This window comes from Ananas comosus, linkage group 2 (genome assembly GCF_001540865.1).
Source record: "Ananas comosus cultivar F153 linkage group 2, ASM154086v1, whole genome shotgun sequence".
NCBI classification, from domain to species: domain Eukaryota; kingdom Viridiplantae; phylum Streptophyta; class Magnoliopsida; order Poales; family Bromeliaceae; genus Ananas; species Ananas comosus.
In genome coordinates, this window is record NC_033622.1 from 3326293 (window position 1) to 3398381 (window position 72089).

A 72089-nucleotide genomic window follows, 5' to 3' on the forward strand; every position below is an offset into this window, starting at 1 on the left:
CTGTTTTGTACTGTCGGATACCGTCTGGGCAAACGGTGGACCCAGATTCTTACACCTTGTATCAAATTGTGCCGAAAGCATGTGAGCCTTAGTTGTCAGACCAGTTTGACCCATTTGTATTGACTATAGCCTGTGTGAGCTAGATTGAGTTCGACAGAGACACGCTTGCATACTCGGTTGGGTCGCTCCCATGAGTGTCGCTTCGAAGTGAGGCTTTTGTTGCATTGACGTCGCAGCAGTCCCGTTTGGATAGCTTTCTTGGATCGGCCACCCCCGTGGGTGGTGTGTTGTGTAGTTTGGGCACAGGCTGGACTGGCCAGTTGGCGGTTCGTTGAGATTGGGTCAGTGTGATTGATTTGTAGCTAGTGATGCATTTCTATGTCTACAGAGAGCATGGTTTGGATAGCGGTAGTATAGTGGCATATAGCTGTAGAGTTTCTTCTAGCTTATTTTATTATTCTTTATCTATTAGTTTCATACTTGTTCTGTGGACTTAGTGGGTAGGCCGTTAGGGTCGGTGACGGTACCCACTGAGGACTATTTTATTTTGCAGTAGTTCTCACACCCATTTGTTGCCACTTTTTTACAGAGTCGTCGGTTGCTGCTGCTGCTTCTGATCAACATAAGAGAGTCGTGAGTTAGATCCCTATCTTCCACGGTCACTTTACTAGAGAAGTACCCTGCCTGAGATAACTTTGGGATGTCGCCATGTAGATACAGTTGTATTTTGTTTTACTCCTTGAGAGGTGGTTGTATTTTGGAACTTGTATGTACAGTGGGCCTTTTTATGTATATGTGTTTCAGTTTTAGTAGCTTTGTATTCCTTGTTGTAGTTATTATCTGTTTGCAGTTACAGCTATCGCTTCGTATGCACGAAAAATTTCTATGTATACGACGGATCTGTTGGCAAGCCTGGGGAGCGTGGTAATTCGGGGCGTGATAGTGGTGGCGGTGAAGTTCTCTAGCGAAAGGTAGAGGTGGGAAAAAAAGAGGAGGTGTCGCTCTCTCTCTCTCTCTCTTTCTCTCTCTCTCTCTCTCTCTCTTTCGAGTTATTAGGGTTTCGAGGAAGGAGACGACAAAGCGTAGAGAGAGATTGGAAAGGCGGGAGAATGATCGAAGCGGCGGGGGCGAAGCAACCGACGAGATCTGAGGTAGCATGGGTGGCGTGGTATTGAAGCAGTCTTGATCGAAAGGGGAAAAAAAAAGTTTGGTTAAAGCATCGACTGGATCGAAGGGGGAAAAAACCCAATTGAACAGAAAAAAATAGAAGCAACTGACAGATGGGTCTCACATATCAAGGTAAACACGACACGTGGCAAGAAGGAAGGAGAATTTAATTATAATTATAATTATTATAATAATATAATAATTATAGTTATAATTATTATAATATAATAATTATAATTAATTAATTAATAATTAATAAGTAGAATATAGATTAATAAAATAATAAATAATAGACAAGAAGCAACGGAGATTAATATAGACTAGTGTAGGAACCACGCGATGCGGCGAGTTGATTTTGTAGCAGTAAACTAATATATACAATAGGGTTGATTCTATAGTAGTAAACTAATATATACAATAATTAATCAAAATGATTTCATTATCTGCTTTCTTACTCAGTATAGGCAAGAAACTTGAAAAATATATTTTTCTAATATATAAAAATGATAGTGGAAAGCTCAACTTTATATTAACTAAATATATGGGCCAAAATATATTTATCATGGTGAGGAAAAAATAATATAATATATAAATCAAAGAGACTAAAAATTAATTAAATTTATTTACGCATATAGAACACTGAACTTTAGCAAATTGCAAAGTTCTAGTATTAGAATAGTAATTGAAACTATTCTAGATCTTGTGAGGGGTTGTCGAGAGCTTATCGGCATGTTACTTGAGTGCTTAAGTGGCCGGAGGAGTGAAATAGCATTGGAACTTCGAAATGCTAGATTTTTGCATTGAGTACCGATACCCCCATGCCCGAGTATCGGTATACCCAATACAGCATATTGTGGATAAGGGGTTTTTTGGTAAATTCACTCTAATGCTTATCTCTTTAATCCCCCAGCTTGACCCCCCCAGCTGGTTTTTACTTTTTAGTGTGTTTGAGCTGAAGAACAGGGTAAGAGCTTTTCTCTTTCTCTCTCTAGGGTTTTTTCATTTTGGAGTGGAAAATTGTGGATTTGAACTTGTTTTCTTTCCCTCTCTTGATGCTAGCTGGTTTGGAGGGTCTTGGAGCAACTGTAGAAGTGTGGAAAGAGAGTTTTGGAAGTGTTTCTTCAACCCTAACTCAGTAGATAACTGAGTTGGAGCTGTGCAATGTGAGAAACCTAACTTCTCTCTAGTTTTGATGTGTTGGTGATAGTATTAGTGGTGTTTTTGAGGTTAGCTCAGAGCAGGTTGGTTGAACCCTTATGGCTGAGTTTTGGAAACTTTGTAGGTTGGATTTGATGTGCTTCAACCTGAGCTGGAGTTTTGGAGAGGTTAGCTTCTTCATGGCAACCTTATATAAGTTTTAGTATAGTGAGAGGTTAGCTTTGGGGGTTAACTCCTAGCTGAGTTGTGGAACTTAATTGGCAGGGTATTTGACTTCTATTTTGGGTGGATTCGAGATGGCTAATCTGAGATGGTGAGTGGTTTAAGGGTCTCCTTGATACAAGGTATGATTCAACCTATATTAGGTAATTTGTGAAGTATCTTGTAAGGGGCTTAGTAAAGCTTCTATTGAGCTTAGATTGTTGATAGGTTGCTGGGAGGTGGTCGGATACCTTCACTCGTGTGATCGGATGGAGTCGACAGTGAATCGGTGGGTTTGACCTTACCGAAATGGGTGAATTCCTTCTATATCTTCTTTGACATTATGAAATTAGAATTGTTGCATATTTATGTGGATATATGTGTGAATGGATTGGTACATGCATCAATATGCATATTATATCAGATATAAGAGAACCTCTATGTAGTAGAGGAAGGATTTTGAAATTGCTTAGCATACATACATAGATTACTTGCTCATTTAGCATGTATTCATGATATTAGCAAACTTGTGTAGACAAGTAAGTATGACGTCATTCAATAGTGAATAGCTGTAAAGCTATGAGTATGACACTTAGTTTAGTTGCAACTAAGTGAATGATGTATTATGGTGCTTTACCTTTGAGTTAAAGCATGCAATTCTATGTTGTAAACATGATGACAGAACTTCTAGCATATCATGTATAGTAGAGTTACATACATATACATTTATATTGTGAAATGAATTGTAGAGAAATCATATATAGAGACCTTATATGATATTTCGCATACTTGTGTTGACAAGTTGGTTATTGCTTTCACATGGTAGAACTAGCATGAATTTCGTGTTCTTGTATATGATCTAGTTAAGTAATTAGAACTGGGCATTACGACATAACATGAACGTTATACTATTGAATATAATCTAGTTAAATAATTAGAATTGTACATGATGATATAGATTATGACCTATGGGTCGTGAATGATATACTTGCGTAGTTAAGTAGAAGTAATTGCATAATACTTGTTTACTCCATATAGTGGAGGTTTATGTAGAAATATAGAATATATGCCATAAGTTGTATGAACACCAGAATGAGTCATTGAGTATGACCTTAGTAAACCACTTTTCTTATGTATAAGGAGTAGTGAGAGAACTATATGTGAGTATGCGGGTATAGCCCGTTAGAATCATCAATATGATGTAAATCATGTATTTGTTTAAGTCATATTATCTCTTGGTAGAAAGATGTCACCAAATAGTTGAAAGTAAGATATGACATTATTATTAATTGTCGACTTTGTGTCAAAGATAAGATTCCATGTTAGAGACATGATGAACTTGTGAACACTATGCTATAGATTACGCTTGCTTGCCAATGTGCTCATTCACACATGCTTGTGAGGGCGCTCCCCACAAGCCGGCACTCCGGAGTTGGCCTTGCGAAAGCAGATCGCCTGTGCGGGACTGAGCGCTGAAGTGGATTGCCGTGGGTAGTGTTGACTTCCCCGGGGCCATTACGCACGGCGCGAGCCGGGACTTCACCACGTGTAAGTCTCTTGTTAATTGGGTTAAGTAAATGAGTTTACCTTAGATGGATATTGTAGTAAAGGTGTTTTATGTCATTAGTTGAGATATACCTAGTAAGGAACATACTAAGAGATTGATATTCCTGTTAGTCATTAGTATAATGATAGTACCTGCATGTTTACACTCCTGCTAGTGTAGGAAGATAGCTATATAATGTCATTAGTTGGTTAAACTGTAATAATGAAATTCTGTATGAATCATGACATGTAGTTAAAGATGAACAACTTGTAATGAGTATAAATACCAAACTTGTATATGTAATGACTTGTATATAAGACATGTTTACAAACATATCTCGTTGAGGCATGTTTATAGTTGATTCATTTCATCTATTTGTTAGAAATGTATGTTTATAGTTGATTCATTTCATCTACTTGTTGCATTTATATTTTCTACTTGTTGTAGTTTACTCATGCCTCAGTTGACCTAGTGGTATATTTCGCCACTCTCGGCGGCTTATCCACTGGAAACTATTGTTTAATAGTTCTCACGCCCATTTGTTGGTTGCTTTTGTGCAGAGCCTTCGGCAACGGGAAAGGTTAGGGTTCCTGACAAGGAGTCAGCGGCTAACTAGAGCCTCCTCGATGTTAAATAGATGAACCATGCAAGCTTATTCTAGTTTAGTTCAGAGATGTATTTTGGGACTAATTAGAATGTACTTTGTACTTTACTTCTAAACTATAATTGGTATTGTTTAGTTTAAGTTTATGAACTTTTAGTTTTTGCTCTGATTACCTGGTTAAGAGTTTATGCTTTTGCTATGTTGATTGTAGATGCCTTGTGTACACTAAAAATGGTGGTGTACACGGCGGGTCTGTGTACATAGCTGGTGAGCTTCCACTGAAATCCAGGGCGTGACAATTACAATCTATAATTTTTTTTTTGCATTCAAATTCTTAGACTTTAATTCCCTTTCTTCAAATCAAAGGGACTCTATCATTTGCGTTGAATCCTCACAAATCATTCGCTTATGGCATGCTTGGTATTTAATATTGAACTGGATAGGATAGCGTAGAAGGATTGGATACGATTGCGATTAGGATTGGATTGGATAAATAATAATCCAATCCAATATTTGATGGTTATAGAATAGTATATAAAATTGGATTATTTAATGAGAATTCACACTCCCAAAATAAACTTTATATTTAGATTTTAATTTGAATTGAGATATTAAATTCAAATTCAAAATTTAAAACTTAAACTCTAAATTTGAACTTAAAGCTTCAATTTTAATTTAAAACTAAATTATAAATTCAAATTATAATTCAAACATAGGGATAATTTGTGAGCCGAACTAAAACTACGAATCTTTGTAGTCACAAATCTAATAACTTTTTCTTAAGAAAGGGAAAAAAAAGAAAGAATTTTTATGTTGAGTAAAAGAGGACAACCGCCTGCTTTTTGATGCGAACGATGGAGAACTTAGGAGCAATGTCCTCTCCTTCCCCCTCTCCGCTGGATCTCTATCGCCGTTGCTCTCGCTGCCGCCGCTCGCTCTTGTCGCACCATCGCCTTCGTTACCGATGCCATGGCCCAGCGCATCGGCTAGTTCGTGCTCCGCCCTGACGCTATCTTCAAGGTCCGCATCTATGCCGACTTGAACGTCCACTGACCAAGGAGTACTGGGTGTAACATACCGAAACCTTGGTAATTAAATTCGAACCTTGGTTAAATTGACCAAAGTGCGAGGTTGGTACATTTCGGAGAGGCCGAAGGCGTCAAATAATGCAAAGATACATTATTGGGGATCTTCGAGAGCTTTTGGAAATCAAAATCTGCAAACTGCAGGTTTTGTGCTCTCGGGGACCGGTCCCTGGTGGGAGAGACCGGTCCCCGAACGCGTAGGCAGTGGGGAGGGCTGAGAAATCGGCTAAGTCCTGGAAAACCAGCTCTCGGGAACCGGTCCCTGCAACGAGAGACCGATCCCTAAAGATCGGTTCCATTGAGGGAGACCGGTTGCATCGCGGGCAGCCTGCGCAGTCCGCGGGAGAAGCTCCCGGGGACCGGTCCCAGGTCGGGGAGACCTGTCCCTGACTACCAAAAATGCCCAGTCTGGGGAGTGCACTGGAAATAAAGTGGAGGGGCCTTGTTGTAATTATTACAACACATTATACACCCAACCTCCTCTCCCTTTAAAGCCATTCACACCTCTCTCTCTCTCACTTTCTCTCTTTTCTCTCTCTAGAGAGCTAACCCTAGAGCTTGGAGAAGAAGAAGGAAAGGCTTGGAGGAGGATCCTTGGTGGATTTTGGTGGTCCAAGGAGCTCTCCAACAAGAAGAAGCTTGCTAGGGCTTGGGCAAAGGTGAGTTTACTTACCTTTTGAGTCTAGGGTTTGGTTTTGATCACTAGGTCTTGGAGTTTTGGGCTCTTTGTGAGCTTTAGAAACTTTGTTGAGCTAGAAGCTATGAAATCCATAGTTTTCTTGTAGAGCACTCATGGTGGGTCACTAGGGGTCAAAGTAAAGGCCCTAGGGTTGGTTCAAGAGCTTAGAAACCTTATTAGAGAGCTTCCCAGGTGATTCTAAGCTATTCTTTGCTTAGCAACAAGATCGATCTAGGTGGAAACCCTAGATGACATTGTTAGGGCTCAAATTTGAGGCTTTTACCCTAGAATTTTTCGGGGGCGAATTGACCCCGTAGAAACCTAATTGTGGGTGTCCTCGACGCGTGGGACAACTCCGTTTAACGTTACGAAAAGGTTTAGATGGAGTTATTAATAAAAAGCCTAATTCGGCTTCGTTTTGCTGCAGGTGAAAAAGTAAAGCTTCAAAAATTTCAAGAAATTCACCGTAGCAACCTTTCAACTTTCTAAGATAGGTGGTGCATTCCAAGGTCCTCGAAAATTCTTTTATGTCTAAGTGTCATGTTTTGAGTATATGTACATATTTGAGCATTTTGCATAATAGGGTTAAATTGTGAACTTTTTATAGCATGATGTAAATTCAAATGCATGTTAAATACTTGTAAGATGTGAGAATGATAATCTCTATGTATGCATGAATGTGACAAGAACCTAGAAGGGTTAGTAAACAAAAGTGACACCGTGACATTGATCTAACGAGTGACATTGATGAGTCTAGAACACTTAGAAAATAAGTGTGGCATTTAGCATGAGAACAAGAACATAGCACTTACAAAATAAGTATGGCACGAGTACAAGAACTTAGTAGTGTATATGACACTAGTGATAGTAAAGAATGCAAAGAAAAGAATGATTGAGACATTATGACATTTCAACCTTAGAGTTAAAGGTCATTTGAGTATGGTCTTCCTTAAAGTTAAGGAATGGATTGAACTTGGAATCATCAATGTAGGATTGATCGTACTCACCTTTAGTTCTTGCTCGAAGGTGGTAGCTCCCCCTCGGGAGATGTGCTCCGGAGTTGACATCACTGGATTGTAGCGGGTATCTCCCAAGAGGACGGTCCTATCGGGTTGTAGCGGATATCTCCCCGGTTATTAGGATTTTGGGTTGGTGAATTTGTTGAGGGCGAAACCTACGGGTTAGCTAAGAGATTGGGTAAAGAAATTGTGATCCTGCATTAATCATGAGCATTATATCGAGCATCGCATTTTATATTGTTCAGGCATATTAGTTGCATTTGTTAGTTTGTTACTTTCTTTTCTCTATTCTATTATGCCTGATTAGACCTAGTGGGATAGTCGGCGTAGTTGGTTGCCGAACCCACTGAAAACTTTATTGTAGTTCTCACACCCTTATTTCCACAGAGCCGGGACCGAGCGAGCCGGCTGACGATCGCGGTAAGGGCATCGCGCCCTAGTTAGAGACTTCCCGAGTGGTTATCATTTTGTAGTCGCATACCCTCTACTTATACATCATCTTTTGTATCTTGATGATTATACTATTATGAACATGTTAAATGAATAATGTAAAAGAATTTATATTTGAGATCACGCGATGTAAAAGAGAAGAAATGATGCAAAAATTGTAGTTGATTTTCTAAGTGTAGTTTATTACTTTCACTATTGGCTATTGCTTGCCCTCGTGCAAGCCATTGTGTATACTTCCGCTTATGCGATTGTTACTCTATTGATACTTGTTGTTGAGCCTTGGGCGGACAGGGGAGGCTCTGTCCGTTTGGCGTCTGTTCGACGCTCTCGAACCGGCCAAAAGGATCAGGCTCGGGGCGTGACACTGGGACTACGAAACCTTCGCCATCTAATGGGGGCCATTAGTTTGAGAGAGATAGAGGGAGATACCATAGTGCGCAGGAGAAGGTAAGGGAGAAAATTGATGTTGATAGAGAAGAGCAAAAAAAAAAAAAAAAAAAAAAAAAAAAAAAAAAAAAAAAAAAAAGAAAAGAGAAGCGAGATGAGATAGGGAAGGGGCGGTATGGAGATGGAGAGGCGACGGTTGTAATTGTATTGAGACCGTGGATGCATTAATTAGGATGGTGGAGAGAAGGCGAAGAGTCGTGTACATTTTTAAAAGTGTGAACTGTTTTCTCAAATTAGCTATGTATGACATGTCATTTAAGTATTGAGCTTTAATGAAAAGACAAAGTAACAAAGGTTAAATCATCTCCCTAAAATAAGGAGAGTATGCCAAATTAGTTTAAATATTGAGCTTTCATATAGTTTAATAGATAATAGATAAATTAATAGATGGGTCTCACATATTAAGATAAAACGACACGTGGAAGAAGGTAGGGAGATTTAATTATAATTATAATAATTATAATTATTATAATAATAATATAATAATTATAGTTATATTTATTATAATATAATAATTATAATAATTAATTAATAATTAATAATATAGAATATAGATTAATAAAATAATAAATAATAGATAAGAAGGAACAGATTAATATAGATTAATAGATAATAGATAATAGATATTAGATTAATACATTAATCAATAATAGATAATAGATAATAAATAATTGATTTAATAGATAGATTGGTTTAATTATTATTATTTTTAAAAGAAGCATACTTAAAACCTATTATATTTGCACGCTATCTATAATGGGAACAAAGTTAAAACTTACTGACTAAGAAACTCGCCGGCCCATCAAAATCTCTCCCAAACTCCAAGTCCTCCTCCAGTCCTCCTCTCTCTCTCTCTCTCTCTCTCTCTCTCGACATCTAGATCATTCTCGAAACCCCCACTTTTTACTCTTTATAATTAGATTATTATCAAACCCAGAACTGCCATGGACGGCGACGATCGGGCGGCGGCGGCCCCGGCACCGGCGAGGCTGAAGATCGCCGGGGCGTGGACGGGGGTCCTGGACGTCCGACTCGACTCGTGGACGCTCCCGATGCTCCGCGCGGAGGTCGCGCGGCGGTCGGGCGGCGCCGACCCCGCCTGCGTCAACCTCATCTGCGGCGGCAAGGTCTTGCGGGACGGCGGCGGCGGCGGCGACGCGAGTCTCCTCCAGCTGGGCGTGAAGAACAACGCCAAGGTGCTCGCCACCTGCGTGTCGGCCGACCGCGGGAAGGCCCTCAACGCCGAGGCCGCGGCCGAGAGCGCCAGGGCCGCCGCCGAGGCCGAGCAATCCAAGAAGCTCAACAGAATCTGGTGACAGTTCCCCTCCCTCCTAACCTACGAGTGATCTGAATAATTGCATCTCATAATTTCGTTAGTAGGCTGCCTGGGGACTTCCGAATTACTTATTTCTGCGGAATTGTAAATCACAGTTTGTTAAACCCACTGCCTGGAAAAGCTCAACACAATCTGGTTGCAAGGGAATTGCAAAGTGGATTTTATTAAATCCACTGTTTAAGAACATTGGTGGGTATAGTTTGAAGTAATTTGCCCATCTTAATTTGTGGCAACTCATAATTCAGCGTATGTGAAATTGAAAATCAGTATTTATTAAATTCAGCGTTTGGAAACGTTGGTGGGTATGACTTGAATTAGTATGCAACGAGTCGGGATGATTTAAGTATAAAGAAATTCGATGGTTCGAGATCAGATTTGCCATGAATTGTGTAAAGATACTTGTTTTCTAATTTCTTTACTAATGTGACTAGGGACAAAACAAGAAAAATAGACAATGAAATTTAATTCAATTTCATTTATTCCTAATAAAAGACATTTGGCCCCAAAATCAATTCACCTGAATTCATAAAATTGCAAGTCAATTCACAAGTCAGTTTTTGAAACCCAGTCGAATGTGATTTGTTCTGATTGCGACTTTTGATGATTTAGAATGATTTCAATTTCTAAAAGTGTTAAGCGAGTAAGACTCTGTAATTTCTGATTTCTACGAATAGACTTTCTTGAACATAGAAATACACTTCCACCCAAAAAAACACCGAATGGTAAAATCAATCTATCTGCATGACATTCCAAACAAAAAATTTTCACCTCCTTTCCCAATTCAATTAAAAATTCATTGAATTGGGAATCAATTAATTCCAATTTGATTGTGTACTAGGGGCCTGCCATCATTTGTAGGTGTTTTGGATTTGTGGATGTAGGTTTATGAAGGAACGTGTAAAGAAATTAAATGTTGCAAGGTGGAATTTTGGATTAGAAGCCAGTTTCTACTAAGGTCAACTGCGTTGATTTCTTGCTGAAGAGCCATTTCATAGGGTCCCAAGCCAGTTAATTCATAGAAGACTAGTACGGATATGACAATTTCAAAAGGAGATACCTTTATCTTATGTTTACTTAAAGTGGTGACCAATGGCTTCATATTACGGCGGAGATGAAGTGATTCTTGTCTCACGTTCAGAAGGAGGTGGTGGAGAGGTGTTTTTTTTTTTTTCCCTAATAAATCAGGAAAGATTATTCATAGTAAGAAGTAGGAACTCTTGATTCTGCTTGTGCTTGGAGTACATAAAATGATCATGGGAGAAGCATATTCATACATTAATTTTTCACTCAGATCAATACACACATGCGAGCACAGTAACAATCTCCTTACATGCAAAGGAAAATGTGGAAGGCAGTCAATGTAGTGAATGTAGTCAACAAATTGACTTATTACACAAATATTTGTTTAATTAATTAAAAAAGACTGAGCTCAAGACCCATATGGTAAATTGCAAGTTGCTGCATGTCAAAGATCTGTGCAGAATCTGGTTTCATGTTGATACTGCGGCTATTGGTGGGACATAGATTGTTGTTGAAATTGGATTCCTGCATCTACTTACCTGTTGGACATGTAATATTTTCCTTGAGTGCTAATCCATCTCTTTGAATCCTGAGACTTCCGCATCAATGTCCTTTACAGGTTATTATACATAGGTTAAGAATCAAATTTCTCCATTATAGGTTGTATTTTGCTGCAATAACGTTCCAATGCTGATGTGTTTGATTCAATCTTCTCATGGAAGGAGATGTCTTGACTCATAACTTCTTCATGGGGAGGCAACAGTTTGATGTATGGGCATGGCAGCATGATGGTAGAGCAGAAATCCAAAACAAATAAAGCAGAAACAATAGGAAAAGGGTTCACTATCCAAATCTAGGACAATCAGATCAAGCGGATTAGTCCTGCCAATGATCAACCAGCCTGGCTTTTTTTCAAGCCGAAGTTGCTCCTTCTTCTTCCTTTTCCACTTCTGATGAAGTACTGCCTGCTTCAAGGTTAAATTTGCTGCAGCTAGATTGTCTTGATGGTCGATGTCTCTCATCTTCAAGGGGAAGACATGTCGAAGAATCTTTTTCTGAGGGGAAGGCCTCCTTGAACAGATCACTGTCTTAGCACCACCTAACTATTCCATTAACTTATTTGCAAATTCGTCAGAGGAAAGGCAGAGTGAGAAGTCCTATTTATAGTCTTCATCCTTCCTATCCTATTACAACTCTATTTTAGCTGTAAATGATATACAAGATTACAAGTGTAAGAGGAAAGAATGGATTGATTGATCGGAGGGATCAGTCTGCATCTCTCAGTTTTCTGTAATTTGAGGATTCGCTATAAATTTGGTCGGCTGTGTGACAGGCTCACTTGAAGACACTACACTTTGTTGGCTGACCACTGACTTGCCCTGCAGTGAGGTGGACTTGGTTGGTGGAGGCTTATATCTAAAAGTGTACTTAAGAGTATTTGTAGAAAATATTTTGGTGTTTATTTTAGAAAACACATTAGGCTACAGACTTAAATGGAGATACAAGCTCAGAAAACCATATATATATATTTTTATTCAGAATTCCCTCTGATACATTGCAAACTATATGCTTGATATATTGTGCGACTAATTTTATTTTTTGCCACATATGTGCTTTAAATGTATTCGGCTAACATCCTAACATTTTGTAGGGAGGCTGCCAAGGCACTGGCTCAGAGGCACTCAGATGGTTCACTTCCACTGGAAGACTATAATATAGAGCTTGAAGATCAGAGTGGTCAGAAAGTGATGTTTGTATCTGAGTCCGATAAACGGTACTGATGAATTGCATATAAAGATTGCTATTCCTAGTTAATATTTCAGATGATTATCCTTCACACAAGTTGATTGATTATTTTAGGGCAGTGATGATGGGTCTGATGCTCCATGCAAATGCTAAAAGCCTTATCAATAAGCAAAAGTACGAGGATGCGTTAGATGTGTTAGCTATGGCAGAGGTTCGTTGCCTGTTATTTTCTTTCTTGCTTTAATTGCTTACTAAACTGATAATATTGAATATATGGGGATTGTTGTATTTTGTCTATCGCTTCTTATACTTGGATGAATAACCTAGGTATATTAACTAGCTTGTTGTTGTACTTGCAGGAGGCTTTCTCTCTTTGTGATGCTAGGTTTATTGAGGTAATCTAACAGAATTCCTTTTGCCTTGTATATGTCAAAATATTAGCTGACATCTGTCTTAACTGTTTCTGTTGCTGTGTTTCCAGATGATTGACAATGTGCCAATTCTTCAACTTGATACAGTTTGGTGTTACTTCATGCTCCGCGATGTTTCATGTTTGTCAGTTGCAGGAGATCGCCTGGCGAAGGCTAGGAAAGGGTTTGAACGGTCTCATGGTAAAGATTCCAAGCGGTTTAGAGTCCTTCAAGACGGTCGCCATGCAGAACTTGCCATGTAAGTTTTTGACTTAGGGTTCAATTGGCTCCAAGGATAACAATCAAAAAATGTTTTCAAATACGTATCAAATGTAATTTTTTGTGTTTGTTTCAGAGGATGAGAACTATTTTTATTTCTTCGTTGTTTACTTTGCATGAGATGATGAGAATGGATGGATATTTTCCGGAGAATTATAAAACACTTCTTTGAGCGCAAAGCAGTTTGCTCTTTCATTTTCTGTGGAAACAAACAGACCCCTAATGTCTTAACATCTAAATGCAGATAGTATAGTAATTTCTTCTTGGGTCCCCATACGATATTTTTCATCTATAATTTGGTAAAAACAGATATGTGAGACTGGAACTCTTGGAAGGGGTGGTAGCTTATCACAGTGGCGATTTTGAAGCAGCTCGTAGATCTCTGACTTCTGCACAAACCAAATATATGCAGGTATCTCTACTTTTATCAGCTTTTGATTGGCATGTGTAAATGTATTGATCTCTACAAATTTTACTTGAATTATCTTTTTTGAAAAATCATGCACTACTAGTGAAGGCCCGCGCTACGCTGCGGGAAATTTATATAAAAATTTAAATTTTAAATTTTAAATTTAATTTTTATTTTTTTGTACATGATCCGCAATTATACAAAAAAAAAAAATTTAGAACAGGGGAGGAAAAGGGGGAAAAAGGGTAAAGAAAAAGATAATATCAAAAAAAAAGAAGAAAAGAGGGGGGAAAAGAAATATTTTAAAAAAATAAATAGTAAATTATATAATAAATTATTATATAATAATATATATATATATATATAAATAAAAAAACTATATATAATAATAAATATATATTTATAAATAAAAATTATATATTATAATAACAAAATATATACAAATAAATTATTATATATATATATATATATTATATATATATATATATTTATAAATAAAATTATATATATATATAATAGATAAATATATATTTATAAATAAATATATATATATACTTATTTATTTATTATATATATATATATAATAAATAAATAAGTAAATATATATAATATATTTATAAATAAAATTATATAATAGATAATATATATTTATAAATAATAATCATATATATCTTATTTATTTATATTAATATATTATAATAAATAAATAAGTAAATATATATATATATTTATTAAATAAAATTATATATATATATAATAATAAATAAATAAATAAATAAATATATATATATATAATTTATAAATAAAATTATATATATATATATAATAGATACAATATATATTTATAAATAAATTTAAAATATATATATAAATATATATAATATATATAATATATATCTTTCCCTCTCTCCTCTCTGCTCTCTCTCTCTCTCTCTCTCTTCTCTCTCTCCTCTCTCTCCGCCTCGCTCGTCTCTCTCTCTGTTTCTGTTTCTTCTCTCTCTGCTTCTCCCGTTCGGCTGCGAAGACGGCCACCGCTCGCGGCCCCGCACCCCGCCCGCGCCTCGCGAGCGCACCGCGGACCCGCAGTAGGCCGGCCCTCCCGTCTCCCCCGGGCATCGCGCCGGTGCCCACCTCGCCCCGGCGCCTGCGGCCGCGCCCGCGCAGCGCCTCCAGTCTCCGCCGTTCGCCCGCCCCGCCTCCCTCCGCTGCCTCCCGCCCGCTCTGGGAGAGGGGAGAGAGATGAGAGGAGCAGGAGGAAGAAAAAGAGGGGGAGAGGGTGGGGAGAGTGGAGAGAGTCTGGGGAGGAGAGGTATAAAAGGGGGGGGGGGGGGAGCTCGCGCGCGCGGGGGGTTGCGGGTCCCCGACCTCCCGCACGGCCCGCGCCCCGTCCCGCACCGTTTGGGCGCGGTCGCGCGCACGTGGGGAGAGAGAGAAGGGGGAGAGAGAGCCCGCGGAGAGGGGAGGAGTGGGAGAGAGAAAGGGGAGAGGGAGAGAAAAGGGGGGCTGGGTGTGGAGAGAGGGAGAGAGACGAGTTAGAGAGGAACCAGGGGGTGGGCCTGCCATGTGCGGGCCGCCCGTATCCCTGCGCCGCGCTGGAGAGAGAAGAGAGAGACACTCTTGCTCTCTCTCTCTCTCTCTCTCCTCACTCTCTCTCTCTCTCTCTCTCCCCCCTCTCTCCCTCTCTCTCTTCGCGCGTGCTGCGAGCGGCGGGTTGCCTGACGCAGGCCCCCCCCTCTCTCTCTTCTCTTCCTTTCTCTTTCCTCTCTTCCTGGCTCTCTCTCTCTCTCCCCCTCTCTCTGTACTGCTCTCTCTCCCTCCGTCGGTTCTCTCTCTCTCCCTCTCTCTCTCTCTCTCTCTCGCGAGTCCCCCGCAAAACGCGGGGAGCCCACCGTACATACTCTCGATTCTATATTTATATAGATTCTAACTATTCATTGGTTCTAGTTTCCATAATATGAACTTCTAATTTGGTAGAAATAAGTTGACTTTCTGCTAAGGTTCAGATTATTAATGTGCACAGCGTGAATAATTATTTGAATTATTTGATCATTTGGATTTGCATATCTACCTTTTCTTCAGCTTCAAGTGCCTGATGAAGCTTTATCATTATTAATGGGCATGGGCTATAGAGAGAGGGCAGCCAAAAGAGCATTAAGAATGACCGGTCAGGATGTTCAGTCAGCAGTTGACTTCCTGGTCGAGGAACGAGCAAAGAAAGCTCGAAGACGAGAGGAGGATGTTCAGCGGCATGATGATATCATGTGAAATTCAACTTTGAAGACATGTATTGTTCCTCTTTATTCTTCTTTAATATCGTTATTGATTGTAGGTATTTGTGGGATTTGCAGGGAGCAAAAGAGATATGGCAAGACTCCCAATAACAAGGCTGTCGATCTCCAAAGACTGAAAGAGTTGGTTTCAATAGGGTAAGCATTAGATGCCCTGTGTGATCTTTCAAATTCCAACCTTCATTAGAAGTGTAACAAGTCGGCTGTTTCCAATTAGAAGCAATAGGTTGCTTTTTCATTCCTTTGCTCTCGATACTAGAAAGTGGTAGCGTTCCTTTCTTATGTGTAAAGCATTGAGCTTTTGAAAGTAACTGCTATTCTTATTTTTTAAAATTTTCTAGGTTTGAGAAATACCTTGCTGCAGAGGCTCTTCGTATAAATGAAAACGATGCACAAAAAGCATTAGATCTTTTGACAGATCCTGAGCAAAACTGTGCCCTACAAGTACTCTCTCTCTCTCTCTCTCTCTCTCTCTCAGCTTTGTTTCTTTCATTCTTTCCAACTAATTTGAGCCATTTACGTTTCCAGAGCAGGATGGAGTTGAGGAAGCAAAAAGCCACAAAACGGACAGATCAAGATGTCGTTCAAAGAGCTTCAGGGGTTGATGACCATTATGCCGGTGGTAGTAATCCGCCAGAAGAGAGTCAAGAAGGGTCATCAGCTGCTGCTGCTACCACTGCCGATAACCAGGAAGATGATAATATGAATGAACAGGGGGAAGAAGACCGTGAGGAAGACGAAGAAGGAGATGAAGAAGAACAAGAACAAGCAAAGAAGTCTAAGAGTGGGAGAGACGTGGAAATGGAGGATGAGCTTGCAGACAAACTGACAGGCGATCCTTTTGCTGACTACGACATTGAAGTCGCGCGAGAAGGGGAGGCCATTGCAGAGTACATGAGCCTTCTGGAGTCTACTTCAAGTGCTTCATAGCTGTCTGCTACAAATATGAGGAAATCAAGTGTTCTTCTTTTCTTATTCGTTTTTTTTTCTTCTCTTTTTAACTTTCTAGGTTCCGATCTTTGTTAGTAAATCTATTAATAGATCTTCTGTAAATATACTATATAACTAATGAGTCTTTCGTGCTGAAACAAGTGTCTCTTCGTAGAAACACTCTTTGGTGTTACCGAATAATCCACATTAGTATCTGCACATCCTTTTTTGCTTTGAAGATTTATTTGCTGTACTATTCATATAATCTCTATTTTTCTGCTCATTTGTACCTGCTATATTAGATGTTATACAAATGTTTCGGTATGATTTTGGATAAGTAGATGATCTGCGCAAGATAAAATGGTGAAATTTCCCTGGTTGGGTCACCACACTGCACTCTGCTGTCCCCTCCAGAGATAAGAACTTGTGCAGAATAACTTTTTAGATAAGAAAAACAAACTTTTCTTAGATCCCAAATTCCTTTCACAATACAAATTAATTTGTTCTGTTTCTTGTTCACCGAGCCATGAGGCCTCTTATGTTTTGAGAAACACTTCCATCTAAACAAAAGTATACCAAGAATCTGCAGCAAGGCTTGGTATATTTGTAGTCAGGCATACTATGTGTGCAAGTAAAAGAGGTAATATATTCGTTTGGTTCGGGTATAAGTAAAAACTAGTTATACTGGGAATAGGTACAAGTATGGGTTTTCGTAGGAACAAGGGTATTTTTTTGTTTGGATGAAAATGTGAGTATAAGCTGGAACTAGAAAAATTATGTTTGGATGAAAATGTGAGTATAAGGTAGAATAGTTGATAGTTATAAATAGAAAATAATAATATTACCCTTATAATTGAATTTAAATTTTTAAACTGAAAATTTTAAATTGAGAATTTTAACTTTTACATTTTTAAATTTTGAAATTAAATTTAAATTTTTAATTTTCAAAATTTTAATTTTAAATATCTAATTTTAAATTTAAGACCAAATTTAAATTTGAAAGATGTAAAAAATCAAATTTAAAATTTNCTTTAAAATTTATAATTTAAAATCATAAATTTAATTTTTAAAATTATAAATTATAAATTTTAGAAATTTAAATTTAAAATAAAAATCTCTCTCTCTCTCTCTCTCTCTCTCTCTCTCTCTCTCTCTCTCTCATACCGGGGGTGGAACAACTTGTTCCACCCCTGGGTGGGAACACTTGTTCCCACCCTATACCCGTTCCCACCCTATACTCGGTATACGGGTATAGGGTGGGAACAAGTGTTCCCACCTGCCAAAAATGTTGTTTGGGTACAAGAAGGGGGATAACTTTCTTATCCCCCCTCTTGTACCCAATCCAAACACTGCCGATCTAGTAGAAATAAGTACAAATAAAAGAGGAGCTCCTTAAGAGAGAATTAAAAATTAAGAATTAATTACACCTTACCCGACTTTACTACACTTCAAGAGATTTTTTTTTTTATATTTTGTTTTCTACATTATACTTTCTGTTTTCAAAGGCACTATTGATCTGCCGCTTTTAATCAATTTCTATCCGATGTTTTACATTTATTTTCATTTGACATTCTATACTATTTCTTTTTCTCAAAGAAATTACTGAACTATCATTTTATGCCTGCAATACTGTCAACAAATCTATTATTTTATATAAAAAGTAGCAACTCTAATAAAAGATATTGGTTAAATAGTAGGAAAACCCAAAAAGTCGCCGAAATAGATTTACTGAAATCTTGTATCAAGTTATTTTCAACCTTTTTTCCACTATTTTTATTTTTATTTTTTATTTTTTATTTTTTCTTGGTCAAAATGGGCTGATCTATTTTCTGTATTACTTTCCACTGGCGCTTTTTAGCAGAGCAGCTAACTTGTATCTTAAGTTATAACTTTATTGCTTATAATGTAGATGTTGAAAAAGAAAAGCAAGTTTAGTGACGTCTTTAAAAAAAAAAGGAAAAAATTAGTAGCGTATCTAGCTCTACTAGTGCAATTAAATCAAAACATAGAAAGAGCCTATCTTCATTCAACAGATCTTTTTGCAAAGTTTCTTGAGCAACTCCATTACGATGTTGAAACAACATAGCACTAGCTGAATTCATTTCTTAAAAAGAAAAAAGAACGAAAATATATCAAAATATAAGATTTTCACATAATCATTCCATCTTTTATCATTCCGAGATAAGAGAGGTTTGAAACATAATAAACAATTCATTTTGCAAAGAACAATAGAATATTAAATTAGTTGATTGACTAATAGGTTATTCACAGTTTCCATAATTTCTTTTGTCAGTATTCATAAATTACAAAAGTTATTCTAGAAATCAGACCATATGGTGACCGTCGTCAGATGGAAGATCGGCAAAAGGTGGAGAAATGAAATTGCGGATGCATGATCTGTTCATTAATTGGTTGAAAGTTATGTTACATGAGGCTCCATGATTTCAATCAAATATTTGTGCTAAGTTATGTATAAATTATCTCCAAACAATTATGCACCAAACATATAGTGACATGCTATTTTTTCTTTGTAGGCTTTTTGAGAAGAGATTATGCCAAATTTTGACCATTCTTTTCACTTTGATTTTTCAAGGGATTAAATGATCATATAAGAGGTCAAGAACAACGATGAAACATACCATTCTTATGCACGAAATCAGCAGTTCATTTGCCGAATTATTGTTCCCATTCGTTGCAAGTTTCCGAAAGAGCCAAAAAGAATGATCTGTAGACAGTGGATATGTTCTGTAAATTTGAGATATCAAGAAGAAAGTGGCAGGAGCCGAACATCTCCGTTTGTCACAGCAACAGCTAAACCAAACCATCCTTGATTCTATTGTAACTCATACGTTGAGAACTGAATGCATTGGGCAGGTTTCATCAGAAGAACTTTTTAAGAAATGAAGAATGGCATTCGGAGAGAACTTAAAGAAGTGACTACGGAGGGAACTCTGAATCCTGTGCGTCGCCCCTCTGGAGCCTTCCACGTAATGCAGACGTATGTGCCTTAGAGCACGACATCTCAAAGCCACAATGTGCAGCAGACACATATCTCCCAGTTCCCCAGAGAATTGATACAGCGTGAATTCCTTCAGTTGAGGAAGCAAGCTCCAACTGATCTGACGCACTCTCTGTGCAATTTGCAAACCATCAATCAGGTTAATATGAATACTATTCTCCATATTGATAACAAATTCATCTTCATTTTCTTCTGGTGAGGGGACTGCAGGGGGTATACTCTGGTTTATGCCGCATGTGCTCTGAACATTCAAAGAGGGGACAAGTTACATCAAAGGAAAAGAAGGTGAGGAGAAGCAATGCAATGCAAAGGCAATTGTGGAGCATACGACAACGCATAGGTGCTGTACGTTCGGGCAACACTCAAGGAAAGTGAAGAGTGAAGAAACGACGGTAGGTGACAGCTTTTTCATGTACCATTGCTCATACAGACCTACTGCATCTTTCTTGTACACAGGCCACCAATGGAACTCTTTGAGTTTGTCAAATTTCAGCCGCTCACTCCCAACAGGACATCCTCGCATAAACTTTCAGGAGAAAGCATTATAATAAGGCAAAAAGAACATATGTCGAATTGCTTTTACGCATAGTGTCAGAATACATTCGTACAATCATTTCGAATTGACAAAGAATAGTAGTGCCACATTTGAAGCATGAAAAGCTAGTACTTGCACCATGAAAATTCTTTCTGCAACTAATACAGAAGAGAATGAAAACGAAAAGAATCGGAGATATAATGAAGAATCAAAAGTCACGTGTCTAGCTCATAGCCGCCCTTTATGTCCAAATCAAGGCGCTCCTTATAGTATTAGATCAATATGCTGTGGTCCACTTTGGAGTCTATAACCACTAGTTAGGACCACTAATAAGGCCAGGTTGTATTGGCTCACTGCCCCTAAAGTCTCCGCTGCTAATATGCATATCTATTTTCATCTCAGTTCAGATATCTCTCTCAAACCTCAAAACCTCCTTTTAGGATCTGTTTGGTTCTGCTTCTCAACCAGCTATCGTGAGATGTGGTTCTCCATAACTTTTTTGACGCTGAAATGAAGATCTCTATGATGCGCATTAAGGCACGAAATGCTGCTTCTTACGAGAGTGCCAATTTTCTGCTTCCCACAGCTCTCACTGGCAGAGCTGGCCCCTAAGCATGCTTTTTTTTAAGTCTTTCCTGGTCATGCTTTCAACCTCAGTGAGACCACTATTCTTTACTGGTGCAACGCATTCTCTGCTACGAGCTATCTGCGATATAACTCAACTTACTATGTTTCTTTCTTCTCTCGAGTAACAGTAGTCAGCTACATTACTAGTCTAATCATCTTTGTAGCACGGCAATTTTGAGCATAGACAGTAGGTGCCAATGTTGATCGTCTCCTCATTTGTCGAAGAACCTCCTAAGTTCCATGTCTCTGTGAATATTCGAGTGAATCATCGCACTAGGACAGAACTAAAAATTAGTCATAATTTCTCTGCTAAGCTTGTACATGCCGACGTAGAACGTATAAAATTATAAGAAACAGAAACTATGTGAATTAATCTCAGGTAAATGCAAACGATTCAGCACATCTTTCTGTTTATTTTGGGTGAAAAATATATGTAGGAAAAACAATCACATCTTTGTTGACGCACGTGATAAGACTGCTAAAGCATTAACAACATTTAGAGAGACCTTCTGAGGAATGCCTGACGAACGTCGATAACATTTAAGAAAATAATGCAATCTCAACGAGTAGCAATAGCATCAGTAGCACTAGAACTTCAGCCGTGCAATAAGATCATTTGATGATGACCGAGTTGGCATTACCAAATGATAGTTAACTAATACAACTAGTCAAATATCACGACATAATTATCAGCAATCGAAACTAGCAAAAATGAATGAACCAATAATTACAGCTAATTGGGTCATGTTATCTACATATATCATCTAAAGGGAGAGTTCAAGAATGACAAATAACTCAGCAGGTTTTTAAGCTCTAGAGCTATATCAAGGATGTTGCTGTCACATCTTTCTCCAGATAGTTAGTTGACCAACCGTAGGGTTCCACTTTATTGTGACGATACAAGTGTCGGAGACTCAAAAGTTATTTAAATAAAAACTCTATCCGTTTGTTTCACCGGTCTATGGCATTTAGCAAATCCTCAGTATTTTCACGCTAGATTGCTTAGAAACGAGATCGCAACCCAAAGAAGGGCGAGAACGGAGTGATTCTTGGAAAATGAGAATTTGGGCCAACAATAAACAGAAAGATTTCTACGAATAGCAAGAAATTGTCGAGATCATACCTCATGAATGAACCACCAATTGACGGACAGAAGCCTAACGTGCGCGATCGGCAGCATCAAGATCTTCCACCGGGGGTATCCTCCGTCGAAAGGACTATTGGCCGTGGAATGCAGAAATGCCTCCTCCAGCTTCGGGACGGCGTCTTCGAACACCCGTAGAAAGCGGATGTCGCCCCAGTAGAAGAGGCGGCGGAGCTGGGGAGTCTTGGCGACGACGACGGAACCGAGATCATCGGAGTCCTGCACCATGAGGTGCCTTATCCTCGGCGCCTGAACCAGGATTCCCGAATCGGCTCCGGGCTCGATCCGGACACGGTAGAGGGAGAGGAGCTGAAGGCCCTGGAATTCGCGGAGGAGCAACGGTGGGTTGACGATTTTGAGATTGGAGAGGACGAGGGTGCGGACGGAGGGGGCAGGAAGAGTGGGACGGAGGGTCCCACCGAAGACCCGGAGGGTGGAGATGGTGGGGCGGGTGACGAGGCGGAAAGGGAAGCCTTCCGGGGGGTTCCTGACTGTGAGGTCCGTGACGACGGGGCACGAGGCGAGCAGCAAGTGGGGAGTGGCGATGCGGACGATGTCGAGGTCGAGGGCGCGGAGGGAGGGGAAGGCGGGAGGGCGGAAGGCGGAGCGGTTCTCGCGGGGGATGGAGCAGTTGATGAGGCGGAGGGTGGAGAGGAGGGGGCAGGAGCGGAAGATGGAGGCGGGGAGGCGATCGACGCCGCTGGAGAGTCTCAGGCTGAGGTGCTCGATTGCCGGGCACGATGCGAGAAGCGCCTGGGGAGTGGGGATGGAGACGCTGAGGAGGGAGAGGGTGCGGAGGGAGGGGAAGGCGGGGCCGAAGGGGAACGCGGCGGGGAGCGGGGGGATGGCGTAGCCGGAGAGGTCGAGGACGGTGAGGCTGCGGCATAATTCGAAGAGGGAGAGGGGGAGAAGGGCGGGGCAGCCGGTCGGGACGATGAATTCGAGGCGTTCGACCGAGTGGGCGGCGGCGAAGCGGATCCAGCGGTCGGCGACGACGGAGTCTTGGATGGCCGGGAAGATGATAGAGCGGATCTCAGTGCAGGAGGGGGAGGCGGAGAGCTGCTCCAGGCAGCGGTCGATTCTGGAGATGTAGACGTTGTCGTCGCCGTCGCCGTCTGCGGCATCGGTAAAGTCGAGGGCGATTGCGGAGGTCCAGACGCGGCGCCAGCGGCGGGAGAGCACGGAGGTGCGGAGCATGTCCTCCAGGGGGAGGAGGGAGATGATATCGCCGAGGAGTTCGTCGGGGAGAGCGCTGATGCGGTCGATTGCAGGAGCCATCAGGAGGAACGTCGTGGGGTGGACGACGAGTTCGGCGAGTTCTTGCGCGCGCGTTTTGGTTTGGGGTGCTGCTGGACTAGTGGAGGGAAATGGGAGGAGGAGTGAGCGAGAGAGGATTTAAAATAAATAAAATAAATAAATAATTAATTAATTAAAGGGAAACTACCTATAATTTATAAAAAGCTATTAATTTTCAGAATGTAGGCCCCACTAATTTTTATAAGTATTTTTTTAATATTGACTAGATTTTTCATTTCTTTTTCTTCTTTTGTTTTCTTTCAGAAAGATGAACAGTTATTTATCTATAAAACACTATCTATTCTATAAAAAATTAAAAATTCCCATGATGTGGCCCAGCATCTTTAATTTTTTAAGTGTGGTTCTCACTAATTTTTATAGTATTTTTTTTTAAAATTGACTAGATATTTTTTTTTCTTTTTTTCTCTCTATTTTTTTTTTTTTGGAAAGATGGACAATCATAAATTTAATTTGGAAGTGTGAGCCCATCGAGAAAATAGATAGCCATCTTTTTAATTTGGGGGTGTGGCCCAACGAGACATCTTCTCTATCTCTTTAATTTTTTTTTTTTTACTATATCTCTCTTTTTATTTCTCTCTTCTTTTTCATATTATAGTTCTCTTTTTTAGTTTTTTGGATTCTATTCTCATATGCTTTCATTTTCTCTCTTTAATCAGGGTCTTGAGATCTCCATACCTGTAGCGCCTTCCATCCTCTACCCACATGCATGCATGTACGTTTATTTTCTCTCTCTTTTTTTATTTAATTATTAAAGATAAAATACATTATTATAGTGGTTTGAGTTTTTTGTTTTTAAGAAATGAGGAAGAGAGAAATAGTTTGAGAAATATATTATAGTAGGTTGAGTTTTTCGAACAAGAGAAATGTTTTGAAAAATCTTATATTGATTATAATATATAATCTACTTTATTTACAGAAAAATAAGCTATATCATTTTATCAACAATTATTAATTTTCATGGCCTTATGCTGATGTGGCCCAACCGTCTTAATTTCTAGGTGTGCGTCCCACCGATTTTTATAATTATTTTTTAAAATTTGACTAGATTTTTTTCTCCATTTGTTTTAGAAAGATGGACAATCATATCTTTAATTTAGGGGTGTGTGTCCCACGGAAAAGGTGGAAGTTATCTTTTTAATTGAGGGGTGTGGGCCCCAGCAAGGAGATGGATTGTATCTCTATCTCTTCATTTTTTTTTTTACTATAACTCTCTTTTAATTTCTCTATTTTTCTTCATATTATCGTTCTCTTTTTATTTTTTTGGGTTTTGTTCTCACGTGCTTTCGTATTCTCTCTTTGATCAGGATATTGAGCTCTCCGCACTTGCAATTCCTGCCATCCTCACCAACTGTCCCTAGCGCAAGTGGCAAAGGGCACGGTGGTTGGTATTCGAGGTCCCAAGTTTGAATCCTAATTGATTCACATTTCCAACTAAGTTTATTTCTAACTAAAAAGAAATAAACGAAGTAGGTAGCATGCTACCTTTCTCTCAAAAAAAAAAAAAAAAAAACATGCCATCCTCTACCTACATGCATGTACGTTTATTTTTTCTTACGTGCATGTACATTTATTTTTTCTTTCTCTTTTTTATTTTTAATTATCAAACGTAAATACGTTATTATAGTGGGGTTTGAGTTTTGTTTTAAGGAAAGAGAAATAGAGAAATAGTTTGAAAAATACGTTACAGTGGCTTAAGTTTTAGAAAAAAACTTTTAGAAAAAAGGAAATGCTTGAAAACTCTTATATTGATTATAATATATAATCTATTTTATTCACAATAAATAAGTTATATCGTTTCATCAACAATATATGAAAATATTTTCCACTGATTTTTTAAATTACTTTTTCTCAAGTTGGCTGGTTTTTTTTTTTTTTTTTTTTTTTTTTTTTTTTTTTTTCTGTTGACTAAAGATGGATCGTCATTGTTATGAATGCTGCTCGTTGCCCGATGCATTGTTGTTTCGCTGTTTCCTCTACCATGAATGTTGGCCGTGGTTCAAATATGGACCAAATTTATACATCAAGTAAGAATATTATTTTTTCTTACATTTTACTTTATGTTTGCTTAGTAGAATTGTATCTTTATATTTATAATAGCACATACTCATTATAAAGTTCATGTTACTGCACTAGTCAACTAAATAAATTTGAAAAGAATGTCTCTAATCCTTTCTCTTTTTTATAATATTGTAGGACATTATTTTGAATTCTCACTTCATCGGTATCTACTAGCTGCAACGCGCGGGCCACTACACTAATTTGTAATTATTCTAAAATTTTTAGGGGTTAATTCATCACCGATCCTCAAATTTCACCCGTTTTTAATTGTTCCTGACTAGGAATGTAATTTTTCTCGCGAACTCAGGTCCCGTGGAGACTCACTCCATTCGAGGCGAGAATGGAGATGATTTTATCCCCTCGGGGTTGGGGATGGGGGAGAGATTCTCCCCACTTGCTGGGACAGGTCTTTATCTTGCAAAATTTTTTATCATCACAAAATAATATACTGTATTATCATATAATTATTAATTTATTAATAATATGGATATCCAATTTTTAACATATTTTATTTTTTTATATAATTTATTAGTTAAATAATATTTGATTGAATGTATTTTTAGTAATTTGATGAGTCATACCTCATAATTTAACATTAAAAAAGTTAATAATTGGATAAATTTAAATTAATTTAAATTAAAATTAAACTAAATTTTATTAAATTTTAAATAAAAAATTAGTATAGTTTTTTAAAAAAATCTGTGGAGTTCCCGTGCCAATGGGGATCCCTATGGGACAGTGATTCAGGATTTTTTTTTTTAATTCGCGTGGATATGACAAGAATTAGAATTCTAAAATCTACTGGGCGGGGATACGGATGGGCCTCCTATCCCACCCTGCCCCTTCGTAATTCCTATCCCTAACTCTTTTCTTCTGCACGTAGGTTCTTAATCTTTATATTATGTTTCAATTTATTCCCAACAACTCAAATTGGGAATTTTCGCCAACTAGCCCTCTCGAAATTTGTAACTGCAAGTTTAGGCTTGTTAAAATTTTATTTCCAAATCTAGACTTAGTTGAGAAGAGTGGGTGAGATGTCAAATAAAAAGATGGTAAACTGTTCACCGCTTATCGAAAATGGTAAATGGTTCACCACTTCCATTTTAGATTATAGTACTCTCATGAATGAGACGAATGGTTCTATAAGTGGTGAATCATTCACTACCTTCTTTTAAACCATTTATTCTCCTCAAGCTCTCTCCCTTTCTAAGTCCTAGAGTGAGGAGAAAACTTATAAGCACTGAATGGTTCACCGCATATAAAGATAATAAATAATTCAACACTTTCATGAAGTGATAAACTATTCACCGCGTTCTCTCCTGGATTTTGCTGCTTCCATTTCCTTTTTTTTCCCAATACCCAGTAAGCATATAATTGTAGTATTTTTTCAAGCATTACTACTGCAATAATACACACTTAAATTGAACTAAATCAACTTTAATTGCTCATAAGCACAAGAAAAAATAATATAACAAAAAAGAATATTAACATAAATATTTAAATATGCATCAAAAATTAATGGAAAAAAAAATCCAAATGTAAATCAACTCCTCCGCACGCCCCTACCACACCTTCGTCCTCTAGCACATCTACTTCCTCATCTATGTTCGTGTTTGCACTATCGATCGCTTCCTCGCTCATGTAGATCAACTCTATGTCAGAGTATAAGATCAATGTTATGAATTTGATCAATATGCTTGGTGGAGATGCCCTCAACAACCAGCTAAAACGTCTTTTGCGTTTCAATTATCGGCAGCAACATACCCTCTTCAATAGGTGGGCTGGAAGCTATCAACCATAATAAATTCAAAATACTTCATAGTTAAAAACTTATTTGTGCCTTTGCTTCTCAATATTGTATCTTGCTTCTCGAGAATTCTAGATCTCTCTTGATGATTGGATTGATGCAAGTAAATCACATAAATTATCTGACATAAAAAATTAAAAAGCTAAACTTTTTTTTTGTAAAAAAAAAGTAAAAGTAGGACGTCCTTTGTGAAAAAAGTAGTGGTTATTAGTGCTGAACAATACTCATACTTGATGGCTATTAATTTAGAATCTGTTTTTAATTTGAGCCAACTTGGACATCCACTTCTCAAGGTGTCAAGAATGGGAAACATTGCGTTCATCTCATCAATTGCAATTGCAGGAGTTGTTGTTATAACCAATATTTCCGTATACTTAGCAACTAAACATACATCTAGCAATTCAAAGCAAAACTTGTTAACAAAAATAATCATCTAAATATAAAAAGAACTATTTTTGTGATATATATTATATATTTTTCTTTCTTATGTCTGCTTTCAATTTTCTTAAGAGCATTGAATCAACTCACGAAGAATTAAGTGGACGACGGACAATATTTGAGCGAATTCCATTGCACCAGGAGCCATTAGAACCTCACTCATAAAACCTGTAGGACCTTATCACCTTCTTGTTCTAATTTAATAACTTGGTCAAATTATAATGCAAATATTGATTAGATTCAATATAATGCTTTGTCTCAAAAAAGTTCATAATATATTAATACTATATGTGCTACCTGACTATTGGTGTAAAGTACTGTACCGTTTGAAAAACATAATATTTATATAAGAAATATACTATGTATAATTCAAACATAATAAGAACAAATTAACATAACATACAGATTAAAATAAACAAATATGATAAAGCACATAAAGATATCAGAGAAAAAAAATAACTAAGAACTAAAAATAAGTCTGATATTATATAAACCTTTATTAAAAGTATGAAAATGCTAGTTTCTTTGCTCCATCACTTCATTAAGCAATAGATTATTTTTGGAACGTGAGAGCAATAGTGCAGGTGGAGGCTAGCTGTGGCGCTGCCATGGCGCCTTCAGCTACAGCCATGAAGAAAGATTGGAACCCTATAGTTAAGCAAGCCTGGCATAATTATTCCAAAATAAAAACGAAGAAATCCTTACTTTATCTACCCATTTAGCTACTTGAGCTTGGCATTGAGCTACTCGATCTAAAGCCCAGTGCCACCCGCTCCCTCTTCAGGAGCCTCGTGAGGAGCCCCTCGAACATGCCCACCACCTTCCTCACTATGTCGCATATGCACTCCATCTCGTTGTCCAAGCAATGGTGTCCTTGAAGTTAGCAGAGATGGCAGCGCCGAGTTCGGAACATGGCACGCGATTCTCCTTCTCTATTCACAGCGCGCAATTGATGTCAGGTTTGGAGCCCATGGAGAAGGAAGAGAAAGCGGAGAAGAAGAGGAGGGGCCAATTACGTCTGTTTCTAGTGTTCAAAGTACGATTCGAAGGGTTATAAGTGGGTGGATGCATTAATTAAAAATTCGGTAAAGGAAAGATGGTTCAAAGTAGGATTCAAATGGTCATAAGTGGGTGGATGCATTAATTAAAAATCCGATGAAGGAAAGGTCATTCAAAGGTGATTCAAAGTAGGATTTGAAGGGTCATAAGTGGGTGGATGCATTAATTAAAAATTCTGTGAACAATAAAAAGCCACATAGAAAAAATATAATACATAAAATAAAGGTGGGACCCAATTCCTTAAAATAAGGTATACATGCCATGTCAGCTTTGGTATTGAGCTTTAATATAGGGGTGTAGATAGTTCGTCCTCCTCGTGCTTCTTATGTGTTGTCCTCACTTCATCGGTATATGTTGCCGCATGTGCGAGAAAATCTAGCAAATTAGGGTTGATGATGTAGGCTATCTTCAGTGCAGTAAGCAAGAACCTCATCTTATCTTTCCATCGAGTGAAGTTAGTCCTATCGAATTGGTTCAGTTTCATGGAATATTGATTTATCCTCTTAAATGGCGCCTTAGTATTTGTTTCCATTAAAAATATCACATTAAAAATCATTGGGAAATATAAATATAGAGATCAAGTAAATTAAGGTCTTGAGATGTGTAGAACACTTTCATTAGATTATATTTGCCCCCACTTGAATATATGTTGTCGGGTTAATAGCAAATCAACTCCGAATTCCAACAAGACCATCGAAAGACTGTAAATAATACTTTTGAAGACTTTTCCTTAAGAACTTCGCTCTTAAAAATCAATGCAAAAAATTAAGAAAGAGAAGATTAGTTATGTTACACTTGAAGCCTTTAAACATCTTCTATTTTTAGAAATGAATGATTACGATGAAAGAATGAAACTTTTAATGCTATATATTTTCACAAAAAGACACATTTTTTTCAAGAATAGTGAAAAGACATCTTTTCATAAATATTGGAAAGACATTCTTTCACCAAGGAGTTCATCTCTTTATAAAGAAGTGTATCTAGGGATGTAAAACAGGCCAGGCGGCACGGTCTAGGGCTGGGCTGCAGCACGGCACCGGTATTGTAGCACCTGTGCTGGGCCGGCTCGCCCCGATGGTTCGGGACGTGCTGGGCCTATACTTTTTGGCCCGACGGCCCGGCAAGGCATAGCCCAGCCCATAACAGGCCTTGGTCGTGCTGGATCGAGGAGAGGCTGGTGACCCGACACATCACGACCCATTTGGGCCGTGCCGACTAGGCCAGCACAGCCTAGACCCCAAGCCCCAAGGCAAAATTGCCTTGGGCTTGGGGTCTGAGCTCCTGGGAAGAAGGGCTTGGCCCTTCTCCCCAAAAGCTCTCCTTCCAAGGTCTGCAATTGCAGACCTTAGGAAGGGGCTTTTTGGTCATTTGGACCAAACAAGTTGGTCTGATGGACCAAAAGCCCACCTAATTTTTATTTAAAATAATAATTAAAATATTTATAAATTTGAAAATTTTCAATCAAAATATAGATTTAAATATAATACTTAATTGATCATAGTTTAAAATTTTATATTTTTCTAAAAAATAAAAAATAAAAATTTTAAGGGGCCGACTCGAAGCCCGACACGGCCTGACCCGGCTCGAACTTCCCGGGCTTGGGGGCTGTGTTGGGCCGAATGGTTGATTGCATCCAACTTGGGACGACACCGCTCGAATGTCACGCCCCGAATCCGGTCCTATTTGGCTGGTTCGGACCCATCGAACAGACGCCGAACGGACAGAGCTTCCCCTGTCCGCCCAAGGCTCAACAACAAGTACAAATAGGGTATAAAATTTGCACATGCGGAAGCATACATAATGGCTTGCACGAGGGCAAAGTGAAAGAACTAACTACTCAACATACAAGTACTATGATTAACTTTAAATCATATACATGCATACTACTTTAACCAAATTCTTTTACATTCTTTTCATCATATCTTTTTACATCTCATTTCTCCAAAATATAACTTTTGATATTTAAAGTAAATATCCTTTACATCATTCTCTTAAACATCTAGAATCATCAAATACAAAAGATGATAGTAAAGAGTGTGCAACTACAAAATGAAATCCATCTCGGGCGGTCTCTACCTAGGGCGCGATGCCCTTACCGCGATCATCTGCCGGCTCGCTCGGTCCCTGCTCTGTGGAAATAGTGGGGTGAGAACTACAACAAAGTTTCCAGTGGATTCGGCAACCAACCACGCCGACTTTCCCACTAGGTCTAAATCAGGCATAATAGAAGAATAGATAGATAGTAACCAACTAAACAAATGCAACTAATATGCCTGACCAATAAAGAATGCGATGCTCGATATAATACTCATGATGAATGCAAGGTCGCATTTTCGATTCCCAATCTCTAGGCTAGGCCGTGGGTTTCGCCCTCAATAGACTCACCAACTCAAATCCCAAGTATCGGGGAGACAACTATGCCCGATGGGACCATCCTCTGGGGATTCCACTTTCCAGTGATGTCAACTCCGGAGCACATCGCCCGAGGGAGAGCTATTGCCCTCGAGCAAGGACTTACAGGTGAGTATGATCCAATCCTTAACTATAAGGATGTCAAGTTCAATCCATTCCTTAACTATTAGGAAACAATGTACATATGACCCTTAACTCTAAGGTTGCTATGTCATAATGTCACAATCACTCTTTTACTTGCATTCTTTACTTTCGCTAGTGTCATATACACTACTTTGTACTCACACACACATGCCACACTTGTTCTCTAAGTGTTCAATTCTAGCATTCTGGACTCAACAATGCCACTCTCTACATTCATGTCCACATGTCACATTTGTTTTCTAAGTCCACTAAGTTCTTGTCATTTATCATGCATACATAGGGTTTACAAATTCTCACTTTCTTGCTAGTATTTCATATGCATTTGTACTCACAACATGCAATAAGAAGCTCACAAGTACCCCTACTATGCAATATGCTAAATACATACATATGCTCAAATATGACACTTTAGACATAAAGGGAATTTCGAGGTCCTTGGAATGCACCACCCACTTTGGATGATTGTAGGGATGCTACGGTTTAATTCTTGGAATTTTTGGGCGCCTACTCGCTCGCCTGCGGCAACACGAAGCCAAATTAGACTTTTTATACAATATCTTTATCTAAACTTTTTCGTCTCGTCGAACCGAGTTTCCAATTGCGTCGGGAATACCTCTAATTAGGTTTCTACAAGGTCAATTTGCCTTAGAAACACCCTAGGGCAAAAGCTTCAAATTTGGTGCCCTAATATTGCCATTTGCTCAAACCTAGGTTTTGATCTCTAGAACAAGCAAAAGAGAGCTTGCCCAATACCTAGAAGCTCGTCTAGAATCACCTAAACCATTTCTAGGGCATATAAAGCAAACCCTAGAAATTTACCATTAGAGCACATGGAGGAAACTAGGGTTTCCATGTATTCTAAGTTCCTACTAGGTTTCTATACATGAGAGAAGATCAAAACCTAGTTTTCTAGGGCATAAAACCAAACCCTTGAACTATTCTTGCACAAGGACTCACCTTAGCCCCAAGCTCTCCTATGTCTACCTTGTAGGAGAGTCCCCAAAGCCTCTAAACCCTCAAAAATCTCCTCCAATCCTTCTGCTACTTCTTCTCTTCGCTCCTTAGAGAGTTTTCTAGAGAGAGAAAGAGAGAAATGAGAGAGAGTGGTGTGTGGGCTGTGAAAGAGAGAGGGAAGGGGTGTTGGGGTATTGTTATGTTGTAACAATTAACAAAAAACCCTCCACTTTTTTTTATTTGCAGCAGACTTCATTGTTGCTGCCAGACTAAAGTGTATCGGTACACTTTAACCTATCACCGGTAACACGATCGCGCAGAGGCAAACCTGAGAGCAACCCCCTGGGGTTTTACCAATGTGTACCGGTACACATCAGGGATGTACCAGTACACATCAGGGATGTACCGGTACACTTTTGCGCAGAGACCAAACCCGAGAGCTCTCCCTCTCGGTCTGCATTGTTGTACCGGCACAACCACAATGTTGTACCGGTACACTTTGCCTAGACTTCAGATTTGTATCGTTTTCGATTCTATTTCGCGTCGATCGATGCTAAAACCCTTCTAACTCTCTTATAACTCATTTTTAACCCTTCGAACATGGATGGCAAGTCAACTGGAACTTGTCCAAGCATTTCTTTCGCACACTTTGGCCAATTTGGCTAAAGTTCGATATTTTCCACCGAAGTTTCCATATGTTACATCGAATGTGAATCCAGGCCGGGCCGGGCCGACCCCTGGCCCGTTTCAGCCCGGGTATTGTGGGCCGTGCCGGCATGGCACGGCCCACATTGCACTCCTAAGCGTATCTCTTCATAAGAAAGACACATTTCTTTGCATCAAATAAAAAGACATCTTTTCATGAGAATAACTAATTTACTAAGGAGACAACCATTCATTTGATTTTTGTTTTAAATAATTTTGTCACTTCCATTATTATTTCTAATATTATAATCTACACTAATATTTCCCAACTTTACTATTTTATTTTTATCAAGACACCACTGAATTACTGTTTTAATCAATCTCTACATTATATTGTAGATTTCTTTTCATTTGCTACCTTATATTTCTTTTCCCTCAAAAAAATTACTAAACTATTATTTTCTTACTAATCTCTGCATTATTGTCAAAGAATCTGTTGTTTTAAACAAAAGCTAAGAGCTCTAATAGAAGACAATAGTTAGTAGGAAAAAAGCTAAGTGGTCCTCCATGAAAGATTCATGGAAATTCTTTAATCAAATTATTTTTAACTATCTTTTCTTACTATTTTATGTATTTTTTCTTGCCAAAATTGGCCAAATATGTGCGCTACTATTTTGAGTCATTGCTTTTTAATGGAGCTTCTAACTTTTATTTAATACTAGTGTAGAGTCCGCGCTTCGCTTCACGGCAGGTAGGTAATATTTCAACCAATTAACGTGTACATATTTATTAAAAGTTTAAATTGAAATAATTATAACTAAAGAAAAAAGAAAGTATAAAATAGTCTTACGTACATTATAAAAAATAACTTTTTTATTAATTTTTTTTTACTTTTAATATTTATACTAGTGTAGTAACCCGCGCGATGCAGCGGGCAAAAAACAAAGCAAACTTAAGATATTGAGTGAAAATTGTGAAAAGAAATGTTAAGCCATAAAGAGGTTTAATAGCCTTTTATCCAAGATTACAAACATGTTTATTAGTATGAGGCATTGAAAAGAGTTGAAAGAAAATCAACATATCTGTTGATGGAGAATATACTGATATCTCTTTATGCATTGTTTCTAGGTTACGAAGTGGTTATTGAGCAAAGGCCAAGTACTTTTAGTTTCTATACGCCATTTACTCAGATATAAGCACCCAATTTTCACAAAACAACACCTCGATGAGACAACAACTTGAATTAATTGCTGCAGCCTAGTGATTGTGGAAGCCTAATACATGATCATTTCCAAAGTGCATAAACCTATCCTTTTAAACAGTCAACTTTGAGCTAAACAAGAAACAAACAGGTACAACAATTACCAACCAAAAAGGCAGCAGAATATTGCAGGGAGGAATTCAGCAATAGTTTCTTTTGTTAGTTTAAGCCAACAAACTGTGTCTCAATCCTTAGTAAGAACATTAGAGAATATTTGCTTGAGTTGTACCCTATAGAGCGGTAGCAAGTCATGGCATTATTACTGAAATGCTTACCACAATGCATTACTCAAACTATTATGAATTTGTTAGATGAAGAAAAAGCAAAAATTACTATGGCATGCATGAAGCCAAATGAATAACTTAATAGTCTTAAACATAGCAAGCAACCAACAAAGATAAGTATATGACAAACAAAACACAATTATATTCTAACTGAAATATTCACATCAAAGGAAAGACAAAAAGGGCCTATACAGAAAAAGTATGTTGCAAAAACAACCCGTCGTAAGCAATGCAGAAAGAAAATCGAGCCGGTGAAGAAAGGGGAAACGATTATGAACCAAACATGTTTTTTCTTCAGTAGGGGGGAGCAATCGATGGGATCGAAGCGGCCGAGAGACTAATAGACGGGATCGAAGCAATAGGAAAACAAAATCGAGGCGACGAAGGAAGATGGAGCGAGCATAAACCAAATCCATTTTTCAGGTAGTAGGGGAGAGCAACTGACAGGATTGAAGCGGCGAAAGGAGTAATAGACGCATTGAAGCGACGGTGGTAGCAGGAATCGAAGCGGTGACAGGATGCATACATGGAACTCAGAAGAGGGTGTTAGAAGCCATACCAATAGAAACCGTTTATATATATATAAAAAAAAAACGAAGAACCTATTTTAAAAAAGAATAAATGAAGAATCTGACAAAATTTACCATGACGTCAGTTTAGAGATTGATCGTTGTCAAAGTGAAGCAGATTATGTAAATAGTTTAGCTTCTGAAAAATTTGTTTTGAAGACGAAAAGAAAATACCGGGTTGATATTCTTCATTGTGAGAGCTTGGCAGCTCTTGCAACAGCATCCCTAGAACGGTTGTTCCTTAGAGATTGTGATATCATTGTTTCTATGATTTCCCTTCCTTCTTCGCCTGTTTTACCTGGGCCTTTAGGCCCAATTCATTTCGGCCCACCTTATGCTTCAATGACACCTTGGACGAAACTGGTGCTGTATTCAGCTGTAAATTGTGGTCCATTATCTGTTGTTCTTATGAAAGGGCAGGTGGGACCCAAGACGGGTCCATATGTAGAAGAACCGGTCAAAGGAATAGAAAGCACCAGATGAGTTCAACATGAAACAACTATAGGTGGGACCCAAGACGGGCCCATGGGTACACAAAATTAAGGATAGATTAAAGATAACATGACACATGGTTAGACTAATATGGAAATTAATAGGCATTAATAAAGAATAATTAAGAGCAAATATAGAAAAATAAAGGGCACTGTAAAGAAAAAAAACTACTAAACAAACAAATGTAAACTTTTATGTAGTTAGTAGAATATTTACAATTCACATGAAAACAAAAAAGAAGTGAAACTAATAGTAAACGAAAAATTAGGAGAGAAACAAAAGTATCTGTGCGTAACTTTGCTTCAATTACTATAACAATTAAAAAAATTAAAAATTAATATCAGCTCAGACATTCTATAGGTATTATCAGTAATCAACTTATAGCAGCAAATGATCACGGTAATAATATAGGGGAGAATAATGGGCACTCATTATATAGGCTTCGACAGGTAAGGAAAACGACATTCAACAATCCTTTGTAAGCAATAGAAAAACAAAATCGAGGCAGCAATGGAAGATTACAAAATAGGTCCCTTTGTTTTGTCAGTAGGGATAGCAATACACGTGATCGAAATGACTTGGGGTAGCTCAACGGTTGCAATTGTTCTGTAATTGCCATCCAAGTTGCTATGCATTGTAAAAACTTTGTTCATATTTAATTATATCTGCTTCATTTTTTGTTATCATCACCGGTTAAAAAAAAAAAAGTTAAATAAATATATTTTTTAATAAAATTAATACAAAAAATAACTGAAAGCAAAAAAAAAAAAAAAAAAAAAACAGATGTTAGAAGAGTCGATGCATAAAGTTGCAAAAAAATAGCATTAATATAAAATGAATAGAAGAATAGGCCTCAAAGGGAAAAAACCAGTGGAAGCAAATGAATCAGACCCACAGGTGCAGCCAGCGATGCTAAGTCCTCTTACAGGAACAGATGACCATGGCAGCATGGGGGAGGGAATGATAGATGGCTCATTATATAGGCTCCAATAGGTAATAGGAATGGCATGAAACAACTCTTTATAAGCAACAGGGAAACAAAATCGAGGCGAAACAACTCTTCGTAAACAACGGGGAAAGGGGAAACGACTGTGAACCAAATCCATGTTTTCATCAGTAGGGGGGCCAATCAACAGGATCGAAATGGCAGAGGGGCTGATAGAGGGGATCGAAGCAACATGGAAACAAAACCGAGGCAACGAAGGAAGAAGGAGCGAGAACGAACCAAACCCATTTTTCAGGCATTAGGGGAGCAACCGACACGATCAAAGCGTAAATTGTGGTCCATTATCTAACAAAACCCCACTTATCAACAGGGTCAGCTACCTCACAGAACATGACTAAAGTAAAAAAAAAAAAAAGCTGTCTTAATTCAGTAGCCAAAGACCAATAAGATGCTTCTTCTAATGCTTTGCGCCATTCCATGTCATTACCAAGTAACCCAAGCGCATCACATGCAGCTCGATAAGTTTCATACACAATACTATCAACAGATCTAATCTCAGTATAATTTCTTGGGCCTTTAACCTTATTTAGAAGCATTCTCAAAACCCATGTTTTCATCAGTAGGGGAGGACCAATCAACGGGATCGAAGCGGCAGAGGGGCTGATAGAGGGGATTGAAGCAACATGTAAACAAAACCGAGGCAGCGAAGGAAGAAGGAGCGAGAATGAACCAAACCCATTTTTCAGGCATTAGGGGAGCAACCGACAGGATCGAAGCGGCGAAAGGAGCAATAGACGCTATCGAAAAGGCGGTGGTAGCAAGGATCGAAGCGGCGGGGGTAGTAGGGATCGAACACATGAGAGGGAGAAGAAACCCTGTTTTAGAAAAGAAAATAAATAAATGAAGAACCGGTCCAATGAGTAGAAAACACTAGACCGGTTCACATGAAGTCACCTACAGGTGGGACCCATGATGGGTTAATGTGAAGAACCGGTCAAAGGCGCAGAAAGCACGAAACAATTAAAGGTGGGGCCCATGACGGGTCCACATGCACAAAAATTTAAGAATGGATTGTTTAAGATGACACGTGGATGACTAATACGGGGATTAATAGAGGATATATAGAAGAACAATGCACTATACTAATTAGATGATTTGATGAATAAATTATAAGAATACAACCTACATGACAGGAGTTTCATGCACTCTAACAAAACCCCACTTCTCAAGCAAACTCTTAAAGACATGCGTAAATTGTGGTTCATTATCTGTTTTTCTTATGAAAGGGCAGTTTCTTCAACTGCTTCCTGCACCGTTAGCAGGTTGTGAAACCGGTTCAACATGAAACACCTACAGGTGGGACCCAAGACGGGTCCATGTGTACAAAAAGATAAATGAAGAACCGGTCAAAGGAATAGAAAGCACCATATGGGTTCAACATGAAACAACTACATGTGGGACCCAAGACGGGACCATGTGTACAAAAAATTAAGGATAGATTAAGGATAACATGACACGTAGATAGACTAATACAGGAATTAATAGGGGTTAATAGAGAATAATTAAGAGCAAATATAGAAAAATAAAGGGCAGTTTAAAGAATAAAACATACTAAATATCCAAATGTAAACTTATGTAGTTAGAAGAATATTTACAATTCACATAAAAACAAAAAGAAGTGAAACTAATAGTAAACGAAAAATTAGGAGAGAAACAAAAGTATTCGTGCATAACTTTGCTTCAATTACTATAACAATTAAAAAAATAAAAATTAATATAGGCTCAAACATTCTATAAGTATTATCAATAATCAACTTATAACAGCAGATAATCACGGTAATATAGGAGAGAACAATGGGCACCCATTATATAGGCTCCAATAGATAAGGGAAATGACATTAAACAATCCTTTGTAAGTAATAGGAAAACAAAATCGAGGCAACAATGGAAACCGGCGGGGGTAGCAGGGATTGAACTCTGGAAAGGGTCGAAGCGGCAAGGGTAGCAGGGATCAAACACAGGAGAGGGAGAAGAAACGCTATTTTAGAAAAAAAAAGAAAAAGAAAAAAAGAAGTAAATAAAGAACCGGTTCAATGAGTAGAAAACACCATACCGGTTCACATGAAGTCACCTACAGGTGGGACCCACGATGGGTTCATGTGAAGAATCGGTCAAAGGCATAGAAAGAACGAAACAACTACAGGTGGGACCCATGACGGGTCCACGTGTACAAATACAAAATAGGTTTAAAAAAATTAATACAAAAATAACTGAAAGCACAAACTTTGGCTGAAACTGTTTGAAGATAGAGCTTAGAAGGTGACAATGTTGAACATAAAGTATTGAAAACCATTCTCCAATAGATTTAGATATCTCCTCGTGTATAATCAAGCACAACTCAAATTTAGAGTTTAAGAGTGTCCAAGTTAATTAATCCAACAACAAAAATATGCAAGCACCATTTTATAACTATTTAACAATTAATAGTTTCACGAGCGCGCGCGCGCACCCAACTATGTATTTGTTAGACATAGTTCAGAATAAGCAAACACTCCTCAGTCTTCCATGTTTGATTACTCACAAAATAAGAGGTAAACAGCATTGCTAAATGTCCTAAATCTGAAAATAAATTTTAAAAAATTTTGATTTATTGCCAGTTTGACAATGGACTTCAAATAAGTTTGACTTTTAGATGCAGGACCATCTATTTGACTGTTTCTTTCTTACTGATGCTGAAATCTTATCAAGTTAATATGCTTGTGGGGTGTTTGTCAATCTACTGAACAATTAATCATAATTCTTTTGCTTAGGTGTAAATTTGTTTATTTTTTTTAATATCCAACAAACTCTGATGATTATGAGCCAAAAAAAGCCATTTGCTGTTATGTTATCCTTTGAAGTGTTTAGATGAGATAACATTAGATGCCAGGTCATAATGCATGCCAAAAAGACTAATGGAAATCAAATTCATTTCTTGTCTGATTGGAACTATTGGTGAAAATTATAAAAGATGATATATGTAATAACATCTTGGCCTGTATAAAGGCTTACATAACATGCTAGACCAAATATAATGTATCGTAGAGTATTAAGTAGCAACTTATTCATGGTTGTCCGAAACTTGCCCTAAAAAGTAGATGTCTTACAATCTTGACAGCTGTTACTTTCTTCTGCTTACTTTTGACCTAGCTCAAACTCAACCAGATGCGTTTTCATACTTATTTACCTGAACATAGTTTTGGATTGGAAGCTAATTAGCTAACTTTAACTTCTTTCAAATTCATCATGTCTGAGAGTTGGTAGTTGTATATTGGTTACGAAGTATTAAAAACTCACCCTGAATCAGTTCTTTTTTCTACTTAATTACAAAGCTTAGTTGCTGCTTACGTCATTGTAAAAGAGATATGTTAAAGAGAGCATACCGTTTCAAAACCGAACGATCCCCCAGCAGCAAGAAAATAGAGCAAACTGTGAAGGGGGGAAAAAAAAACAGATGTTAGAAGAGTCGATGCATAAAGTTGGCAAAAAAATAGCAGTAATATAAAATGAATAGAAGAATAGGCCTCAAAGGGAAAAAACCAGTGGAAGCAGATAAATCAGACCCACAGGTGTAGCCAGTAATGCCGAGTCCTCTTACAGGAACAGATGAACATGGCAGCGTGGGGGAGGGAATGATAGATGCCTCATTATATAGGCTCCAATAGTTAATGGGAATGGCATGAAACAACTCTTCGTAAGCAACATGGAAACAAAATCGAGGCGAAACAACTCTTCATAAGCAACAGGGAAACAAAATCGAGGCGAAACAACTCTTCATAAGCAACAGGGAAACAAAATCGAGGCGAAACAACTCTTCGTAAGCAACAGGGAAACAAAATCGGGGCGAAACAACTCTTCGTAAGCAACAGGGAAAAGGGAAACGGCTGTGAACCAAACCCATGTTTTCATCAGTAGGGGGGACCAATCGACGAGATCGAAGCGGCAGAGGGGCTGATAGAGGGGATCGAAGCAACAGGAAAACAAAACCGAGGCGACGAAGAAAGGAGCGAGAATGAACCAAACCCATTTTTCAGGCATTAGGGGAGCAACCGACAGGATCGAAGCAGTGAAAGAAGCAATAGACGCTATCGAAGAGGCGGGGGTAGCAGGGATCGAAGTGGCGGGGGCTAGTAGGGATCGAACTCAGGAAAGGGTCGAAGCAGCGGGGGTAGTAGGGATCGAACACAGGAGAGGGAGAAGAAACCCTTTTTTAGAAAAAAAAAAAAACATATAATTGAAGAACCGGTCCAATGAGTACACCAGACCGGTTCACATGAATCACATATAGGTGGGACCCACGATGGGTTAATGTAAATAACCGATCAAAGTGTAAAGAATCGGTCAAAGGCCCAGAAAGCACGAAGCATCTACAGGTGGGACCCATGAAGGGTCCACGTGTACAAAATTTAAGAATGGATTAAGCTTAAGATGACACATGGATTACTAATACGGGGATTAATAGAGGATATATAGATAGTCAAATTATTCTAATAACTTTATTTAAAAATTTATTTAAATTTAATAGTTTGATAGCTATTTTATAAATAAATTTTTAATTAAAAAGTTAAAGTTGGAGGATTTATATTAAATGGGCTAAACATTATTTATGTTAAAATCAAATTGAAGAATATGTGAGAATGTGTCTTATACATCGGATGTATAACCTTTTTGGCACTGTATTTATAAAATTTTATTATAAAAGTACAAATCTATTAAATTTTATATCAAGATCTTTTATATATTATAGATTGTATTTATCAGATGAAATTTTAATTTTATTATATTAATTATTAAAAAATAAGCTTGGTTCATATGATGAATCTTTAGGCCTGGTGTAGGCAAAGAAAAAATAAAAAAAAGAAAGAGTTGGTTCATATGAGAGGAAAAATTCTAGAATATACCGGGTATATTGGTGATGTGGCGTAACGAACCAATCAAATATCTCCTTTTAGAGATATATATCCCATCATGATTATAAAAAAATATTTTTATTGTACTTTTGTTTGAGAAGAATAAATATGATTGCCTTGCTATTCATGACGTGCTGCAAGCATGATAGGGTAGAATTCCTCATATGAGAGAGAGAGAGGAATGAAAAAAAGGGGCCCTACCGATTTGCCCCAAATCCGAAGAGCATGGGCGTATATTTAACGGGCTCCCCTTTTATGTATAGTAAGTATAAGTATACGTACAAGATTTATAGATTTATTACTTATGGTGTACATACTGAATAAAAAAATAGTCTACTTGTGTCTTTGAGAAAAAGTAGTAATAATATAGTATACAAATGAAAGAAACCCCAAAGTATGGTGTAGTATATATAGATAGTATAATTTTTTTTTGAGAAAGAGGTAGCGCGCTATCTGCTTCATTCATTAAGAAAAATGAAATAAGCGTACAAGATGGAAGCAGCTGGCGCTTCCTGGATAAAATAGGAACCAAAAAAGAGAAAGCAAAATCTAAAAGGTAAAAGGAAAGCAAAACCGAAAAGAAAAAAAGAAAGTGAAACCAAAAATAAAGCAGAGGGAGAGAGGAAAGGGAGAAGGATTCAAGTTACAGTAGTTCTATCCAGGAGTTGGACAGGCTTACGACACGATCAGAGGCTCTAATGGCGTTGGATAGATTCGATCGGAAAATAATGCAGTTCCGTTCAGTCTAGACGACCCACCAAGTAGCCGCGAGAAGGGTTAGACACTTCGATCTTTTTCTGGCGTCGAGGATTTGAGATGTTGAGCTCCAAAGACCTTGGACGTTGTCGCCCCAGACGATGTTAGATGCGTCTGCCGTACGAAGGAGTATAAAACAAGCGAAGACACAGTTACTGAAGAGGTGGTCGCAACTTTCCATGGAAAGGGCGCAGAAAACACAATACGGGCTCACAAGTGTGCCTCGGTAAGCAATCTGTCGGCAGTGGGCAGTCTTTTGCTGAGAAGCAACCAGATGAAGATTTTGATTTCGACAGGAATCCTTAAGTTCCATAAAAGTAGGTTAGTCGGGTTAGTTTGTCCTGCATCAGTGACGAATTTGTATAGAAAGTTGACAGTAAACTTCTGTTTGGGGGTCCACTGCCATTTGAGCAGATCCGGTCTGGTGGAGGGGCTGTAATGCAGTAGTAGTTCTTTTAGCTACGCCATTTGTCTTCGATTTTCAGGGGAAGCGGGCGCCACATATCCCCTGCAGATATAGCGCCATCTCCAGCCTTGTGAGTTCCAGCATTAGGAAACTCTGACGTCCTTATGCCTAATAGTGGCGAACATAGCTGTAAACATAGTGCTTAGAGAGGTTTCCCCAAGCCAGATGTCCGACCACAGCCTGATATTGCGTCCTTCCCCTAATGTGTAAGAAATGCCGCATTTGAAAACGTCACGACATCGTACCACTCCTTTCCACCACTGCGAGTGGGTGACGAATGCGTTACCCTTGTGCAAAGGTCTTCTTCTTCTGTAGTATAAAGATCTGATTAATTTACACCAGTGGAGATGTGGCTCGGTGAAGTAGCGCCACCACCATTTAGTTAAGAGAGCAATACGCATAGAATCCATGTCTTTGATCCCCAGTCCTCCTTCTCTCTTGCTTTTACAAATAGTTTTCCAGCTGACGAGGCATGCTCCTCCAGTGATTTTGGAGCATCCTTTCCAGAAGAAGGCTCTTCTCAGGGCTTCTATCCTGTGCAACACCCATCTAGGCGCTTTGAAGACCGAGAGGTAGAAAAGCGACAGGTTGGTAAGAATCGAGTTAACGAGGATCAGTCTTCCCCCTTGGGATAGTAGTTTAGCTTTCCAACCTTCGATTCACAAGCCAATGCGATTGATGACTGGTGCCTAATCTTCCTTGTGGAGGGGTTTGTTGTGGAGTGGCAACCCCAGATATCGAAATGGTAGATTTCCTACTTGACATCCTAAAATGTTAGCCAGTCTGTTCCGTTTGAGAGGGTTGGATCCCAAGTAAAATAATTCCGTGTTGTTCTTGTTGATTCGAAGACCAGAGGCCCACTCAAAGATTTTCCAGATGAATAGGAGGTTCCTCATGTAACGTTTCCGAACATATCGCCAGCTCAAATCCAATGTTGTCATTCCAATATAATATTGTCATACGAGCTCAACTGTTACATGAGCTAGAACTAAAAATACATCAAAGTATAAGATGCTTATATAATCATGCCATCTCCTATCAATCCAGGATAACAAAAGTTAAAAACATAACAACAATTCATTTTGCAAAGAATAATCAAATAAAAATTGAATTAGCTAATTGATTGATAGGTAACTCATTGCTTTCTATAATTTCTGTTGTTAGTATTCATACATTATTGAATAATTTAAAAAGCATTTCTAGAAACTAAAAAAATCATAAGCTGTTCACAAATTCGTCTAGAAATCAGAGAATACGGCGACCGTGGTCAGATCAAAGATGAGCAAAAGGTGGAGAAAAAAGGTTGCGGATGCATAATCTGTTCATTAATTGGTTGAAAAGTATGTCTCATGAGGCACCTCGAGTTCAATCGATACATGTGCAAATTTATGGATGAATCATCTCAAAGCAGTTATGAATAAAAAATACAGTGACGTATATTATCTTTAGTCTTTGTGAGATGAGATTATGCCCAATTTTGACCAGGGCTTTTGCTTTGATTTGTGAAAAGATCAAGTGACCTTAAAGAGGTCAACGAACAAAGATAAAATGTACTGTTGACTTTCGTATGAAATCAACAGTTCAATTTGCTTAGTTATTGTTCCCACTCCTTGCATGTTTCTGAAACAAGTAAGAAAGTATGATCTGTACACAGTACATGTGTTCTATACATTCGAGATAACAAAACAAAAAAAAAAAGAAAAAGAAAGTGACAGGAGAGCCCCATCTCAATTTGTCACAGCTGCAGCCAATCTAAACCACCATGATTCAATCAGAAAACTCATGCATACATAACTCCGCATGCCTTGGGCAGGTTTCATCAGAAGAACATTCCGAGAACTGAAGAATAGCATGCGGAGAGCATGTAGAGAAGTAATGGTAGACAGTGCTTTGAATCCTGTGCGTTGCCCCTCTTGAACCTATCATATAATACAGATGTATGTGCTGTAGAGCACAACCCTTCAACCCCACAAAGTACAGCAAGCACATATCTCCCGGCCCTCCGGAGAATCGATGCATCGTGAATTTCTTTAGTTGAGGCAGCGAGCTCTCGCCAATATTCGGTACTCTTTGCACGATCTGCAAACCTTCGGTTTGGTTTAAATCAATACTATTCTCCATCATGATCAAAAATTCATCTTCATTTTCTTTTGCTGAGGGGACTACTGGCGGTGGGCTCTCCGGTACAGAATTCGTGCTCTGAACATTTAAAGGGCGGAAAGTTACATTCAAGAAACCGAACGCGGGAAGCAACATGATGCAAAGGCAATTGCAGCGCATACGACAATGCATAGGTGTTGTATGTTCGGGCAACACTCCAGGAAATCAAGAAGTGACAAAACGATGATGGGTGACAGCCTTTTGGTGTACCACTTCCCAAATGGGGCTGCTGCATATTTCTTGAACACAGGCCACCAATGGAACTCTTCGAGTTTGTCAAATGTCAGCCGCTCACTCCCAACAGGACATCCTTGCATAAACTTTCAGGAGAAAGAATCATAATAAGGCGAAAGAACTTATATAGCAAATTGCTTTTTTGTGTAGTGTTAGAAATATATCTATGCAGTCATTTCGAATTAACAAAGAAGTAGTGCCACATTTTGTAGCATGTAAAATTAGTGCTTGCACCATGAAAATCTTTCTTCCATTCAAGCAGAAAAGAACGAGAACGACAATAATCTGACGTAGAATGAAAAACTGAAAGTCACATGTCTAGCTTATTTGTGTCCGTTTTGTCCAAAATCCAGGGGCTCCTTGTAGTATTAGTTCAATATGCTGTCATTCACTTTGGAGTCTATATTTAATAGTTAACTCTGCTAACAAGGCCCAGCGGGTATTGGCTCTGCTGTCCAATGCTATTATCCTAATGCATTTTCAGCCTTATCTCACTTTGGACTTTCTCCCAAATTCAGTCTCATCACACCATATTTTCAGGTTCTGCTTCTCACCTAGCTTCTGTAATCTGGCACTGCATAACCTGTCTGGCATAGATATGAAAATATCTATGATGCGCATCAAGGCAGGAAATGCTTCGTCTTAACTAAGCATCGATTTTGCTCTTCTTGTAAAATCTCTCACTGGGAAAGCAGGACCTTAAGCATGCTTTTTTTTTAAAAAAAAAAAAAAAACCTTCTTGATCACACCTTCAACCCCAATAAGACCACTATTCTTTGCTGGTGCATCACATTCTCTGCAAAGCGCTATCAACTAACACTAAGCTATCTTACTCTAACCATCTTACAACACGACAAATTGGAGCAAGAAGCACCTATATTCAATGTCTCTGTGTGAATATTCATGTGAATCAATATACTGGTACAGAACTAAAACTTCGTCAAAAAATCTCGACTAAGCTTGTGCATTCCAATGTATAAGCTATACAATCATAAGAAGCAGAAACTATGTGAATAAATCTCCAGTAAAATGCAAATGATTCAACATTTTGCGTTAAAAAGAGAAAAAGAATGCATGAGGGATTCAGGGGTTGCATATGTGGTGCTATATTAGGTGAAAAAGAAGTACAGTAAAACCAATCAAGCTTGTGAAAATAGCAAAGGTCGATACTTTAGGCATAACCGAAAGGATTTCCTCCATAACGTCTACTAATGAGTCACCATTTTCCTGTGGGGTAAGTGAATTGGATCGTAATCTAAAAGTTGAACAACATATTTGTTGAAACATAAGTAAAAAGTCATTAATGGCACTTATAGGGACCTTCGGAGGGATACTAGATAAACGTCAATGACATTTAAGCAAATAATAGAAACTCAACAAGTAATGGTAGCATTAGCAATGCTATGACTTCAACCACGTAATAAGGTTATTGGATCATGACTGAGTTGGCATTACTGAATAATAATTAACAACTAATATAACTAGTCAAATATCGCAAACGTAGTTATTGGCAGCAGAAACTAGCAAAGAATGAAAGAGTAATTACAACTACCATGGCCCTGTTATCCGCATATCATCCAAAGGGATTGTTCAAGAATGACAAATAACACAGCAGGTTTTTAAGCTCTGGGGCTATATCCAGGATGTTGATGCCACATCTTTCTCCAAATAGTTAATCCACCAACCGTAGGGTTCAACTTTAATGTGGCGAGAAAAGCTTCAGAGACTGTAAAGGTTATTTAAATTAAACTTCTATCCCTTTAGTTCGACTAGATTGTTTAAGAACAACTCGGGCCAGGAGGGCTCTGCTGATACTTTGTGTTTTATTTAGAACAAGCAAAGCTCCCGAAGCCAAAGAGCCTTAAAATGTCACCGAGTTCATGACCTTGGATATTTTCAACAGTTTTCAATAAACTTGTTACATGCTTTCCACCCGAGTTGCTTGATTTCATTTCTAGAGTGTTATACACGGGTGAAGAGAATGGCTTCAGCAGTGGAAATTATAGTATTACAATCTACAGACAGCACAAGTTCAGCATTGACATCTTTTGCAGCAAGGTACATGAATTTGCAGCTTCACCACACAAAATACAGCAAACTAAAACCAAGAGGACAACAACAAGATCTCAACCCAAAGAAGGGCAACTAATGGAGTAATTCTTGGAAGAGAGAATTTCGGCCAACAATAAACAGAAGGATTGCTATAAATTGTCGAAACCATACCTCACAAATGAACCACCAGTTGACAGACAACAGCCTAACGTGGGAGAGCGGCTGCATCAAGTTCTTCCACAGGTGGTATTTTCCGCCATAAGGATTCTTGACCATGCAATGCAGAAAGGCCTCCTCCAGCTTCGGGATGGCATGGTCGAACACTCCAAGATAGCGGATGTCGCCCCAGTAGAAGAGACCGCAGAGCTGGGGAGTGTCAGCGACAATGACGGTGCCGAGCTCCTCGGAATCCTGCACCATGAGGTGCCTCATCCTCGGCGCTCGAACCTGGATTCCCGAATCAGCTCCGGTCTCGGACCAGACACTTTCAAAGGAGAGGAGTTCGAGCCCCTGGAATGCCCGGATGAGCGCCTGCGGGTTGGCGATTTCGAGATCGGAGAGGACGAGCGTGCGGAGGGAGGAGGAGGGGAGGGAGAGAGGGAGGACGGTCGGACTGGAGATCCGGAGGGTGGAGACGGTGTGGCGGGGGTCGAGGCGGAAAGCGAAACCTTCCGGAGGGTCCTTGATGGTGAGCTCCGCGATGACGGAGCACGAGTTGAGCAGCGACTGGGGAGCGGCGACGCTGACGTTGTCGAGTTCGAGGGCCCGGAGGGAGGGGAAGGCGGGAGGGCCGGCGGAGGGGTGTTCGCGGGGGACGGTGCATCGGGCGAGGCTGAGGGTGGAGAGGAGGGGGCAGGAGCGGAAGGCGGAGGCGGGGAGGAGATCGTCCTCGTCGAGGAGCTCCGCAGTGAGGCGCTCGATCGCCGGGCACTGCGCGAAAAACGCCAGCGGATTGGCGATGGTGACTTCGAAGAGGGAGAGGGAGCGGAGGGAGGGGAAAGCAGGGCTGATGGCAGGCTCGAGGACGGCAGGGATTTCGCAGCTGGAGATGTCGAGGGCCGTGAGGCCGCGGCATAATTGGAAGAGGGAGAGGGGAAGGGTGAAGGGGATTGGGGGGGTGTAGTCCATCCACATGGCCAATTGGAGGCGCTGGACTGAGTGGGCGGCGGCGAAGCGGATCCAGCGGTCGACGACGTCGGAGTCTTGGATGGCGGGGAAGACGATAGAGGGGATCGTCACGCAGGAGGGGGAGGCCGATAGATGCTCCAGGCAGCTGTCGATTCTGGAGATGTAGACGTTGACATCGTCGTCGGCGGCATCGGTGAAGTCGAAGGCGAGAACGGTGGTCCAGACGCGGCGCCAGCGGCGGGAGAGAAGGGAGGTGCGGAGCATGTCGTTCAGAGGGAGGAGGGAGACGATCTTTTCGAGGACCCTGTCAGGGAGCGCGCTGACGGTGTCCATCGGGAGGAACGTCGTGTGTGGGGTGGACGACGGTAGAACAAATTCTTGCGTTTCTGTTTTGGAGCTGGGGGTCTTGAGGAGGCAAATGGGGGGGAGGGAACGAATGAAGATTTAAAATAAGTAAATAAATTGAACGTATTTGTAATTATTCTAAATGTAAGGGTTAGGTACATAATTTGTTCATCTTTTTACCTCTTTTTTCACCTCAGTCCCTAACCTTTTTTTATCTTTTATGTTCATAATCTTTGTATTTTGTTTCAGTTTGAATTAAAATAAATACTCATTAATTTAGATGAAATAAATTACGTTAGCTTTAATAAAGCACTAGTTATTTAATATTCATACCGATTATGGACCCTCATTACATCATGAGAACGGCTTTTTCAAAGTTCTGAATGAGCTTGGTGGCATGGTTGGTTGGATATCACAGGTAAAAAATATAATCTATAAAAAAATTATATATCATATGCGCACAAATGAAAGAATAGGTAAGGGACCAAAAAAATATAAATAGATAAAGTTAAAAAACCGAGGGTACAATTAATTCTCAAAAAAGTTAATAAATTGATTGCACCAAAAAAAAAAAAATGACAACCAAATTTTTAAAAATTAGGTAAAAGCTGAGGACTAATGATGCTACCAATCCAAATTTTAAAAAGGGCAACATAAGCTAGAAGTATGGAACTGAAATGAACTAGAATAAAATAGCTTGTTCCATCCATGATTAAATATTTCATAGCAACTGATCGTCTCTAGCGCAAGTGGCAAAAGATTTGGTGATTGGTATTCGAGATCCCAAGTTTAAATCCTAATTGATTCATATTTTCAGTTAAGTTTATTTCTAAATAAAATAAACAAAGCGGGTAGCATGCTACTTATTTCTCAAAAAAAAAAAAATCATAGTAGCCTTATTAGACCGTATATCTTTCTTGGTATATCTAGATAATATGTAGGAACATAAACTGAAACATTCTAGAGCTACAAAAAAAGTTATTAAATCGTCTGTACCAAGTCGAACTCTTTTTTTTATCCTATTTGGGTTCTCTTGAAGTCTCTTTTCTTATTATAGCTGATAAAAATAATTGCTTTGGATGATGTATTCTGTAGAAAGCCTATTTTTTCTCTAGTGTTTATTAGCCAATTTGATCTTTGCTTCAAACCATCACCCATTAATACAATGTCAACATTATTGGCTTCCATGTTCAGAGCAATGCCTATTATACACTCTTCAAACTCTACTAATTCACCTGTCATTACTTCATCAAGACCATGAATACGAGCAATGCCGTCGCCTACTTGAAGTACGGTACCGGTATTCACAATCTTTACTTCTCTATCATATTGTTTAATATGTTCATAGATAAAATTATTAATTTTGTCGGCTCAAAGATTACCATTATTAGTGTTTCTTTATTTTCCTCTTCTTTTATATAAAAGGGTGATCCATATAATCTTAACTTGGTTCTACTTCCTCTTTTTTCCTAACAATACCGACTCGGGTGTATGTCCTTCCCGTAACATGCTGAACAAAATCTTCTTCATATAAAACCTGCTCAATTTAGATCGAAAATATCGTACCGATTTTATGAAACCTGTGCTATGGCTCGAATCCATAGTCAATCCTATTTCCGATAGTAGTAGTTAAACTAGATAGTTCTATGACTGAAACTAAACAGCTTATAAATTTGTAGTAAGAAGAAAAAAGAAAACTCATTCCTCTATGCAAGAATAAAGTTGAAGCATTACTTGGCTTGGACAAACATTTAGTTCATGCCGCTATTCCCAAATCCAGGGGAGAATACGTTAGATGGAATAATTTCTTAGACGTATTACCCTATCCCCAAGGGTTGGGACCCCTTCTTAGGGGTCAGTGGAATCTTATGCCCAAATCCCTGATTTCAGTAGTAATTTTTTGGGACCTCCCAAGGAGCGACAGCTATCGTTCTAACCCTCTAAAAGTATTTACTATTTACTTACTATCGTCTTTTTAGTCCTTGAATGTCCAGTTTTTACTATTTGGTAGTGGTGCTATTACGGATTCAAGAAGTAGAAAGTTACAAGCAAGTAAATAGTAATACTTCTAAAAATATCCTAGCTCCACTCTAGACTAGGGTTAATATATTTATGATAAAATGAGTTTCTAAATAGTAAAAACTTTTGATGTAAGCAATAAAATAAAATAAAGTAAAATTAAGTTTTGGTCAATTTGCATTAAAAATCTACTGCTTGTGTTTTTACAAAAATAGGTCTTTTTTAAAAATTTTGTAGATCAGATCTGGATATTTAGTATTGACCAAAATACTCTTATTTCTCTTTCTCTCTCATTTGTTTTTCTCCTCTCTCTTTATCTCTCTCTTCCTTGTCATTCCTTCCTCTCTTTCTCCTCCTGCTTTCTTTCTTTCTTCTCCTTAACATTCCTTCTTCTCTCTTCTCCTCCTCGGTAATATATTGGACTTTACTAAATTGGCAAAGTTGTAGTTTGGGCTATTGATTAATCCCTCACAAGAGTGTTGGATTGAATTAGAACCGTTTTGACCCAAAATACAAGCGAAAATGGATTAGGAAATGAATTATGGATCAATTGGAGGTTTTGGAAACTTTCTGGATGCCTGAATCTATAATCCAGGTGAACGAAACCATTGGCTGAGCCTTTGGATCTCACCTCAACCTTTATGAACCTTACTTTGGTCTGCTCGAATCACGGCAATACTGTCCAGATGCTATCGGGCCCAATTCTAGATGCTTGAAAGTTACTGTAGCAGTCCGAAACCTAATTGGTGTTAAGTCGGTGGTTGATGACGTAGCGTGCTGACTCATAAAATTAATTATTACCTATTTCGGATGCTAAAATTGAGCGCGAAATGGGTGAAAATTCACCCAAAACTTGTATTCGAACGCCCGAAATAGGGATTTGGGCAATCGAATTAGCCTATTTTGGCTGAAAATATAGTTTTTGAAATTTTTGGGGCTTTTATGCAATTGTTATGTTATATTAACTTGCCTGACGCTTTTGTATTCCCTATTCACGTCCAAAGAAGGAGAGCGAAAGAGAGAGAAGTAGAAAAAGGGACAGAAAGAATTTGCTGCCCCCACGAGTGCGTGATTGATTCAACTACTTCAGGATTTCAATTTTGGAGGTTAGTACAAATTTAAATTTTGGAGATTTTATGATTTTGATTTCCCAATAGGTAATTTGGATAAATATGAAGTTTATGAGGGGATTTTTACTATATTTTGTCATGAGATCTTGGTGCTGAGTCCATTCCTTGTTGTTTTTCCGTGAGAAAGCTTAACTAACCTAGGTAGGTTCCAGATTGTCAAAAATTGGTGAACTCCCTCTATGTCTCTTCTCTATTTGTTAAATTTTTTTTAGTATCTGTTAATTCTAAAATGTACCAATTTTCCTTTCTTGGATATCCACATGGTCAGAACAAAATAGAATTTTTTAGAATGCCTTGATATTCATGCAAATTGACGTCCTATAGTCTTGCCGTTTATTGCTGTTATTTGATTCTCTTATATTTGGTTATTTAATATTCTCTTAGAACTAGATTATGTATGTAAAACTTGAATTGCTTGAATATTTGAAGACTTTGGCAAGACCTATAAATTGTGAATATGTTTCGAACAACTTGAACGATAGAATATGATATTATTTGAGATTGAGACAGCACATTCATGATCTGTTTTGCCCCCCCCCCCCGGGCCCTTTTCGGAAACCAATTTCGAAAAAATCCTCTCACTTTGAAAACTGTGTTCGTGGAAAAGCGTATAACATTCTTTTCTGAAATCTTGAGGCGAGACGTGCACAGAACCGCCACACGCACAGAGTTTCTTCTATTCACACAAACAAAATCTTCCCTGTGCATGCACGGCATAGGAGCACAAAAACATGACCACAAACAACTTGAACAAGATAGATGTACATAGGAAAGCTACCACAACTCCTAAAAAACCATAATCAGGATTCCACTAAACCACTACAGTAGAAAAAACCCAAATATAATAACTAAACTCAATATTGTTAGAATATTGTGTACGGTAAAAACGTAGCGGAAAAAGAAATCAAACAAATTTAATTTTGAAAACTCTCGAGATCCAATCTCAAAAACCACGCAATTAGAATCCCTCATGTTTTTAAGATTAAAGGAGAAAAGAAAGATCGAATCTTTACCTTTTGCATGGATAAATCTTCACCTCATTTTGATGATCGTAGAATTGAGTTCTTTTGAAGCCGCACACGCGTCCGGCCTCTATAGGTATCCACACGAGATTTATAATTTGATCGATGTCCTCACCGGGGTGCTAGCTCCCTTACAAAGAACGTCGTTCTTGCTAGAATATAGAAGAAAGAGAAGAAGAGATGACGGTTAGAGTTTTCTCAAAACTCCGTATATTATATAGAGGAATATAATCCTCTTTCTAATAATATAATAATAATTAAGGATAAGTACAAATCTAGATTTAAATTTATCATTTTCTTAATTAGTTAGATCGATCAAATCCTATTTGATTCGACTTGAACTTTATCTTAATTTAATCATATCAAATTAATAATGCAACATTTGCACATAAGTCCTCTTATAATTTACTAATTATTAGTAAGTCCTCTCTTGTAACATTTATACCTTAATATCACTAATTTGTAATAATTACAAATTAGTCCAATTATCAACATATTGACAATTAGGTCCTCCAGCGATTCATTAATCGCAATCTAGTTATCCGATCAATCACAACCTCTTATGTGTGTAACCCCATAGGTTCTATTCTATCACATAGGACTAACACCCCTATCTACCAAGGGAGATAGATTTCATTTAAGTGCACACCCTATTCCTACAATGAACCTACTACAGCCAACATGCACCGCAAGGACTCTGTTTGAAGTAAAAGAAAAAATTTGGGGCCAATAATAATTTAAGTCTACAATGGGCCCATTTATGAATGCGAGTTGGTGGGCCTTATGAAGACCCGTTAAAATTTTAAGCCTATACAATAATTCGGGCCTCATTTCAGCCCATTGAATATTATTATTTGTGCCCAACAAATTTTATTAAAGTGAGCCCAATCAATGACGGCCCATATCCACAGTCTAAAATTAAATATCCAATTAGAAAATATCTGTTCGAAATTCAATTTCAAATCACAATTGATTCAAAATTCAATTTCAAATTTCGAATCCCCAGCCAACTCTCAAAAATCTCCCAACCAACCACATCCATTAGAATTTTGAATACCTATCCATCCAACAACTGATTCAAAATTCGATTTCGAATTTCGAATCCCCAACCAACCCCCAAGATATCTTCCAACCAACCATAACAACCGATTTCGAATTTCGAATCCCCAACCAACTCCCAAAATATCTTCCAACCAACCACATTCATTCGAATTTTGAATACCTATCCATCCACCAACCGATTCAAAATTTGATTTCGAATTTCGAATCCCTAAACCGACTCCTCAAAATATTTCTCGTCGCCCATTCTACTATAAATATGAGAATAAAAATCAATATGGGGGACGATACACACAGAGGAGAGAACAAATAAATAGAGAAAGACGATAGAGATAGAGGGAAAGATTACATTATTTCCACCCTTACTACATGCGTTCCTACGTACAAAAACTTCAAAGGAGGAGAGATCACCGAGCCGCGGAAAGGAAGAAAGATCGCCGAGCCGCTTCATCCAATCCGTCATCTGATCAACAGGTAAAGAGAAAAAAAAAGAAGAAGAAAAATAATAATAATAAAACATCTCTTCCCCCCCTCCCCCCATTTTTCTTGTTTTTTTTTTAGGTCCTGCTACCGTAGTCATCCATACCGTCTAGACGACATCGATGGGAGAGTGGAGGGAAGCCAATGGCTTCTCGTTTCTTCGGACTTCTCAATACCCTATTCGAAACCATTAATTGATTGAATGGGTGATCTACATTGCCGCGACCACCTCCAGCATCGACGGTTTGGTATTTTCGAAAGAAGAGGGAAGGGAAATCAAAGATTTTCCGTTTCTTCGGACCCTTCAATTTCAAAAATGTCAAATCAAATCTGACGGCCGAACAGATCCGTGCCACCGTCATCATCTTCACCGACGTCATCTCCAGCATCGCCGGTTTAATATTTTCGAAAGAAGAGGGGAGGGGAATCAAAGATTTTTTGTTTCTTCGGACCTTTCAACATCTTTCGAAAATGTCAAATCAAATTCGACGGCCGAACAGATCTGCGCCACCGTCATCATCTTTACTGACGTCATCTCCAGTATCGCCGATTTAATATTTTCGAAAGAAGATGGGAGGGGAATCTTTGATTCCCCGTTTCTTCGGACCCTTCAACAATGTCAAATCAAATCCGACTGTCGAACAGATCCGCGCCACCGTCATCATCTTCACTGACGCCATCTCCAGCATCGCTAGTTTGATATTTTCGAAAGAAGATGGGAGGGGAATCTTCGATTCCCCTTTTCTTCGGACCCTTCAACATCTTTCGAAAATGTCAAATCAAATCCGCTGACCATTAAGATCTATGCCACTGTCATCATCTTCACCGCCGTCATCTCTAATCTTATCGGTTCGGTGTTTTCGAAAGAAGAGGGGAGGGGAATCAAAGATTCCCCGTTTCTTCGGACCTTTCAATCCTTTTCGAGAACATTGAATCAATCCACGAAACTTTCAAACCAGTTTAGATCCAAATCAAATTAGGATCAATAAGGGATTTCTTCAGACCCCAAATCAAGATCAAAAGGGGATTTCTTCGGACCCCAAATCAAGATCAAAACGGGGATTTCTTTGGATCCCAAATCAAGATAAAAAAGGGGATTACTTCGGACCCCAAATCAAATTGCAAATTCAAAAGGAAATTTTTTCGGACCCCAAATCGAATCGCAAATTCAAAAGAAAATTTCTTCGGACCTCAAATCAAATTGCAAATTCGAAAGGGGATTCTTCGGGCCCCAAATAAAATTGCAAATTCAAAAGGGGATTTCTTCGGACCCCAAATCGTGATTAAAAGGGAATTTTTTCGGACCCCAAATCGAATCACAAAATCAAAAGGGGATTTCTTCGAACCCCAAATCAAATTGCAAAATCAAAAAGGGATTTCTTCGGACCCCAAATCGAATTGCAAAATCAAAAAAGGATTTCCTCGGACCCGAAATAGAATTGAAAAGAAAACCAAGTCCACAAATAAAAAACCAAACCCAAAGCCCAAATCAAGTCCACAAATAAAAAATCAAATCCAAAACCCAAATCAAGTTCACAAATAAAACCCGAATCCAAATCCAAACCAAGTCCACATAAGAACCCAAACCCAAATCAAGTCCACAAATAAAAAACCAAACCCAAAACCCAAATCAAGTCCACAAATAAAAAACCAAATCCAAAACCCAAATCAAGTCCACAAATAAAACCCGAATCCAAATCCAAACCGGGTTCTCAAATCACGTCCACAAATAAAAAACAAAACCCAAAACCCAAATCAAGTCCACAAATAAAAAACCAAATCCAAAACCCAAATCAAGTCCACAAATAAAACCCGAATCCAAATCCAAACCAAGTCCACATAAGGACCCAAATCCAAATCAAGTTCACAAATCCAAATCCAAACCCAAAATCGAAACCTAAACCTAAACCCAAATCCAATCAAGTCCACATAAAAGCCCCGAAACCTACAAAATCTAAACTCAGATCCAATTTAGTCCACAAATAAATCCAAACTCAAATCCAATCCGGACCACAAATATAACCCAAACCCAACTTCCAACTTGGACTTATGAACCCAAATTTCTTGAATCATGAACCAAATCTTATACCCAAGGTCATGAATCAAAAACCCAAGTTCATGAACCAAATCTCATGAACTGTAAACCAAACCTCATGAACCAAATCCCATAGACCATGAACCAAACCTCAAAGCTCATGAACCATAAACCAAGTTCATGAACCAAATGAATCAAGTTCATGAATCATGAACCAAGTCCATAAACCAAGTTCATGAACCAAATGAATCAAGTTTATGAACCATAAACCAAATTCATATACCCAACCTTATGAACCACGACCCAAGTTCATGAACCATGAACCAAGTCCATAAACCAAGTTCATGAACCATGAACAAAGTCCATGTCACGCAGGGGTACCAGCGGAAGCATATCCGGTACGTGAACAGACCCGCCATACACCTGCAGTATATAAGGCGTCTACAAACAAGCAAGTCGATAGGAAGAAGATCATAGAAAATTCTATCCTGATATCAAAGCAAAGTACAAGTCAACAATACTATCAACAATAGAGTAAAGGAGTATAGGTCCAATAAATCTCAACGCGAAAAGATGAGTATCACAATAAAGTGACTGATCCAAAAGTACATATACATCACGGGGTATACAAAAGAATAGGTACAACGGTGGTCTATCTATACATAGGGACATCACCCTCAGAGCCGCAGGAGTAACAAGGTGATCGACTAGCATGCCCTAGCAATGTCTAGCTAGACGCGACTCCCTGCCACGATCCTAGCCTCTCCTGTAGATGGCCTCTGTGAAAACACCACAAAGGGCGTGAGAACTATTAACAATAGTTCCAGTGGGTAAGCCGCCAGCTCGGCGATTTACACCACAGCTCAAGATGTAAAATAAGAAATGAAAGCAAAAATAATAATTGCATGATTTATAAGCATTGAGCTATAAGTAATAAGCATGTAATCAACATGTAATAGCTTTCTACAGTGATGAACCATTTGCATAAAAGAGACTATAGCAACTTCTGTAATCATGAAACATGGACATGAGTATAGCACGAACATAAAAGTGACTACTGTACACTTAATGTAATAAACATTCATTACTGTCCTTTTTCATTTAGTACTTTCCTTTCATTCACAGACCTACGCACAGGTAGTCCAGCTTGCGCCGGCCTAATGGCCCCGTGGTGTATACACTCCCACGGCAATCCACTTCGGCAGCCCAATCCCGCCTCGGGCGAGCAACTGGTCGGCGTAGGCCAACTCCGGAGTACGCTTGTAGGGAGCGACCCTCACAAGCGTGTGCGATGAGCACGATGGCAAGCAAGCAAATTCCACTGTCCACATGTCTCAATTCTCATGTTTTCACATTGCAATGTTCTCTGCTCTCGATCTTTGATCGACATTTCACGTATAACAATATTAACACACAACTAGAACTCCACTAGTTTAGTAGCATGCAGGATAATGCTAATCTAACATATGGCATTAGAATCTTTCGACTATCATGGCACTATCAACATAGGCACAAGCATGTCATAAGTTCTTACTTCAGAGTCAGAGAATGTCATTGTTCTCTACTCTGTAATCAAGCGAGGTAAAAAGAGAATGTCATTGTTCTCTACGTTTCATGAGCATATAACGTGTCTCATTATTATTCAACTAAAACCAAAAGGAATATTAATACATTTAGGCGTGGGATTCTCTACTTCATAGAGATTCTATGTCAATATAATAAATGTTATGATGACGAATTCTCAAGCCTTTAGCTATCACATAAGCCCAACTAACACATTCTATAATAATATAGAAATAGAGGAGCTTCACTTGCTCGGTTAGGTCCGACCACCTAGTTCAAGGGCTCCAAAAGTCCAAAGGAGTCCAAGGATCAGCTCCAAAGCTCCAATCCTGCTGAACACAAGCCAAACACGCGTCAAAATGACGACCGAAACGTCCGATTTCGGCCTAATTTTGCACTTAGTACAAAGTAACCCCTTAAATCCCTATTTTGGGCTCGTGTAATACCTCAGTGTAACCTCAAGAGTCCTCACAAGTCAGTCGAAGACATCGTCAAGGCTCGATCGCGATCTTGCTGCGAACAATACCGAAACGGCGTCACAATGCTCGTATATAAGCTTCCATGGTTCAATTCTTGCGAAATTGAATTTCTAATGGAAATTCCTGCTTACCCTTGGTTAGAGCAGCTTCCAAACCAGCTTCCAAGAGTGCAAGTTCAGCTCAAAAAGGCACAAAAACCTGCTGCGAAGAGATCATACAAAACAACGTCAATTACGCGATTAAACCGCGTATAGTTCCGGATTAGCTTCATAAATGGCTAATTATTCCAATTAAGCTTTAAAGTAGCTTAACCCTGGTCTAAGAAGGTTAATTCACAGCTAATTAACCCATATATACATGCTGAAATCTCAGGTTAAAACAGTTGGAAGCAAAAACATGAAATCAATACTCAAATCGACCAATAAAGCGCCGATAACGGAAAAATCAAGTCGTTTACCTTCTCAAGCTTCCAACCAGCACCTCACTGGTCCAGGGCTGCGAAAATTCTTCCAAAACACTCCCCCACACGTCCACATAGGCTCTGCGACGCTCGCCACCAGCGAAAAACGCGCGAAGCGACGAAAACGAGCGAAATCGTCGAATCCTTTGTAGAGAGAGAAAAACCCTAGAGAGAGAGAGTGAGGAAGGTGGGAGAACCTTTCTCTGAGCCCAGCACCCTCCACTGAGCATCCCTGGTCGAGCTGGGGTCAAGTGGATAGGTATCAAGTGTGAAATGACCGAAATAGCCCTGCTGCCACGTTTTCCCATTGTGTACCGGTACACCATGATGGCTGTACCGGTACACCAAGTAGAAAATGCTGAATTTCGCCAATTCAATGCGTTTTCTCACTTTTAGCATTCCAATCAACCTCTAACTTATCCAAAAACTTGTTCTAACCTTTTAGAACATGTAAGAGTGATCCACACACCATTCCACACACTCGAACTCTGCAATTTGCGAAAGTCCAGTGTATTACATTCACCCCTCCTAAAAAGAAGTTTCGTCCGCGAAACTTGTAAACACTTACGTCACGATTCCATCGAGAACAGATAGGGATAATGCTCTTGTATTGCACTCTCCAGTTCTCAAGTGGCTTCTCGTTCCTCGTGATTGCTCCAAAGGATTTTCACGTAGGGTATCTCGCGATTTCGAAGTTGTTTTACTTCTCGAGCTAGGATCCTCACTGGATGCTCCTCAAAGCTCAAATCCTCTCGTAAATCTACTGGAGTACTGTCCAATATATGGGTCGGATCAAAGATATACTTCGCAGTGTAGATACATGAAATACATTGTGTACTCCTGCGAGACTCGGCGGTAAAGCAAGCCGATACGCTACGGGGCCTATCCGCTCCAACACCTCGTAGGGTCTAATAAATCGAGGACTCAGTTTCCCCCGAATACCAAATCTTTTAACTCCTTTCGTCGGAGAAACCTTTAGGAATACATGATCGCCAACTTGAAATTCCAGTTCTCGCCGACGTTTATCCGCATAGCTCTTTTGTCGACTTTGTGCTGTCAATAGACGTTCTCGCGCAAGTCGAACTTTAGCTTCAGCCTCTTGTAGTACATCTGGACCCAAAACTAATTTCTCACCTACTTCACTCCAATGAAGTGGTGATCTGCACTTTCTACCATAAAGGGCTTCAAACGGTGCCATCTGAATACTGGCGTGATAACTGTTGTTATAGGCAAATTCAGCCATAGGCAAGAATTGTGGCCAACTGCCTTGATAATCAATCACATAGGCTCGCAACATGTCTTCAAGGGTCTGGATGGTACGCTCGGACTGCCCATCACTCTGGGGGTGGAAAGCAGTACTAAAGTCCAATCGAGTACCCATGGCCTCCTGTAAACTCTTCCAGAAATGTGAAACGAATCGGGTGTCTCGATCTGAAACAACCGAAGCAGGTACACCGTGTAATCGCACAATTTCATTAAGATACACCTGTGCGAGTCTTTCCCCCGACCACACTGTATGAATTGGAATAAAGTGGGCAGATTTAGTCAATCGATCAACAATTACCCAAATGGCATCATGACCTGCCTGTGAGCGAGGTAATCCAACAATAAAATCCATAGTGATCCTCTCCCATTTCCATACTGGTATGGGTAAGCTCTGAAGTTTCCCTGCAGGGAGTCGATGTTCAGCTTTAACCTGTTGACAAGTTAAGCACTTAGCCACGAAGTTCGCAACTTCCTTTTTCATTCCAGGCCACCAGTAGGTTAACTTCAAATCCTTATACATTTTTGTACTCCCAGGGTGTACAGTATACGGTGCCCGATGTGTTTCTGTTAGAATCTCTTCTTTAATATCTGGATTGGCAGGCACACAAATTCTATCACCGAATTTTAGCAATCCCTGATCATCCACTCGAAAATCACCAACATCAGCAACAGTGATCTTAGCTCGAATCTTCTGCAGGAATTCATCTTGAGTTTGCTTTTCTTTAATTCGATCGATCAGGGTAGGTTGCACCACTAGTGACATAAGTCTCCAAGGCGTGTCAGGGGCTACAACTTCCAAATTCAACTGCTCCATGTCTTTAACCAATAGGGGTTGCATAGTTATCGACATTGCCAAATTTTCCGTCGATTTTCGACTTAAAGCATCTGCTACAACATTAGCTTTGCCTGGATGATAGAGAATGGTCAAATCATAATCCTTGAGCAACTCCAACCATCTGCGTTGTCTCAAGTTTAATTCCTTCTGAGTAAACAGGTACTTTAAGCTTTTATGATCTGTATAAACTTCACAACGTTCGCCGTAGAGGTAGTGGCGCCAAAGCTTTAAAGCAAACACCACAGCGGCTAACTCAAGATCATGTGTAGGGTAGTTCTTTTCATAATCCTTCAATTGGCGAGACGCATAAGCAATGACTCTGCCATTCTGCATTAGAACACACCCTAATCCATTCAGTGACGCATCGCTGTAAATCACATAATCCTCTCCCGTAACAGGTAACGCTAAGATCGGGGCAGTAGTCAACCGTTCCTTTAGCTCTTGGAAACTTCTTTCACAGGCTTCATTCCACAGGAATTTAGCTCCTTTATGTGTAAGTCGAGTGAGAGGAGTAGACATTTTTGCGAACCCTTCTACAAATCTTCGGTAGTATCCCGCCAAACCAAGGAAACTCCGAATCTCTATCACGCTGGTCGGCCTGGGCCAATCTTTAATCGCTTCAATCTTCTTTGGGTCCACAACTATCCCAGTTTCTGAAATCACGTGGCCCAAAAATGCCACTTCTCGAAGCCAAAATTCGCATTTCTTGAGCTTTGCAAACAGTTTCTTTTCTCGAAATACTTGCAACACCATTCTCAAATGATTTTCATGTTCCGCATCACTTCGAGAATAGATCAAGATGTCGTCAATAAACACGACCACAAACCTGTCCAAAAAGGGGCTTAAAGACACGGTTCATTAAATCCATAAACGCTGCTGGGGCATTAGTCAGTCCAAATGGCATAACTGTAAATTCATAATGCCCATACCGTGTTCTAAAAGCGGTCTTAGAAACGTCTTCAGGCTTGATCTTAAGCTGATGATAACCCGATTGCAAATCAATCTTGGAGTATGCTTTCGATCCTTGCAGCTGATCGAATAAGTCATCAATTCTAGACAATGGATATTTGTTCTTGATTGTGACTTTATTGATTTCTCGATAATCCACGCACAATCGCAGAGATCCATCCTTCTTCTTAACAAATAACACCGGTGCTCCCCAGGGCGATACACTCGGTCGAATAAATCCTTTATCTAAAAGATCTTGTAATTGTGCCTTCAGCTCTTTCAATTCAGCGGGTGCCATCCTATAGGGCGCTTTAGAAATAGGGGTAGTCCCGGGGACAAGATCAATCACAAACTCAACTTCCCTATCAGGTGGCATTCCCGGCAGCTCAGCTGGAAACACATCCCCAAACTCTCGCACAACCGGAATATCATCAATTTTGACGGCTTCTCCGTCACTCACAGAAATGCTAGCCAAATAGGCTACACATCCTCTCCGGATCAACTGTCGTGCGCGCGACGAGCTAATGGTCATTGCGAACAATGAACTCTGACACCCCTTATAAACAAACTCTTGCTGACCCGGTTCTCTAAAGGTTACCGTTCTGTTCGTGCAATCTATTGTGGCATAATACTGTGTCAACCAATCCATACCCAATACTACATCAAACTCACCTAGTTTGTGTAGTGCTAGTAAATCTACTGGCATAATCCAGTCGCCTACCCTAACTGGGCAGCGAGGGCAATACTCACAAATATCCAGGGTATGGTCGGGCACGATCACTCGTCCCAGATACAAGGAAAGTACTAACTGTATGCTATGCAACTTGGCAAACAGCCGATCAATAAAGGAATGTGATGCACCAGTATCAAATAATGCACGAACACGAATATCATGAATCAAAATAATACCTGCTACGACCTCCTGTGCTGCTGCGGCGCCCTCAGTCTGGGCGGCATACATCCGCCCACTCGAACCCTGCTGTGAGCTCTCCGACTGCAGCTGTCCCGGTGGTCGTCTAGACTGATAGGGTGCGGTCGGGGTCCCCTGACTCGGAGCCGAAGATGTTGGTGCAGTAGCTGACGAGGGTGCCGGCAAGGAACCTCTCGGACACTCTGACCGAAAGTGGCCCTCCTGGCCGCAAAGAAAGCACCTGCCCCCACGCTGTGGACACTGTGGCGGTACATGGGGCCCACCACAGATAACACAACGCGGCTGTGAACGACGCTCGGGTGCTCCACGGCGTGCTGAAGAACCTCGACCCCTCGACTGTCCTGACTGTCCCCTCGGATACTTTGGCAGTCTCCTGAAGGACTGCTAACCACTGCTCTCAGCTGCTCGTCTCTTTCCTTTGCTTCGATCCACAACATCTCTTTCCTTCATTATCTCTGCCCCTTTCTCGACGATCAAGGCCTGGTTCACTACATCCCGGTAAGTGGAGAGGTTTGACGCCTGGACCAATCTGAAGATCGCAGGTCGCAAACCCACCTAAAAAATGCGAGCCTTGTCCTCATCATCTCGAATCACAAAAGGAACGCAGTGCAGTAATCGGGAGAACTCTCGCTCATACTCTGCCACTGTCTTGTCCCCCTGCCTTAGGTTTCTCAAATCCCTTTCCATTTGTCTCTTTACACTCTGGGGAAAATAGGTAGTCAACAGTAATTCCTTGAACCGCGTCCAGGTAATAGCGGACAAATCAGTACGAGGATCCTCACGAATGTCTATCCACCACCTGTATGCCTCACCGTCAAGGTGGTGTGTCGCAAACCAAACCCGGTACCGCTCCTCAACAAAGGTATCATAGAATAGCTTCTCCATATGCATTAACCATTTCTCGACCACCCAGTGATCTGCTTTCTCCCCGTCAAAGACACGAGGGTTACAGCGACGGAATTCATTCAGTTGTTCCATCATCCGCTCTCGCTCCTCAACCCCCACCATCTCGGGTAACACTGTCCCTGATGCTGCCACAGGTACTGGTGGTGGTACTACTGTCTCCTGTCGGGTCTCTGCCCTCGGAGCTACTGGGGGTGTGTCAAGTACAGGTGACTGTGCTCTCACTGTGGTGCCCCTCTCTGGTGCTATAGGTACAGAATCTGGAATCTCTCTGTCGGTCGTCTGCCGCAGTAACAGATCCTCCAACCTCTTCATCCTGTCCTCCTGCCGACGCGCGGCATCCATCTGCTGTCGCGCGGCCGCAGCCTGCTAAGCAACCAAATCTGTCAGCTTCGCGAGCTGATCCTGCAACTCATGGATCCCACTAGATCCCGAAGTAACAGAAGTCCCCACTTCCTCTGCATCCGCCGCCTCAGCTGCCCCGGCGGCTTGCGAACGAGTCAACGGCATCTTAAGCTGCAGCACAAAAACAAACATAGGTCAATAAACCCTATACTATCGAATCCTCATTGAGGATAAAACCAACTAATCAAGCGAAAGCAATGAGATGTAACGCATACTAACTTCCGATGTCACGTTGTCGGCCGCCAACGTGACCTTCTGCAAAGTTAGTAATTGCACATCCCGATCAAACTCCTACTATTCGGAGTTTATAAGTACCCAATCAACGTACTTTCGCTAACAACAACCTCAACTAGACCTCGTCTCTCACGAGCCTATTCTTATAGTCCAACCAGCTAAGGTTTGCTAGGTCTACTAAGACTCAACCCTAGGCTCTGATACCACTATAATCTGTCACGCCCGGGTACCAGCGGAAGCATATCCGGCACGTGCACAGACCCGCCATACACCTGCAGTATATAAGGCGTCTACAAGCAGCAAGTCGATAGGAAGTAAAACAAGAAAGTCCTATCCTGATATCAGAGCAAAGTACAAGTCGATATACAACGAGTATCAAATCCAAGTCAATATACAAAGAGTATACAATCCAAGATCTCAACAAAAGGAGAAGTAACACCACTATAATCTCAACCCCGAAAGTAAAATATACATCATGGGTATACAAAAAGAATAGGTACAACGGTGGTCTCTCTATACATAGGGACATCACCCTCGGCCGTAGCCCGAGTAGCAAGGTGATCGACTAGCACGCTCCTAGTAGTCCCTAGCTAGGCGCGACTCCCTTGCCACGATCCCTAGCCTCTCCTGTAACAGGCTCTGTAAAAACAACCACCAAAAGGGCGTGAGAACTATTAACAATAGTTCCCAGTGGGTAAGCCGCCAGCCTCGGCGAATTACACCACTAGGCTCAAGATGTACTAAATGAAAGCAAAAACAATAATTGCATGATTTATAAGCATGATGCTAATAAGTAATAAGCATGTAATCAACATGTAATAGCTTTCTACAGTAATGAACCATTTGCATAAAAGAGATATAGCAACTTCTGTAATCATGAACATAGACATGAGTATAAGCACGAACATAAAAGTGACTACTGTACACTTTAAGTAATAAACATTCATTACTGTTCTTTTTCATTTAGTACTTTCCTTTCATTCACAGGGACCTACCCAAGGTAGTCCAGCTTGCGCCGCGCCTAATGGCCCCGTGGTAGTATACACTCCCCACGGCAATCCACTTCGGCACCCAATCCCGCACGGGCGAGCAACTGTCGCGTAGGCCAACTCCGGAGTGCCGGCTTGTAGGGAGCGACCCTCACAAGCGTGTGCGAATGAGCACGATGGCAAGCAAGCATATTTCACTGTCCACATGTCTCAATTCTCATGTTTTCATTTGCAGTGTTCTCGCTCTCGATCCTTTGATCGACATTTCAGTATAACAAATATTAACAACAACTAGAATCCACTAGTTTAGTAAGCATGCAGGAGTAATGCTAATTTACATATGGCATTAGAATCTTTCACTATCATGGCACTATCAACATAGGCACAAGCATGTCATAGTTCTCTACTTCAGAGTCAAGAGAATGTCATTGTTCTCTACTTGTAATCAAGCGAGTAAAAAGAGAATGTCATTGTTCTCTACGTTTCATGAGCATAATAACGTGTCTCATTATTATTCAACTAAACCAAATAGGAATATGAATACATTTAGGCGTGAGGATTCTCTACTTCATAGAGATTCTATGTCAATATAGTAAATGTTATGATGACGAATTCTCAAGCCCTTTAGCTATCACATAAGCACACAACTAACACATTTCTATAATACATATAGAACATAGAGGAGCTTCACTTGCTCTGGTTAGGTCCGACCCACCTAGTTCAAGGCTCCAAACAGTCCAAAGGAGTCCCAAGGATCAGCTCCACAAGGCTCCAATCCTGCTGAACACAAGCATCAACACCGCGTCAAAATGACGACCGAAACGTCCGATTTCGGCCTAATTTGCACTTAGTACAAAGTAACCCCTTAAATCCCTATTTTGGGCTCGTGTAATACCTCAAGTGTAACCTCCAAGAGTCCTCACAAGTCAGTCGAAGACGATCCAAGGCTCGATCGCGATCTTGCTGCGAACAATACCGAAACGGCGTCACAATGCTCGTATATAAGCTTCCATGGTTCAATTCTTGCGAAATTGAATTTCTAATGGAAATTCCTGCTTACCCTTGGTTAGAGCAGCTTCCAAACCAGCTTCCAAGAGTGCAAGTTCAGCTCAAAAAGGCACAAAGACCTGCTGCGAAGAGATCATACAAAACAACGTCAATTACGCGATTAAACCGCGTATAGTTCCGGATTAGCTTCATAAATGGCTAATTATTCCAATTAAGCTTTAAAGTAGCTTAACCCTGGTCTAAGAAGGTTAATTCACAGCTAATTAACCCATATATACATGCTGAAATCTCAGGTTAAAACAGTTGGAAGCAAAAACATGAAATCAATACTCAAATCGACCAATAAAGCGCCGATAACGGAAAAATCAAGTCGTTTACCTTCTCAAGCTTCCAACCAGCACCTCACTGGTCCAGGGCTGCGAAAATTCTTCCAAAACACTCCCCCACACGTCCACATAGGCTCTGCGACGCTCGCCACCAGCGAAAAACGCGCGAAGCGACGAAAACGAGCGAAATCGTCGAATCCTTTGTAGAGAGAGAAAAACCCTAGAGAGAGAGAGTGAGGAAGGTGGGAGAACCTTTCTCTGAGCCCAGCACCCTCCACTGAGCATCCCTGGTCGAGCTGCGGTCAAGTGGATAGGTATCAAGTGTGAAATGACCGAAATAGCCCTGCTGCCACGTTTTCCCATTGTGTACCGGTACACCATGATGGCTGTACCGGTACACCAAGCAGAAAATGCTGAATTTCGCCAATTCAATGCGTTTTCTCACTTTTAGCATTCCAATCAACCTCTAACTTATCCAAAAACTTGTTCTAACCTTTTAGAACATGTAAGAGTGATCCACACACCATTCCACACACTCGAACTCTGCAATTTGCGAAAGTCCAGTGTATTACAGTCCATAACCCAATGGACCATATCCAAGTTAATGAAACAAATCCAATAACCAAACACCATGAACCATACCCAAGTTCATCACTCAAGTCTCATGTTCATGAACCATAAACGAAACCTCATGAACCATACCCAAGTTCATGAACCATAGACCAAACCTCATGAACCATATACTAAGTTCATGAACTATAAACCAAACCCCATAAACCATGGACCAAATTCATGAACCCAATCCCATAAACCATATCCAAGTTCATGAACTAAATATCATGAACCATACATCAAACCCTATGAGTCATAAACCTTATGAACTGTCACGCCCCGGGACCGGCGGAGGCCTTCCCGGTAGCGTGCCCAGACCCGCCATATGTCAACACATATAAGGCGTCTACAACAAAAGCGGAAGTAAAAGTAAGTAATAGAACAAATAGAAGAAGTGAAATAACTAGCAGCTAATGATATCAGAGCGAGTAAAGTTCTAACATCTACACCAAGGTAAAGAAGTAAAGCTAGACAATAAAAGAATCCATAAGTAGTACAATATCTGTCTCAGTAGTACAAAAGTGGTGGTCTCTAGTACACTGGTAAAACTCTCAACCTCTCGCAAAAGAAATATAAATCGAGAGGTAGACCACCTAGCAACTCGTCCTCGAAGGAAGCTAGCTCGAAGCAACTCCCTTCCCGCGATCCCTCGCCTCACCCTGCGCGGAAGGCTCTGAAAAACATCGAGAAAAAGAGGGCGTGAGAACTATAATTTATAGTTCCCAGTGAGCAATTACTGACCTCAGCTCTATGCACCACTAGGCCCCGAAAGAAAAGGGTAAGTACAATAATAATAGCAATAATGACTGCGATATGAAAGCATAATTAAAATGCTAAATTACAAAACTCAAGTATACACGATGTCATGGTGATGTACATCTATGATATCAAATGGTAAATCATTAACCTTTATGAATACATTATGCATAAGTTCTGTCATGGCAACCAAGTATGCTTTAATGCAAAAGGAGACTATCAAGTATACTACATGTCTCAACCCTATGCTAAAAGCATATAAATGTAATTCAACTACTAAACGTATCTAGTAGTGATTATCCATTCCTGGTTCAATGTCATTAATCAAACATGTTTTAGGATCTACAAATTGTAATCCAGCTTGTGCCGCCTAAGTGTCGGTGGTAGCCCCAACATTCCCACTCTAGGAATGCGTCTATCCCTACCGACTCCGTAGGCCTCTCGATACCGCACGGCGAACATAGGTCGCGTAGGCTAACTCCGGAGTGCCGGCTTGTAGGGAGCGACCCTCACAAGCATGTGCGAATGAGCACAAATGGCAAGCAAGCATAGTCCAAGTCTCAAATATCCAATCCTCATGTCTCTAACATGGTATCATAACTAGCATCCCGAAGATCTAGTCTAAGTCACAATGTGAAGTTTCAACATTTGCTACGCCTAGTGCCCCTTGATGACACTTAGGCAATTTGATGTTCAACATGTTTTCCAAATCCCTCAATGGCCCTATCCACTAGGTTCACACAAGTCCTGAGCTCAATGCCGCTTGATGACATTAGCTCTCCAATTCACATGATATCAAGTTCGATGCCTACATATATAGCAATTGTCATCTTTCATGTCTCAATTAAACTTATGTTTAAACGCATGAATCATAGCTCATTTACTCTATAGAAACATGAAACCAAATCTCATATAGAATGCTAAATGCAACCAACTCTCTCTCAAGCAACTCTCTACTACATAGAGGTCCAAAATTTCATTACATATAACATGGGCATTTTAAGCACTCTAAAATTCATAATAAATACATTTAATATGAAAATGCATGAGTTATTAGTAAACAAAGCACTTATCACCAAATATGAGATTTTCTCATATCAAAGGCTAGGTCAAACCCACCAAAATCGAAACTTTTGTTTCGCCGAACGGAGATTTCCACAAGCTTTCTAGCACCCTAGGAACATCAAAAATGGTGTCATCCAATCGATACGAAGAGCAATAAGCTCAATCTTTAACCTAGAAGCAAAAGGGCCAAAACTCACCTCAAGAGTAGAAATCTTCTCCTAAGCTCCAAAAGAGAGCTAGAACCCTTCCAATCCAAGCCCTAGGAAGGTTCTAAACCAACCAATCAAGCCTCAAAAGCCCTAGGTTCAAAAAGCCCAAAAACAAGCCCTAAGTCTCAAAACTAGGGTTTCATCTCAAAGAAAGCTCTAAAATCCAAAACTAGAGGAAAGGATCTTGCCACTTACCTCTTAGAAGCCTCAAAACCAGCTCAAAGTCCTCAAACTTCAAGTATCTTCCCTCAATCAAACTCCAAACCCAAGCTCCAAGCTTCAAAAATGGTGGAAATAGCTCCAATAGGCAAAAGAGAGGGAAAAACCATCAAAATCCAAGCTAGAATGAGATCAAATCCAAAAGGTGGAGGGGAGAGGTGCCCTACCTGGTTCTCCACTCTTCTCAGCCCAGGGGAGAGCCCTAGGGGCGTGGGTGCTGTTATAAGAAGCCCACAATCGCAAATAAGCCCCTGCAGAACAAACAGTGCAGAATCTGCCTCCTTGTACCGGTACACGGGATCTTATACCGGTACAAGAGCTACGAAAATCCAAAACCGAGGCTCGGGTGCGCTGTTCTGCGGCACTGTACCGGTACAGGCCCGATGGCTGTACCGGTACAACCATCAACATTGTACCGGTACAAGACCATCCTTGTACCGATACAAGACCTGCGAAAATGCAAACCCGAGGCTCGGGTTTGCGAGTTCGCGGCTCTGTACCGGTACAAGCACAACCTTGTACCGGTACAAGCCCGCCAGACAGCCAATCCGAGAGCTGACCAAAATCCAAATTTTTGGGTTTTGGTGCAAGGCTTTGTACCACACTCCTCGGGACACGTGCCATAGGTCGGAACACAGTCAACGACCTACCAGGAAATCTAGAAAAACTCAGAGCACAACTAATCACTCGAACCTCGCAATTTGCAAAGGTCCAGTGTGTTACATAAACTATACACCACATTCCATGAACCAAATTTCATATGCCAAATCTTATGAACCATACCCAAGTTCATGAACCAAACCAAATCCTATGAACCATGTCCAAATCTCATGAAGTCTACCCAAATCTCATGAACTCTACCCAAACCTCATGAACTAAATCATCTTCAAATCCTACACACCAATACCCAAATGTCATGAACCATGCATCAAGTTCATGAACTAAATCATACCCAAAGTTCATCATGAACCTTTTTTACTCTAGCACATATACCTAGAGTAAAAATCAAATATTGGCTACCCCTAATACATATACTTAGGGCTAAGTCAATCGCCTTAACAAATATAACTAAGGAAAAACACTTTCAAATCGACAGAGTTCTAAATTATACACTCAGAATTCAGTAAAAAACATACATCAAGTTCATTCGAACTCTAATACATATACTTAGAGTTCATCCGACTAACCCTAACACATATACTTAGAGCTCTAATACATATACTTAGGACCTAGCCAATCCCAAATCCAACTGAATCCTAATATATATACTTAGGATTCAAACCAAGATACAATTCATCCAATCCTCTGTATGAAGGTCTCTTAATCGAAGATCCCTTAATGCCACGGGGGTAATTAACAGTAGATGCTTGCATCTATTGGAAGCCATGGACCCGCAATACTTGATTCCTACATACATATAAATATTAACCTGAATCATGAATACAACCCCACGGCAAAATCCATCGACCGTGCGAGGTGCGTCATTCGTGGTGGCAGACAGACTCGAATGGCTAGGGACCAAGTGTATGTACAGTCAAAGTACAGTAACCTCATTGTAAATAGCCGAGGCACCGCAGGTCAAAGAACCAGTCACACTACTGCAACATTGAGTAAGTCACTGACGAATGAGTAGACATCCATGTGACTTCTCGCGTTGTCACGCTCGGTACCCTTGTACTTTATGTGTTGTGTACTTGCTGGAGGGAGGTGTGGTTGTGGGATGTTGTATGTATAGTGAATCCTTTATATTTTATATATGTTTTAGTTTTAGCAGCTCTATACTCTTAGTTGTAGCTATGACTTGTTTACAGGTACAGCTATCGCTTCGTATGCAGGGAAAATACCTATGTATACGGCGGGGGTATGTTCGCGTGTCTGAAAAAACGTGGTAATCCAGGGCGTGATAGATTAAGTTGGTATCAGAGCTTAGAATTAGATCGTTGGGACCTAGAAATCCTAGGCTTGGTAGACCTTAGGGAAGGCAAGACGCGAGAGGCATGACTTATTGCGAAAGTCGGCAATTGAGTTGTTTTAACTCCTCCTAGAGCGGAGGAAGTGACTGAATGAGTGTCTGTTTCTGCCAAGAAAATTATGTCGGCTGCAGACGACATAATTTTGAGGAGAAATAGGGGCGGCCTTCTAGACTTTTGCTTGATTGGGTCGAGAGTTGGTTGTATTTTGTATTTGACCCTTGTTTTAGTTTCAGGTAGCCATGTATTGACGCCGAGGTCTACCGCCATCGCGGGATCGTTTCGCGCCATCAAAGATGCCAGAGCAGGCAGGACCGAGTGCACCCCCTGATTTGAGAGAGCAGTTGGCTGCCTTGACTGAGGTGACTAGATAGCAAGGGGTGAACTACAGAGGATGTGTGAGACTTTTACTCAGCAGACGAGTACAGTGCCCAGAGCGTCAGAGCAGCAGGCGCTACCTCCGACTACTCTAATGGCTGCACCAGCGATAGCTGTACCCTCACGAACTACAGCTCCTATAGTACCGGTTGCACCTCCCGGAGAGGCATTGTGGATGTCAGAGGCCGAGCAGGAGCGGATGACAAAGAGGCT

General features: G+C 39.8%; 3 protein-coding genes and 1 long non-coding RNA gene across 6 annotated transcripts; 1 reads left to right on the top strand and 3 right to left on the bottom strand.

Moving 5' to 3' along the window:
• Nucleotides 9119-17012, top strand: LOC109706599 (NEDD8 ultimate buster 1). The gene is made up of 10 exons (XM_020227540.1): nucleotides 9119-9668; nucleotides 12364-12486; nucleotides 12573-12669; nucleotides 12818-12853; nucleotides 12940-13127; nucleotides 13457-13559; nucleotides 15636-15817; nucleotides 15905-15982; nucleotides 16186-16288; nucleotides 16373-17012. The coding sequence occupies exons 1-10, from the start codon at nucleotides 9301-9303 to the stop codon at nucleotides 16772-16774; spliced, it is 1680 nt and encodes a 559-aa protein (XP_020083129.1). The 5' UTR covers nucleotides 9119-9300; the 3' UTR covers nucleotides 16775-17012.
• LOC109706598 (putative FBD-associated F-box protein At5g50270) lies at nucleotides 19314-23453 on the bottom strand. Of its 2 annotated transcripts, XM_020227537.1 has the most exons (3): nucleotides 22079-23453; nucleotides 20122-20319; nucleotides 19314-20034 (listed from the first exon to the last, which is right to left on the bottom strand). In XM_020227537.1, exons 1-3 carry the CDS (start codon nucleotides 23375-23377, stop codon nucleotides 19618-19620), a joined length of 1914 nt encoding a protein of 637 aa, XP_020083126.1. In that variant the 5' UTR covers nucleotides 23378-23453; the 3' UTR covers nucleotides 19314-19617. The 2 variants fall into 2 exon arrangements, with proteins under 2 accessions (XP_020083126.1, XP_020083127.1); XM_020227538.1 differs by lacking the exon at nucleotides 19314-20034 and having other exon boundaries at nucleotides 20208-21201.
• LOC109706964 (F-box/LRR-repeat protein At3g26922-like) lies at nucleotides 44252-48579 on the bottom strand. Its single transcript, XM_020228001.1, has 2 exons — nucleotides 47274-48579; nucleotides 44252-45136 (listed from the first exon to the last, which is right to left on the bottom strand). The coding sequence occupies exons 1-2, from the start codon at nucleotides 48561-48563 to the stop codon at nucleotides 44885-44887; spliced, it is 1542 nt and encodes a 513-aa protein (XP_020083590.1). The 5' UTR covers nucleotides 48564-48579; the 3' UTR covers nucleotides 44252-44884.
• LOC109706715 lies at nucleotides 63856-66739 on the bottom strand. 2 transcript variants are annotated; one of them, XR_002215301.1, is made up of 5 exons: nucleotides 66720-66739; nucleotides 66394-66463; nucleotides 66229-66296; nucleotides 66049-66110; nucleotides 63856-64221 (listed from the first exon to the last, which is right to left on the bottom strand). It is a non-coding gene; the product is annotated as an uncharacterized LOC109706715 (long non-coding RNA). The 2 variants fall into 2 exon arrangements; XR_002215302.1 differs by having other exon boundaries at nucleotides 66049-66113.

Coding starts and splice junctions, on each gene's coding strand:
- LOC109706598 (XM_020227537.1), bottom strand. CDS start 23,377: ATGGCTCCTGCAATCGACCGCATCAGCGCTCTCCCCGACGAACTCCTC. Junction 20,320..22,078: donor ATTGGTGGTTCATTCATGAG/GTATGATCTCGA, acceptor TTCTCCTGAAAG/TTTATGCGAGGATGTCCTGT. Junction 20,035..20,121: donor TACAGCACCTATGCGTTGTC/GTATGCTCCACA, acceptor TTGAATGTTCAG/AGCACATGCGGCATAAACCA.
- LOC109706964 (XM_020228001.1), bottom strand. CDS start 48,563: ATGGACACCGTCAGCGCGCTCCCTGACAGGGTCCTCGAAAAGATCGTC. Junction 45,137..47,273: donor ACTGGTGGTTCATTTGTGAG/GTATGGTTTCGA, acceptor TTCTCCTGAAAG/TTTATGCAAGGATGTCCTGT.
- LOC109706599 (XM_020227540.1), top strand. CDS start 9,301: ATGGACGGCGACGATCGGGCGGCGGCGGCCCCGGCACCGGCGAGGCTG. Junction 13,560..15,635: donor CACAAACCAAATATATGCAG/GTATCTCTACTT, acceptor CCTTTTCTTCAG/CTTCAAGTGCCTGATGAAGC. Junction 15,983..16,185: donor AAAGAGTTGGTTTCAATAGG/GTAAGCATTAGA, acceptor AAAATTTTCTAG/GTTTGAGAAATACCTTGCTG.